The sequence below is a fragment of the Lytechinus pictus genome, chromosome 5 (genome assembly GCF_037042905.1).
Source record: "Lytechinus pictus isolate F3 Inbred chromosome 5, Lp3.0, whole genome shotgun sequence".
Classification (NCBI taxonomy): Eukaryota; Metazoa; Echinodermata; class Echinoidea; order Temnopleuroida; family Toxopneustidae; genus Lytechinus; species Lytechinus pictus.
In genome coordinates, this window is record NC_087249.1 from 25,165,230 (window position 1) to 25,224,625 (window position 59,396).

At 35.6% G+C, this 59,396-nt stretch overlaps 3 protein-coding genes across 4 annotated transcripts; 2 read left to right on the plus strand and 1 right to left on the minus strand.

The window, feature by feature from the left end:
* The first annotated feature begins 257 nt into the window (after nt 1–257).
* On the plus strand, nt 258–22,874 carry LOC129261627 (lysM and putative peptidoglycan-binding domain-containing protein 3-like). The gene is made up of 5 exons (XM_064100090.1): nt 258–736; nt 9,164–9,271; nt 11,893–12,350; nt 15,454–22,184; nt 22,357–22,874. Exons 3-4 carry the CDS (start codon nt 12,048–12,050, stop codon nt 16,027–16,029), a joined length of 879 nt encoding a protein of 292 aa, XP_063956160.1. The 5' UTR covers nt 258–736; nt 9,164–9,271; nt 11,893–12,047; the 3' UTR covers nt 16,030–22,184; nt 22,357–22,874.
* A 2-nt stretch (nt 22,875–22,876) lies between these two features.
* Nucleotides 22,877–35,171, minus strand: LOC129260368 (DNA-directed RNA polymerase III subunit RPC7-like). Of its 2 annotated transcripts, none has more exons than XM_064100091.1 (6): nt 35,148–35,171; nt 27,622–27,751; nt 27,023–27,154; nt 26,403–26,476; nt 25,817–25,930; nt 22,877–25,214 (listed from the first exon to the last, which is right to left on the minus strand). In XM_064100091.1, the coding sequence occupies exons 1-6, from the start codon at nt 35,154–35,156 to the stop codon at nt 25,128–25,130; spliced, it is 546 nt and encodes a 181-aa protein (XP_063956161.1). In that variant the 5' UTR covers nt 35,157–35,171; the 3' UTR covers nt 22,877–25,127. The 2 variants fall into 2 exon arrangements, with proteins under 2 accessions (XP_063956161.1, XP_054754333.2); XM_054898358.2 differs by lacking the exon at nt 35,148–35,171 and adding an exon at nt 31,348–31,596.
* On the plus strand, nt 34,934–53,789 carry LOC129262221 (peptidyl-prolyl cis-trans isomerase FKBP8-like). Its single transcript, XM_054900304.2, has 11 exons — nt 34,934–35,063; nt 40,306–40,733; nt 41,242–41,329; nt 41,672–41,782; nt 44,297–44,371; nt 45,399–45,426; nt 45,767–45,850; nt 46,392–46,481; nt 47,214–47,291; nt 47,830–47,961; nt 48,921–53,789. The coding sequence occupies exons 2-11, from the start codon at nt 40,328–40,330 to the stop codon at nt 48,993–48,995; spliced, it is 1,167 nt and encodes a 388-aa protein (XP_054756279.2). The 5' UTR covers nt 34,934–35,063; nt 40,306–40,327; the 3' UTR covers nt 48,996–53,789.
* Nucleotides 53,790–59,396: the final 5,607 nt, after the last annotated feature.

Sequence of the window (59,396 nt, forward strand, 5' to 3'; positions counted from 1 at the left end):
CACGATAAGGCCGAAAAATTGGATTGACAACTGATTTAGTGCATTAGATATTTATTGCTGCAACTTATTTCATTATAAGGGAGACATATTATTCACACAATCCTGGATCCGCGGCTTCCACGCCTGACATAATGTACAACCGGATCTATCCGGGCCGATTTATTTAGTACTAGAGTGTTTGCAGGTCGACATATTATTATGGTCCTAGACAATTTCGAGAAGAGGTCGACTGCCCTCTTTTGACGAAAATAAAATATGAGGTGGATATATCACGAAAAATTGCTGTAAACGTGTCCGTTCCTTGACTGCATGACTGACTGTTCCTATGTGCAAACCGGTAATAATTTCCAGACTTGTTCTTAATTTAACGTTAACTGGTTTTTGCTTTAAACGGAAAGGAAGGGATATTTCCTCTTTGATAGAACCAATTGAATGATCATCCTATTTGTCACTCGCTATCAACGACTTTTGGAGCGTTCTTTGGTTGACATCTCCGCCGCATCTCCGAGACTCCGAGACCGATCCGAGTCGTCCGACTCCGTTTCACTGCAGACGCAAGTGGCACTACGGTGGTACCGGTACTGACAGTTAGTGTGTTAGCTGCTGCTTCGCTTCGCTTCTGCACTGGCGCAGACCTGGCTTCGCTTGTCGTATTTCATGTGTTGGCTTCTTATCTTTGCTGTGACTGACACTGGACTGGTCGACGGTCTCTGACTCTGAGTCTTCCCGAAGCCAGGTAAACACCATGTAATCGTGATATAAATATAATATAGTTCCCAAATCCAAAAATGGGGATTATTATTAGATTCGCACAGCTCATCATAAATTAAAGGAGAATGAAACCCTTGAAACCAGCTGAATCCATATCAAAGAGAAAAATCAAAGAAACATATTGTTGAAAGTTTGAGGAAGATTGAATGAATAATAAGAAATTTATGAGCATTCGAATATTGAGATCACTAGTGCCATGTAGATCCTCCCAACGGCAATGCGACCAAGATCTGTGATATCACACACGTACAACTCCCTCATTACTTTAGTACTTATTTCACTTATATTCTCACTTTTATAGAGTCTATCACAAGGTGAGGTGTTCTCTTTATGAGATGACAAGTACAGAGGTTTCACAACATTATATCATTGATGAATCGTTTGTCATATGATTAGAATGAGCAAAAAGAGATGTTTTGGGGTATATTTTCAGTGTCCAAATGGGAGAGTTGTACGTGTGTGACATCACAGATCTTGGTCGCATTGCCAATGGGAGGATCTCCATAGGCATTAGTGATCTCGACATTCAAATGCTCATAACTCTTTTATTGCTAGTCCTATTTTTCTCAAAGTTTTGTTGATCTTATTCTTTGATTTTTCTGCTTTCACAAAAGCTAACTTGCTCCAAGAGTTTCATTCTCCTTTAATGCCAGGGGCAGGGTAAGGATGTTTCAATTTCAATTTCAATTCAATTCATTTATTTTCCATTAAAAACTCAATCAAATTATAAATACATACAAAATTCATAAATAAAAATTGGAAGGACCCCAAGAAAAGCATAGCTTGCGAGGATGTTATCATTGTACAGAAATATTTCCTCAACTGAATACTGTGATCTTCTTCAAAGTGACATTAACAAATTGTGTGAATGGCAAAATATCTGGCAAATGCAATTTAACACATCAAAGTGTTTTATTATGCATGTTACACACAAGAAGAAAATCACTCCCTATAAATACCATCTGGGGAACTCTGAACTGGGCATTGTTGACAGCTATCCTTATCTAGGTGTTCATTTGTCAAATAATTTGTCTTGGACTAATCTTAATACAACCGTAAACAAAGCAAACAGTATACTTGGATTGTTGAAACGTAATCTATGGAACTGTTCAACTCAAACTAAAGACATCGCCTACAAGACTCTTGTGCGGCCTAGGCTGGAATATTGTAGCTCTGTGTGGGATCCCCACCAGAAAAATCTTCAAGATAAACTTGAAAAAACTCAAAGAAGAGCAGCACGTGCTGATTTGTATCTAACGAGTATCAACGCACAAGTAGTGTTACTGAAATGATGAGTATTCTAAAATGGGATACTCTCCAAGACAGGAGAACAAGTAGCCGGCTCATATTTTTGTTTAAAGAAATACACAATATAACTCCATGTAATATAAATCAAATCACTTCCAAAGCATCCTCCAGGCCAACAACTAGAATAACCAGACAGTCTCATGACTTAAACTTCAATATAATCAGAGCAAATAAGGATTGCTACAAATATTCCCTCTACCCTCGTACAATTGTAGAGTGGAATTCACTTTCTCCCACTACTAAAAATGCACCTGATCTAGCTGCATTTAAGAAACAGCTAAGCAAAAACATGCTAACTAAAATAACTATATAGCGGCAGCGATTGCATGAATGGCCTGCACGTCTATAGCCTCTTTGAGGCGTTTAAGTGCAGTATTCACAAGACAAGACAAGACAAGACAAGAGAACTGATTCGCACAGCTCGAGAACTTGCGAAATGATAACACACACAAATCAAACACACTTTACACTTGGGTTCTCTCCCTATTATATACTCTTGCGTGATACAATCCCCACTCTACGGGAAATCAAGTTTGATTTTCACGGCGGTGGGGACAGTTTCAACAGTATAGTATACATGTACTCGTGATACAATCCCCACGTTATGGGATACACAGTTCACTTTGCACGCAGTGGGGACAGTTCCAACAGTATATTATACTCGTGATACCGTCCCCTCACAACATAAAATCGTGCTCGTTCGACAAGGGGATGGGGACAGTTTCCCAGTGCAACGTGACAAGGAAGACTCTTGTAACCGATTTTGCAATCGGCAACCGATTCCATTCGATTTCACCACAATCGGCAATCACTTGCCGATCTTCGATCATGCCCCTTGAAGGAAAAAATCGAAAATAAAAAATCGGCGTAGATCTGGTTACAGTGCGTGATCGCACAGAACATATTTCAAGATTGTTTTTGAGGTGCTAGCTATTTAGAGGTCGCATTATTCAGGGAGAAAGACGCGGTATTATCTATGGCGATGTTTAAGAGGATAGATATCTTCTCTTCCTACTCATGGTGATAGCGGATGCCGCCGTGAACTTTGAAAGGTCGTATTACCGACGGAGCTCACTGCGTTACTCTCTTACATCGTTTATGATTATATACATTTTATTTTCAACCTCGTGGTGATAGCGGACCCCGCCGTGAACGTTTAAAGATCGTGCTACTGACGGAGCTCATTGCGTTACTCTCTTACATCGTTTATAATGATATAAATCTTCTCTTCAACCTCGTGGTGATAGCGGACCCCGCCATAAACTTTTAAAGACTGTACTATTGACGGAGCTTATTGCGTTGCTCTCTTACATCGTTTATGATGATATTCATTTTATTTTCAACCTCGTGGTGATAGCGGAAGCCGCCGTGAACTTTGAAAGGTCGCATTACCGACGGAGCTCACTGCGCTACTCTCTAACCCCGTTTATAATGATATAAATCTTCTCTTCAACCTCGTGGTGATAGCGGACCCCGCCATAAACTTTTAAAGACTGTACTATTGACGGAGCTTATTGCGTTACTCTCTTACATCGTTTATGATGATATACATTTTATTTTCAACCTCGTGGTGATAGCGGATGCCGCCGTGAACTTTGAAAGGTCGTATTACCAACGGAGCTCACTGCGTTACTCTCTTACATCGTTTATGATGATATACATTTTATTTTCAACCTCGTGCGGTGATAGCGGATGCCGCCGTGAACTTTGAAAGGTCGTATTACCGACGGAGCTCACTGCGCTACTCTCTTACCCCCTTTATGATGATATACATTTTATTTTCAACCTCGTGGTGATAGCGGATGCCGCCGTGAACTTTGAAAGGTCGTATTACCGACGGAGCTCACTGCGCTACTCTCTTACCTCCCTTATAATGATATAAATCTTCTCTTCAACCTCGTGGTGATAGCGGACCCCGCCATAAACTTTTAAAGATTGTACTATTGACGGAGCTTATTGAGTTACTCTCTTACATCGTTTATGATGATATACATTTTATTTTCAACCTCGTGGTGATAGCGGATGCCGCCGTGAACTTTGAAAGGTCGTATTACCGACGGAGCTCACTGCGCTACTCTCTAACCCCGTTTATAATGATATAAATCTTCTCTTCAACCTCGTGGTGATAGCGGACCCCGCCATAAACTTTTAAAGACTGTACTATTGACGGAGCTTATTGCGTTACTCTCTTACATCGTTTATGATGATATACATTTTATTTTCAACCTCGTGGTGATAGCGGATGCCGCCGTGAACTTTGAAAGGTCGTATTACCGACGGAGCTCACTGCGCTACTCTCTTACCCCCTTTATGATGATATACATTTTATTTTCAACCTCGTGGTGATAGCGGATGCCGCCGTGAACTTTGAAAGGTCGTATTACCGATGGAGCTCACTGCGCTACTCTCTTACCTCCCTTATAATGATATAAATCTTCTCTTCAACCTCGTGGTGATAGCGGACCCCGCCATAAACTTTTAAAGATTATACTATTGACGGAGCTTATTGAGTTACTCTCTTACATCGTTTATGATGATATACATTTTATTTTCAACCTCGTGGTGATAGCGGATGCCGCCGTGAACTTTGAAAGGTCGTATTACCGACGGAGCTCACTGCGCTACTCTCTAACCCCGTTTATAATGATATAAATCTTCTCTTCAACCTCGTGGTGATAGCGGACCCCGCCATAAACTTTTAAAGACTGTACTATTGACGGAGCTTATTGCGTTACTCTCTTACATCGTTTATGATGATCGATACACATTTTATTTTCAACCTCGTGGTGATAGCGGATGCCGCCGTGAACTTTGAAAGGTCGTATTACCGACGGAGCTCACTGCGCTACTCTCTTAACCCCTTTATGATGATATACATTTTATTTTCAACCTCGTGGTGATAGCGGATCCCGCCGTGAACTTCAAATTGATTTGAAAACGCTAGCTACCCAAAACATTTTAATAACATATTTCAAATCATCGTGCGTGCGTGCGTCTTCTACTTCATTTTAATTGCACTTGCGACTTTAAGATGATGCTTCGTAAGAGATCATTCCAATAATTCTAAATCGCTAGCACCTAAAAATACTTCTAAAAGATGTCCCGCCGATCGTTCATTAACCTGTGATCTATGAGAAATATTTTCATTTTATTTTCCTTTGCGCCTTTGTTCGGAAGATGCGTCTTTCGTTTATCTTTCTAATAAAAATCACTCGGTTTATTTTAAAGCAATAACACCTCAAAACCCCTGGCTTTAAAACATGTTCCAAACGATCGCGCATGTTGGCGACTTCCATTCCAATGCATTCGTCTTTGTGACTTTGTCAGGAAGATGCGCGCGACCGCGAACAACATTTTGATGTATTCCTTTGTTTTTAAACATCGCCGATTCGATTTTCGATTCGATTTCGATTTTAGAAGCTTAACTGCCGATCCGATTTTCGATCTGATTTTTGATCCGATTTACAACATTAATTATTATTATTGTCATTATCATATTATATTATCATTATTATCATTTTATCATTATTATTATTTTATCATAATTATTATTATTGTTATTTAATCAGAATTATCATTATTGTTTGTTATTATCATTATTATTGTTATTTAATCATAATTATCATTATTATTATTATTTATTTTATTATTACTATCATCATCATACATCATTATTATTCTTTATCATTGTTGTTATTATTATTGTTATTATCCTTTATTATGTTATTATTATTGTTTTTATTATTATTAATATTTTTATTATCAATATTTTGTTATTATTGATATAATTATTTTTATAAATATCATCATATATCATTATTATTCTTTATTATTGTTGTTGTTATTATGGTTATTATTCTTTATTATATTATTATTATTATCATCATCATTAATCATTATTTTTTATCATAGGAAATGTGCCCCTTCCATCCAGTCCGTTCCTTGTATTTCATTTAATTCCTTCAAATGATATCACTGTAGACTCATTTATAATTTGGGTATTATCGTAATTATTATCATTATTGTCATTATTTTTTATGGTATTTATTTATTTTTTTACTTATTATTGTTATCCTTATTTTTTGTTAAAATTATTTATATTTTATTTATTATTTTTATAATAAATTATATTATTGTTATTATTCTCTATTATTAACCTTTATCATAATTATTATCAACATCATTATTGTTATTAATCTTTATTATCATCATCCCCATCATTATACTATTGTTGTTATCATTACTTTACTTTTCATTTCCGTCACATATTTGTATTGATTACTTTAATGTTTTGGGGGTGACTCTTTCAATAATAACAACAATAATGAAAATGATGCCAATGATGAAAATAATTATGATAATTTATACCCAAACGTTATGAGTCTACAGTGATTTCATTTGAAGGAATTAAATGAAATACAAGGAACGGATGATAATGAATAATAATAATAATGATAATATAATAATTTATAATATAATCATCATTAATGTTATAATAATAATAACAACAACAATAATAAAGAATAATAATGATATATGATGATAGTAATAATAATAATGATATTAATAATGATTATGATAATATCGACAATAATAATAATGATAAATAGCAATAATAATATTGATAATTATGATTAAATAATAATAATGATAATAACAATGATAATGATAATTATGATTAAATAACAATAATAATATAATGATAAACTGATAATAATGATAATATAATATGATAATGACAATAATAATAATAATTCCCGAAGGTTTTGAATGAGTCTTCCTGTCACGTTGCACTGGGAAACTGTCCCCATCCCCTTGTCGAACGAGCACGATTTTATGTTGTGAGGGGACGGTATCACGAGTATAATATACTGTTGGAGCTATCCCCACTGCGTGCAAAGTGAACTTGATTTCCCGTAGAGTGGGGACTGTATCACGAGTATATATAGGGAGAGAATCCAAGTGTAAGTGTGTTTCATTTGTGTGTGTTATCATTTCGCAAGTTCTCGAGCTGTGCAAGAGTTGGGGACTGTGTTCTGGAGAAAGGAAGTCATTTTCATGCGTTCTGGTAGGTGTGATTCTAATAATCCCCATTTTTGGATTTGGGGACTATATCACGATTATGCCCACTGTCCTAGCCTGGACTAGGCTCCTGGACATGCTGGAGAGTAAAAATCAGTCTACTAATACTGAGTATAGGCTTACTCCCCATGCCATGGAGCCTGGAATTGCTTCCCATACGGCCCCAAAACTTGAAACTTTCGCCCCCGAGATTTCTACTTTCCCTCTAAAAGATCTAAGTTAGCCCTAAATCATGTACATACTAAATGAGGTACAACTTCATTTCCAACATTTCTACGATATTGATTTCATTTTTAAACAAGAATTCATTAAACAACAAGAAATATGTTATAAAAAGACGGGAAGAGCTTACGGCCGCGATTTGCGTGCTGTCGCCAAGCGGAAGACAAAGAAATCAAGATGGCGACGTAAACACGGCCTTAAGCTCTTCCCGTCTTTTCATAACATTTTTCTTGATTTTTAATGAATTCTTGTTTAAAAATGAAATCAATATCGTAGAAATGTCCGAAATAAAGTTGTACCCCATGTACACAATTTAGGGCTAGATCTTTTAGAGGGAAAGTAGAAATCTCGGGGGCGAAAGTTTCAGGTTTTGGGGCCGTATGGGAAGCAATTCCAGGCTCCATGGGGAGCCCGGGGGGGGGGGGGGGGGCCACTTCCATTGACAAGAGGATACCATGCGCGACCATGGGGTCTCGAAAAGCACCCTAAACACATATTTTCCATATTCTGAAAATCCATTGGCGTGTGAAACCCTACCCTTAACAAGTATTGGAAACAAAACGATACTCTTGGGCTTGGCAAGTATTCCCTGAAATGAACCCCTATACAAGTACAGCGATATTTTATTGTTATTTCACGCGCAAATCGGACTCTAAACACGTGTGGTGTTGGGGCATGTAAAAGGATATCCTTTATAAAACATTTTAATTTTGTTTTATCCCCGCAAATTTGACCCTAAACACGTAGCTTTCCTTGTGAAATAGATACCCTTTTTTCATTATTTTTGTGTTTTTGACACCCTTATCACGTTACGTAGGTAACGTGCCCTATCTTGAAAAAGACATCCTTTTTACGTGTTTTTTTGGTCGCGCATGGTATCCACTCGTCAATGTAAGTGGCCCCCCGGGATGGGGAGTAAGCCTACGTATAGTAGACTAATTTTTACTCTCCAGCAGCCTCCAGGCTACACTGTCCATAGTGGATCTGATGATAGGCCTAGATCCATTCATCTAGGCTAACCCAGTCCCAGGGAGCTCGGGCCCGCGAAGCGAGCCAAAGCCCAGCCAGGAGTCGTCCGTGTAATACTAGTCAAACATATACTCTCCAAATTGGGGTAGAATGGGGTCGGAATAGCACTTCAAATTAAAAGGGAAAAAATAAATTATGCACTTAATTACCTCGAGCATGTGGATGAAAGTCTATCGTGACAGATCTCTAGACCAAAAGCTTCGGTCTCTGTTAATGGTGGCTGTTCCGCTGAACTCCGTTGGCTCCACTCGCCAAATAGAGAGACCGAAGTTTTAGCTAGATCTGTACAGGGACTCAACGGCCATATATTTATGTATTAAGTTCGGATAAAACAGGGAAGTGAAGGTGCGGCGACAGCCGTAGTAAGTCACTGTTTTTTTTTCTTTTAAGTTTATTTTTCCCCGTTTTGGTGCATTTCAGGCCAAAGTGGAATAATAATCTTTATTTTGGTACAGTTCTTTTTATATATTTTTATAAAATAAAGACAAAAATTGATGAGCCCCGTCGGGGGGATTTTGTATTGTTAACCTCCTAATGGTGGCTGCACGATAGCGAGCCGTCTGTGTACGAGAGAAATAAAAAAATAAAAAAATGTAAAAAAACTCGAAACAGATGGCTGTCAGCTGTCTAATCGTGACACAGCTATCCGGACATCGAGGCAAAAACTGGACCCTCAAAAAAAGGAAAAGTTAGATGTCTATGTTGCGTTCATTTTGGTATTGATCGGCCATTTTGTTTTTTATTTTGACAGAAGGAAAACGAACGAGACAGAAATTTTCCTTTTTTTGAGGTTCCAGTTTGTGCATCGATGTCAGGAAAGCTGTGTCACGAACTCACGATAGACCTTCATTTAATCGAGGTAAGTGCATAATTTATTTTTTCCCCTTTTATTTGAAGTGCAATTCCGACCCCATTCTACCCCATTTTGGAGAGTATATGTTTGACTAGTATTACGCGGACGACTCCTGGGCTCCCTGGGTTAAATCTAGGCCTATCTTACATACTCGAGTCAAGTGAGCAATCAATGGTGAGGTTTGTTCTAGTGCTACCTTCACTACCGCTACACCTATCCGAACATCAAGGTGGTGAACTCGCTCCTATACTTCGAGTGACAAAAATTATAAAAACATGATCTTGGAAAGAATAAAAACTTATCTTACTTTTCATTCTAATTTCACTCCATATCCAACACTAACAGTTTCCTTGCCAGTCTCGCACATATTATTCACTGCCGAATTGCAAACGCGATGGGTGGGACTATAGATCTCGGATTTGTATCAGATCTCGATCTATAGTCCCACTATAATGAATATTCATGAATTGAGCTGCGATTTCCGTGCATGCGCAAAACTTGCGATGTCTGGAATTGGCAGTGAATAAATATAATAAAAATATGTGAAAGGAAACCGTTACTGGCTCTAAATCACAATTTTTTAGACTAACCAGAGGATGAATATGAAGTGAAATTAGAATTAAAAGTAAGAAGATAAGTTTTTTTATTCTTTCCAAGACAATGTTTTTGCATGAGTTTTATAATCCCCCCCCCCCCATAAAATCCCACCTTTGTCACTCCATGGACCTTCTAGCAAAGGTACATGGTCACTCGAAGTATTGAGAGCGAGTTCACCACCTTGATGTTCGGGTACATGTAGGTGAAGCGGTAGTGAAGTAGAGTGGAGCCTACACGAACATCACTTGAGGTAGGTTCGTGCAGGCTCCACTCCACTTCACTACCGCTACACTACACTCCACCTACACGAACCTCAAGGTGGTGAACTCGCTCTGATACTCTGAGTGACAAAGGAACTTGGGACTAAATGTATATTTATTGTAAAAATCATACGCTGAAACGACCTTAAAGAGAATAAAAAGTTTAATTTCTTACTTTTCATCCTAATTTCACTCCATATCCATCCTCCGGTTAGCCTCAAAGTTGGTGATTTAGAGCCAGCATCGAGTTCCTCACACGTATTATTCACTGCCGATTTCAAAACATTGCATGCGCATGTGCGAGGATCGCAGGTCAAACTGCAGTTTGTCCTGCGATTATCCCAGTTTAAGTTTAACGTTACAGGGACTGCCTTAGTTTTTAAAGATTTCTCCATGCACAAAATTTAAGAAATCTAGGAAAGTTCATTCACTTGTCAAGTCTCAAGTGCTGACACCAATTAAAGGAGAATGAAACTCTTGAAGCAAGTTAGCTTTTGTGAAAGCAGAAAAATCAAAGAATAAGATCAACAAAAGTTTGAGTAAAATAGGACTAGCAATAGAAGAGTTATGAGCATTTGAATGTCGAGATCACTAATGCTATGGAGATCCTCCTATTGGCAACGCGACCAAGATCTATGATGTCACAGATGAACAACTCTCCCCTTTTGGACACTGAAAATATACCCCAAAACATCTCTTTTTGCTCATTCTAATCATATGACTAACGATTCATCAATGATATAATGTTGTGAAACCTCTGTACTTGTCCTCTCATAAAGAGAACACCTCACCTTGTGATAGACTCTATAAAAGTGAGAATATAAGTGAAATAAGTACTCAAGTAATGAGGGAGTTGTACGTGTGTGACATCACAGATCTTGGTCGCATTGCCAATAGGAGGATCTACAAGGCATTAGTGATCTCGACATTCAAATGCTCATAACTTTCTTATTATTCATTCAATCTTCCTCAAACTTTCAACAATATGTTTCTTTGATTTTTCTCTTTGATATGGATTCAGCTGGTTTCAAGGGTTTCATTCTCCTTTAAGTTCATTAACTTAGTCAATAAACATATCAGGTTTCATATGGCAAGTCATGAAAAATAGACAGTGAACTGGAGGGAATTGAGGTCACTGAATCTATTTTAGCATACTATACCCCTTTAATTGCTGTCTATGTCCCACAGGGGTAAGTAAAAAAAAGGAAAAATGAGGACAGTCTCAGTTTATCAAGACATGATTTGTCTTGGTTTATGAGGATATCCTTTTTTTCTGTGGCAATCCCAATGTTTGGACCAGCGCCTCTACTGCTAATAATATGCTGAACAGTAATGTAACACTGATATGATGAACAGTAATGTAACGTTACCCTTGGGAATTGTAACTCTGGCACAGCACGCAGGCACACATTATTTTAATAGTTAGATCGAGATAGCAACAGCGATAGACCTGGAAACTCGACTGCACAATTAATTGCATTTTTCCAGTAGATCTGGTAATAAGAGACTAACATTTGTTGTTTCACTACAGAACTGTGTCTGTATAAAAAGTAACTTAACACTTGTTGCATCTTGTGTCTAGCCCCAAGTGCAATCGTCACACACTGTTATATAAAATCTTTAAGAGCTGGGTGAATTTTTTTTTTCAAGAAATAAGTCCTTGAAATGAATAGACCTTTAGAACAAATATGCATGTAACTCAATTTGAAATGGATGATCTCTGTGAATTGTATTCACATATAGGTTTACTTTCTTTTTATTTCATTACAGATTTCCTCAATATCCTGTTGATCTAAAGATAAGTAGAACTAGTTACTGCTGAATTTTACCGGTAGTTCCTAATCCAAGGCTAAGATCTTCACTGGATCAACAAGAATCGGTAGAAGTTTCTGCCGTTGCTGGTCAGTCGACATCCAGCAGATGTGATGAGTTCTGTTCATGGGTTTCGGAGTAAACCCAAACATGACCGAAGCAAGTACATGCCTGTGTCTGGTCAGGTCCAGAATGTGCAGAATTCGACGGTGTACGTCTTCGGAGAGTCGGCAATCACAGAAGACGAGATCAACGCAGACAATGATGTCCAGATGTCAGAGCTTCGGACACGAGGTGGTGGTGGTGGTAAGAGGAAGAAAAAGACTAAACACACAGAGGATGAGATGGTGTACATGGAAAAGGACATCAATGAAGGAGATACTTTACAGACATTTTCTCTTCGTTATGCATGCAGGGTAAGAATGTTTACAAGATTGAAAGAAGAAACAATCCACTTCCCTTGCAACTAGAATGAATATAGATTATTTTACACCTCGCCCCATTATTAGTGATCTAATGATAGCGCACCTATCCGTATAAAAATGGTTGTAACTTTGAAAATATTCACCCTATCCATACAAAAACATACTTTTTCTGAAAGGAAATTTCATGAGGATTCAAAAAGTGGCATTAAAAATGAGTTAGAGTGAACTTCTCACATTTTATGAATAAAAATGTTAAAATTTTTAGGACCCCCATATACTTTATATTGTTTTCTCTTTGCCCATACTATTAAATTAGTGATCATATTGATATTGCTCAGAAAATTCCCTTTCGAAATTTGTAATGAATTATAATTAATTTATAATTTTATGATGTGTATAGAGGTTCATTATTATACCTGATATATTTAGCTGTACAATGAGACCAAAATCAAAGGTCCAGCCTCTTGGAAACCAAAGTTATGCATGTTTAGTTCTGGCAATACAACAATCCCATAGAGTTCCATGTTCCACCACTCCTCAACAACCCTTGTTTTATTCATTTTATTGAGCAAAATGACTCAATTGATATGCATATAAATATTAAGCTTACTGTCACTCCTTAAAATGACACCAATTTCATAATAATGCGTCTCCATTCAGCCAAAACATGTCGTAAATGCGAGAATTTTTTTTTTATTATGTAGAATTTTCAGTTTTTTTTTAAATTATCGCTAATTATCAAAATTACTTAATTGAAAAAAATTTGAAAAATAGTTTTTGTCTCGCCTGCATAGCAGAGCGAGACTATAGGCGCCACTTTTCCGACGGCGGCGGCGACGGCGTCAACATCAAATCTTAACCTAAGGTTAAGTTTTTGAAATGACATCATAACTTAGAAAGTATATAGACCTAGTTCATGAAACTTGGACATAAGGTTAATCAAGTATTACTGAACATCCTGCCTGAGTTTCAGGTCACATGACCAAGGTCAAAGGTCATTTAGGGTCAATGAACTTTGGTCAAGTTGGGGGTATTTGTTGAATTACTATCATAACTTTGAAAATTTATGGATCTAGTTCATGAAACTTGGACATAAGGTTAATCAAGTATTAGTGAACATCCTGCCTGAGTTTCAGGTCACATGACAAAGGTCATTTAGGGTCAATGAACTGTGGCCAAGTTGGGGGTATTTTTTGAATCACCATCATAACTTTGAAAATTTTTGGATCTAGTTCATGAAACTTGGACATTAGGTTAATCAAGTACCACAGAATATCCTGTGCGAGTTTCAGCCAGGTCACATGACCATGGTCAATGGTCACATGACCATGGTCAATGGTCATTTAAGGTCAATAAACTTTGGCCGTGTTGGGGGTATTTGTTAAATTACCATCCAAACTCTGAAAGTTTATGGATCTAGTTCATAAAACTTGGACATAAGAGTAATCAAGTATCACTGAACATCCTGTACGAGTTTCAGGTCACATGACCATGGTCAAAGGTCATTAAAGGTCAATAAACTTTGGCCATGTTGGGGGTATTTGTTGAATTACCATCCTAACTATGAAAGTTTATGGTTTATCTAGTTCATAAAACTTGGACATAAGAGTAATCAAGTATCACTAAACATCCTGTAGGAGTTTCAGGTCACATGACCATGGTCAAAGGTAATTAAAGGTCAATAAACTTAGGCCATGTTGGGGTAATTGTTTAATTGCCATCATAACTTTGAAAGTTTATCGATAGAGTAAATGAAATGTGGACATGGGTGTAGTTGACAAGTCTTAAGTCACTGTTCATATGTCATTTATGGTCAATGAATGTGGTATTATGTCATTATATGAATGGTGTTTTTTTGAATGATTATTTTATAGTAGTTTTCAAAGTTAGCACTGCTGCTATATTAAATCGCGTAATGCAGGCGAGACTGCCAGAGGCGTTCCACTTGTTTTTATAATTATTATACTTCTCACTTCAAGCTTAAAATGAGACCAAAATCAAGTCTCTAGCCCCCTGTATACTGAAGTCATTTATGTTTAAATCATGGAATAAATTATGGAACGTGATGTTCCCATAGACTTTGTGTGTACCTCTTCCCCCCCACCACCGTCGTCATTTTTCGTTTTATCAATTGTGGTGTCGTGAATTTACGTGCTATTGCACTCATTTTTTCAGACATGATACTAGAGTATTTATTCAGCTTTGAAATGATTCCAATTTCATTACAATACCTCTCCGTTTAACTGAGATATTCATATGCTGTAAAAAAAGCGCAACAAAACCAACTTTTTATGGGGCAAATTCAACATACATGTACATGGCCGTATAGACCGTTTTATTTCTTATAAAGGGCACTGCAAGATGCAAACATGTTTTTGATTTGCTTTTGCATTGTAGAAAAAGAATCGCACCTTAAAATGCAATCAAATACTTTTTGTGTCTTAGAAGAAAAATAAACTTGACAGATACATGTAATTCTGTTGAAATAATGAAAAATAAAAAATAATCAAATAAATGGACAAGTGGTGATGAAGGGACTTTTTTTTAAAGCTGTACATATTACCAGATGAGTGTTTAGGTTGTAAATGGTAGGCCATGCACTAACTATGGAAAAGAGAGGATTTGGGTTTTCATTTAGATTTCAAGGAATAATCTTTGAAATGGAAATTTAGGTAGTGTTACATACTTCCATGTACATGTAAAAGCTGAAAACAGCAGCTGATAAAAACTTCACTGACATTGGTTAGATTTCACTTTGTTTACCCCCATATGACATACATGAATGTACTTCTGAATTTAATAATAGAAAATCATTTTTGCACTGGACATAAAATGAAATTGATAATTGATAATTGCAAGTTTTACAACATAAATTATGAAAGAGAGAAAGAGAGGAAAAAAAGGTGATTGCTGACTGGTCAAAGGAATTCATGCATTATGATTTCTCTTGTTAGTTACATCTTAAAATATTTAGTGTTGAGGTGTTTTACTAGGTACACATGTTGTATTGCAGTTTGTATCAAGTTTTGATTTGTGGAAGTGTATGAAACTTTTCTCCCCTCTAAATCTCCCTCTGAACTTGCTGTTCATTCAGGTTTCAGAGTTGAAGCGTATCAATAACTTGATAGCTGATCAGGATTTCCATGCCAGAAGAACTCTCAAAGTGCCAATGCGTCGGGATGGAATTCTCTTGGAGATTGAAGATGATGTAAAATCCCAAGCAGCCAAGTCATTGCGTAAAGTTAATCATGCTAAACCGCATCTATTAAACGGTCACAGACATTCAGATGAAAGCGATCATTTAAATAGTGACTCCGATGACAGCCAGACAGAGTTCATCCGGACTATCAGTATACCAGGGTCCTTGGATGGTGAAAACAGGGCAGCGCAACAGTTCTTTGACAAAATGGATAAAGATTTACATAATATCTTGGAGAAAACAAGAACTAACAAAGATACTCTTCAAGAAGTCACATCAGTTCTGAAAGAAACTCGGTTTCGTCCACTCCGCTTCCCCAAGGCAAAGTCTGACTGCCCTAATGATGGAGCTACATTGGGTTGCACCACAAGAAACATAGTCATTGCACTTGTTGTTGTTATGGTTATTGGACCATTATTATTAGGATATGCAATTTCCCAAGGAATTTGGAATAAGAAATTGATACCATGATTTTATCTTAACATAGTGGTAATTCTGTTGTGCGATCATGTTTTGCCTGTTTTACAACTGCATGCATACCCTACATCTCTTTTAACTTTGATTCTTACTGCATCCTTTTTTTTTTATACTTGTGACATAAAGCTTGCAATCAATTGTAGAGACAATTTTTGTGATCGATCATACACAATAATCAATCGTAGAAATCAGCCCGACGATCAATCGCGAAGCTGTATTTTACAGGGTCTAGTTCACAATTTATATGGTGTGCAAAGTAAGAGATGATATGATTACACTCTGTACGTACTGCAAATTGATTCTGAAATACTGCAGAGTATTTCTGTATTATGTAATTATTTCAGTTATTCCTTCCCAACTTTAACTGCCTTTGGGTTCATGCTGAACATGTACGCTACATGAAAATTTACATGTAGTGTAGGGCCAGTACAGTTCAGGTATGAGAGTAAGTGTATGGGGGGGCAATTATTCTGTGTGATATGATCATAATATTAGTATCATAAGATCCTAGGCCTAGTAAGATCAAACTTCATATTGCGATCTGCATAAAATCTTAAAATTGTGCAATATTTAATGAAACAGAATGAAATTTTAAAAAATAGAAAAATTTCTGTAGATCACATTTAGAATGAAAATTATTTTAAAATTATTTCATCTTGTTTTCATCAAAATTTATTTTTTTTATACTAGTTGATTATAAATTGCACGTAATTGTTCAGTTATTTATTCATTGGGGGGGGGGGGTTGACTGTGGGGTGGTTGGAATTTATAAACTGAAAAAAATAAGATGTTTTGATAAAAATGTCTTTTGTGAAGTGATGTTTCACTCACTGTTTTAACACTGATAATTTATGTTTGTTTGGAAATACAAGGAGTTCATTTGAAATTTTAGCACAATCTATAAAAAAAATCTGTTCATGACCAACCAAAGGACCCTGTAGCAATCAGAGAATTGAAGGGATAGAATTTACATGTACCTTAGTCTGCAAGCTCAGACTCAAATTTGACATTTAAACTGATTAAACCTATGTCTAGAGTGAAGACTAGGCTCCAAACTATGTGTCTGTGTCAGACTTGTCTGTGTTAGTTGCAGCCACAGTACATAGTAAATCTAGTCTCACTACTTCAGACTCTGCGTTATTCACTATGCGAATTGCAAAAACCAAAGGTCTGTGCCTGCAGACTACATGTACCTGGGGGCACATGTTGGAAGGGGCATGATTTCTTTGGTTCACCCCTGGAATGTTTTGTCATAGATGAATTATTCACTGTAGTACTGTACAATGTCATTGTATCTAAGGCATGTTTGTTGCAAGTTTTATGTGTGCTTTAAAAAAAACACTTCTTTAGTAAACTAGTACAATGTAGATCAAGGATTTAAGATTGTACTTTGCTGGATGAGGAAACATTATCATTGATATTGATTGTTTAAGAAATATTTTGTAAACATGATGTGTGCAGTCATGAGAAGTGAAAGTATTTTAATAATACACAGCCTTATTCACTGTCTTCCTATACCTTTAATTGAGATCTTTAAATCTTAAAGACATTCAGATTTCAGTCTAAATTCCATTAGCTTGTTGTATATTGTCTTGTGATGTCTGTGGACAAGGTCTGTCCATCCATGAATGTTGCATTATATGGCCTTCTGCAATTTTTGTTCTTCAAATGAACAAGAGAATACTTCATGGAGCAACTTGTCAGTGATTTTAATTGTTAATTTGTCCTCAGCCATATCTGATACCAAGAATTCAGTAGCTAATAATAATTGGTTCTGATGATTACTGATAAATTGTGATGTTTCCTGTGCCCTGTAAAGCAAGTATTTGGATAAAAGCACATAATCAAGATCATTGTTGGAAACTTCAACTTACCCATTAAAATAAGCAATAAAAAGTTTGAAATTTGAATTTAAATAATCACACATATTGTATTGGTTAGCCTGGTACTTTGGTAGTGGCTATATGAAAAGCAGTATATGATTTACCTTTCTGTGAAATATCCTCAGCGCCCAGCTGTTATAATTATAATATGATGAAAGAATTAAGAAGTAGATATTGTCCAATAACATCAATTATCTTCCGAATTTCTAGGTTAAAAATAGTTGTTGAATTCAGAATTACCATTCTCTTCTTCTGAGCACGAGAGGGACAAATATCCACTTCCGAGTGTTATGTGAAAGGTACCATATACGGGTACGTGTATGTATACATGTAGCTCCATCAGCACAACATACTTGTAAGGCTACTCCAGTCATTGTGAATCCTGTCTGACTGTCATGTAATTCTCAAAAATACCAGCAAATGATTCTTCTTTGCTGTTTTTTTTTCTTACTGAACACATGTTTTATGAAACTTAAACCTTTTGAAAATAATCATTAACCCATTTTATTTCTGTTTGCTGCATGTTTATATATCAATATGATTCTTACGTAATTGCTTGATAATGTTTTGAACTTTGACCCTTATAGTGAGCCAGCAGAATGCAGAAACAATTGTTTTGTAAAGTGGGCGATTCAACAAAAGATGACCCTTTGAAGAGTACAAGTTAGTGCACTTATTGTACATTGTACATTGACACTCCTTCACCCCTTCAAAAGTCATTTGTAGTCCCACTCTTCACTTTTTGTTTTGTGCACAAGACTTTTCTTCACAATAATCAGAATACCTGTATTTGACTGACTGCCTCACTTGTAGACAAACAAATTACACATACCGGCACTTGTAATATCTTTATTGAGGTAAGAGATAATCAACCATTTTCCCTTTCATTCTTCAATTAATGAATTAATGCAAGTCCCCCACCACCTCTCAAAGTAGAACATACCATGTAATAAGAAATTAAAAACAAGAATCGAGGTTAGGAATAAAAGAAGGGTACAATGAGCTTTATGATGTAGAATCCATAGACGAAGTCTAAAACAGAGTTATGCATTACAGTGCATGGTGGTAGTGTGATAACTGCTTGAAATATGATATTTTTATGTACTACCTAACAGGTTAACAAAGAGCTGGTGCCAGCAATATCCATAGGAGGTATGTGAACTTATCTTTTGGCAGAAATCATCTATTCCTTAACAGGTCACATGACATTTCTGGTGTTGTCTCAACCAACTTCGTCCATTAAAAGCAAATCAGTGAAAATACAAAAACAGATAATCACTTGAAATGGTAGGTTAGTTGGCTACATTACTGACAAGAAAAGCTCATCATTTTTTTAAAGGGGTAGTTTATGGGTACCCTAAAAAATTTTGTTTTTTTAATATAATCGATTTTTTTTTTGAAAACTAAGGGTGAATATTGTATGAAAAGCCGTCATAGAATAGCACAGGGACCTAGGGTTATTATTTTTTATGTTTTGATTTCGTCATGTCACAGACGAGCAGCCCCTCCATATAAGATGTATTTATTTTGATGTTATTTTCTATTAAAAAAAATATGGGAAGTGATTTTATTTGTTAGACATATCTTCAGACACATTTCCTTTCATTAGAAAAAAATATGTTTATCATGTTCCACTATTAAGCAAATAGAATATGATATATGAGAGAGCTGCTTGGGTATGAGATCGCAAATTAAGTATTCTTTAATGGATTTTCATCAAACCTTCACTAATGTTTTTTTTTTCAATTTGTTTTATTTTTTTTCTTTGCTTTATTGAAACCAACTCATCAGGGTGAACATTTGATTGCATTCAAACTTCCCAAGTAAAATTTGCACATATGTCTGATGAATTTGTCATTAAATTTAACACAAAGAAAATGAAATAAAAAAAAAATCATGAGAACAGTTTTGACTTAGGCAAAGTTACTTTTGAATCGACTACATTTAGATTTCACAGTCCTCTCCAAATGATTTGTAACTTTGTAGTCTTTACCAAAGGACACTGATTCATTGATTTAATTTTACCATGCTACAACTGAGAAAGCCTGTCTCCTATTAGTATCAACCTTTTCATGTTTAATCACTTCAAGTAAAATTGAGCAAAAGTCAAAGCAAAATATGATTTTTGTACTTGGAGATATGAAGGTTGATCTGTTGGCCTTTGTTGATTTGGGGCAAATAATACAGGTAGCCAGATGCTCTTGTTATGTTAATGGATAAATTGAATATATGTGGTTAGATATATGAGAGACACCAGGCTGTATTGAATGTAACAGCTGGTGTTTTCATGTAAATGCATAGTGTATTTTCTGTCATGATCAGTGACTAAATATGACAGGAAAATAATTATGTAATATGCATGCAGGGAATTGTGTCTTTTTTTACAGACAAGATAATTTTAACGATAATCAGATTTATAAAGTGTTTAAGATAAAAGTTTCACCTTTACAGCATGTAATTCATCGGAACATGATGTAGCTTTCCAGTTTTAATATTTTTTCTTCTGTATTTTCAATTCCATATAAATGAATGTGTCATGCTGAATGCTTTTAGTTTGGGTAAAATAAGATGTAAATCATATTATATCAAATGTAAAATAGATATAGTGCATTATTTTTATATCTTGCTTTTATTTACTTTGAAGCTTGCATAATATATATTAAGTCCCTTCATTTGATTGCAGTACTTACTAATTACTTACTAATAAAAATAATCATGTGAAAAACTATGATCCAACTGTCACCTGCACCCAATTTATGCCTTTTAAATGATAGGAATTGGTTAAAAAGGAATTAAGACTGATTTTAGTCCAGATTATGAGTATTTTACATAAATACCTACATTGTAAATGCCATGAAATTTGAACAGGTAAACCATTTGATGCACTTTTGTCCATGTATGTCCTCATTATTACTGTTCTTAATTTTTAAGTGAAGTAATAATAGTGTTATAATATGAAGTATATGTATGGATTATGGAATGCAGGGTATGCCACATGTTATTTCTTACTTCATGCTGAAGAAACAAACAATGAATACACATACTTTGTAACAAATTATTTTATTTTGGGGTATTTACAATATTTTTTGTCTCAGATTCCACATAATTATATGCGAGAAACTTAGTACAATGTATACATGTAGTATAAGCCATGTCGATCATTAATGTTGCCTTGTTTTAGTAGGAATTATGTTACTGTACACAAAGGTTTAATAGCGATTGATCGTAAATATACTTGATTTTCACGATTGTTTTACATTGTGGTCAATGCAATCAATTGTAAAGATATTCTTCTACGATGTTTGCTAGGCTTTGTTACAGGCTCCTGCATTGATGAAAGTAATGAATTTAAATTTCATTATGCAATACATATATGTCAATCTACTTTCTACAAACATATTGCCCTGTTCATTGGACTGTGGTGTGTGCACCATCTCCACTCCTTGGGGAGCATTCCTTCCATATCTACCATTCACATGTATGTCAGTGGCAAAGACTTGCTTATTGTTTTATGGCAATCCCTGCAGGTATGTAATTGCTCCTGGGTAAAGGGTGGCAAAATTTAGATTAATGTCCTGCCAAAGAATAGTAGTGCAGATGTAGCTTTAGAATCTTGGATCATGGGCTTAAAGCAGACTTGTCCAAATCCTCTGCATGAAGACATACATCCTGCTTTTGTATATTTTGGTTTCAAATTTCTTATTGTATTTTTCTTTTCTTTTGATTCCTTCCCCTTGCGTGCTGTTTGGCTGGCAAAAATAGAGAATAAATAACAAAAGTAAATTGGGGAGCAAACTAACAAAGACAGCCTAAAATAGAGAAGACTCAATTTTTTTTCCTTTTAATCGTGTGTTAAGATCATCCTATGTTCTGTACATTGGGATGGGTATAATATACCCATATATATTGATTCATTATATCAAAACAACTTGGATATAAACTCATGACCTCAACTGCTGTGTGCTGTAGACAGGTGTCCGCATTAGTTGGCTCACAAAAAAAAAAACACTTTTCCTACCATTTGCCACTATACTCCCTTGGGTGCAACAAACTCTTGTTCAAAGATTCAAAGTCATTTTGCAGACATAAGGTGGTGTTAAACAGTTATAAGATGAAAAGGACATATTTTTTACAAATTAGATGTTATCACTCCAACATGATAAAAAACAGGGCCTATTTTCAGGATGTTCATGATCTTCATTATTTTTGCTGTTGTACAGATGAAGCTTGTTTCCATGAATGTGGGCCTAGACTGTTAAAGACAAGGTCTTTTAACGTATACCTTGGTCACATTTGTTCTACGGCGGCCGTACGGCGAGTCGAAAACAGCCGTTTTAACATTTTGTGTACCAACTACATATAGGTGGTTTGAATAAAAATTAATAAAACAGCTGTTTTCGACTCGCCGTACGGCCACCGTAGATCAAATGTGACCAAGGTATTAGCAATCAAATATATGAAATAATTGTTTTGCCTTTGATATGTATGTATTGTGTCATCCCTATTATGTGGACATTGATGTACAGCAAATTCTGTGCCTGTCTCATTGTAATTGCTTGATTTTACATTAAGCAATTTTTTTTTCACTTTCGTTCTCTATTTTTGGAACCCCTTCACTTCCTCCCCCACTTTGTAACCCTCTCTAATACCCCTCTCACTCTGATTCACTGTCTCTCCTTTCTCTTCTCTTTTCTCTGTTATTTAAATCACAGGAATGAAGAGGTCAGTGCATTTTGTTGTGATGGAAATGCAAGTTTGCCATATGTATATTTTATTCCCTATAGCCTGTAATGTTTCTTATCTAAACTCTTTTTAATCTTAGTTAACATATGCCAATCAGTAGATCAAGTTGTAATATAGCATGTCATTTTTTGTCCACTATCTTCTTGTAATATAAAAGTGAATCCTTGTATTCCAAAGAGATTATATATTATTAAATCAATTACGTGACAAGTATATTGTGATTACTTGTGGCTTTCTTGTGCACTTTTTTATTCAAACAAAGCATTGAATTAAATCTCAACAAATCATCATTGTACCTAACCATAATGTCTTACAATACATTATTTCTCTTGTTTGTATTCTCAAAAGCATTAGCTTTGTGTTACAATTGAAATCCTGCATCTGGAAACTGTGCTGTACAGTATAAAGATAACTGTTACTATGGAAATATTGGGACCAAAGAAATCTATTAGAATTGGCAATATCATTGAAAGTAGGCATTAGGAAGTATAGGTGTAATTTTGATTTTTTTAAATATATAAATATTCTGTTCTTTGGAAGCAAAAATTCGGAAAATTTGAACCAAAGTTGTATGAGATATCCAAAACCACAAAATTATTACTAAGAACCCACTTTGGTAAAGTAAACGAACAAGAACAGAAATAGAAATCAAAGTAAAATAAGATTTTTTTTTTTTTAATAGCTGAAGGTCTTAACTATTTTACAACTTATTTCCTTAACAGATTCAAAAAGAAAAATATTCTGGTAAAACTATAATGCAGCATTGTTAGAAATACTTCTTAAAACCAAAACAATAAGATCAAAATTGTTTTGATACCCTTAGCATTTGGCCGATTAAACGATAAATATAATATTAAAGGTCAAGTTCACCTCAGAAAAATGTAGATTTGAATCAATAGAGAAAAATCAGACAAGCATAATGCTGAAAACTTCATCAAAATCGGATGTAAAATAAGAAAGTTGTGACATCTTTAAGTTTCGCTTATTTTTCACAAAATAGTTATATGCACAATTTAGTCACATGCAAACGAGAGAATCGATGTTCCTCACTATCTTGTGTTTTTTATTGTTTGAATTATACCATATTTCATTTTTTACAGATTTGACATTAAGGACAAAGTTGACTAAACCGTAAAATGATAAAAAATGGTAATTCCATATTTTCAGGGAGAAATAAAACTTTGTTTCACAAGACAATGGGGAGAAAATCAAAATATGATAAAATACAAAAGAAATAGTGAGTGTTGTCATCAGTTCCCTCATTTGCATACTGACCGGGATGTGCGTATAACTGTTTTGTGAAATTAAGCAAAACTTTAAAATGTCATAACTCTTATTTTACATCTGATTTTGATGAAATTTTCAGTGTTCTGTTTGTTGGATTTTTCTCTTTTTATTCAGATCAACCTTTTGTTGGGGTGGACTTGACCTTTAATATTATATTTATTTATTTATTATTTATTAGATGAAAGTGACCAAGAGAAAATATTTAAATACCAGTAGAATCTACTCACTTTTTAGTGCAAACTATATTTGTTAGTGCATAAAAATAAGATTCTTAAAAAACGGAGCGAAAAAATAAAAACCATGTGCACATAATTGTGTGGCAATGGTAGACAATTTCCTTTCAAAATTCAGATGTTGAAATGTGGAAGGGGTTCAAAAAAGAAAGTATCAATTTCTCATTTGATCTTGATATGTTCCCCTACCCCTTTTTTTCTCTTTCTTTTACTATTCTTTGCCATATCCCCTTCCCCAAGCTATCTTGCCCTTACTTTATGGTGATTTTCTTCTGATAGTTTATGAGTCACAGTAAGTCATAGTATCAACAAATCCCCCTTTTCAATTTTTTTTTTTTTTACAAATAAAAGATAGTGACGATTAAAGCAAACAAAACAATCTCATCACTGAGATGTAATAACTTTATTTTAGTTGGCCCAGGACCTTGGCATCACGCTGGTGCAAGTTTTGGTATAGCAAGCCACACCTAATAGTCTGCTAATCATACGAGAATCACCACCTGCGACCGTTGTGTTTTCCTCAGCTAAGAAGTGCATCAAATGCAAATACTTGGATGAATACTCTTCTATTATCTCTCATCAGTTCTGACACTGGTACTGCAATATTTTCTGCATCATAGAATTGGGGGGACTCCATCCTTCAAAAGCGAAACCTTTGAATTCTTTTATCACTCCATGACTGTGCCAAATTAAGTACATTTTCACACAATCCACCAGAAGTTTTTGCACAGAATCCCTCGTGTTGTCATTAGGCGGCATTCCTTTGTTGGTAAGATATGCAGAGTGAACCAAGTGCCACAGAGTAGTAGTCAATTTTTCTTTTCCTACCACAATGTTAAGTATTGCACTCTACCCTACCACCAAGATGTTTTTTTTCATCCATCTTCTCCAAGGAGCAACAGACATCTATTGATTCCACTCGATGTGACATCACCATGGCAACACATCAGTATGTAGGTCCATCATCCAGTCCATCATCTTCATCAATGTAATCCTCGCCAGGATCAAAGTAATTGGAAATGTAGTCTGTCCCCTACACGCCAACAGGCCGGAAGGGAAATAAAATAATTTACAAATGAATAAACACTGAGATGAATTAATAAATAATTACATATTATAAACAATTGAGAATACTAATATATACAACTAAACAGATGAAAAGTAAAAGGGTAAAACAAAACATTAATAAATTAGAGATGAATATCAATGACCTTTTATGCAGATATTTCGGGTTATTCATGCGATTGATCAAATATATATATATACTTAATATTGGAATTGTGAAACTGATGTTACAACTGTATCAACATTTCTTAACCAAAATCTGAACCTCAATAAGAAGATCCAACACTACAATTTACTTCCAATGCCAATTATTCAACAAGTATACCTAAGTATGACCACAGTCCTTTTTATCTACACATGACAGACAAAACACTTTCAAAGGTGTTTTTTTCTAATCATGCAATATACAGTAATGTGCTTCTTAAGAAATGCCAAAGAGCAATCTTTGAAATCTTCACCCAAAATGTAATGAAATATCTAGTATTGTTTTTAAATGGTAATATTTAATGACATGACTATATAAAAACAACCAAGATTTTAGTGTGATCTTTAATACATGACAAAGCCTACCTCTTCTTGTTCTTCTTCATCATAATATTCCTCTTCATCCTCTTCTCCTTGTCCTTCCTCCTCTTCTTCATCCTCCTCTCCTGATTTTGTACCATCTTCTTTCTTTTCCAGCTCCTAAGACGGATGGGGAGGAATATATGGTTTTATATTTTCACCAAAATTTTTCAAAGTAGTAGGTACATGCACAGCATTTTGTAATGGTAGAACTATAAAGGGAACTATAGCTTGAGATCATATGACAATGATCATAAATGCAGGACAAAATGCTTTTTAAAGACAATAGATATGAATCTAAGAATAAATTAACAAGTCATATTAGAAGAAATGAATATGCATGAATTATGATGCTAATGTCAAATCATGAGAGATTGACTTTCAAAAACATTTAGATTAAATATAATTTTGATATCGACAGTTAAATCTATGAGTAATCTGAATAATTTATAACTACATGTATGTATTTTTACATATACCGATAAAAAAATATCTTTTTAATTCTCCTCATGCATGAATCTGGTATTGACAAATAGCATTGGTGCTTGTTTACAAGTAATAATACAATCAAGCAAAACCTGACAAAACTTACATCTAATTTCTTAATGACTTCTTCATTAGCAATCTTTGAAACTCTGGCAGTAGACAAGGATGGTTTCACTGAGCCTAGAAAAACAATGAACCAAATACACAAGAACACACAAGTGGGACTGATACTTTGCAATAATATCTTAGGGAGCTTATCGTATTTTTCCTTAAAAATTTCTTTCTATTTCATGAATGACTAAATCATTAATTTCATAACTGTTGATGTGTGACTATGCTTCATCGTTCAACGCTATTGACCATTCATCGATATATATTGAGCCAGTTTATAAACGTATATTTGATAGGGTCTGATGCATTCATGCTACAAAATAAAACACATATTTCCCAATATGTATTGGATTTCTCTGTACAAAGACTATGAATTCAATAGTCAACTGCTTCACATACATTGAGGTACATATTAAGGACAAGTGCAATGTACTTTTTTGAAGAGCATTTATTAATGAAGAGTCTCTTTGGTAATCAGAGAAATTTGGACTGTTTCGTGATTAAAGATTTTTTATACGAAGTTAAGCACTACAAACTAGTCTACATACTCCTCCATTAAAGGGCATGTCAAACACGCACACAAAACAAAGTTAACAGGGTTAATGGCAAACATACTTTTTGATTTCGGTGGTCTTGCTTTCCGAGATACCATCTTTAACTCCTTTGGGAATCTCTTCCAGTCTGGCTGCCATTCTATCCCATTATCTCCAGACCCTACCTGGTACTTGTCAGAATAACGTTCAATATCTATACAGGAAAAATAAAACAGCATAGTTTCTTGGTTGAGATTTGGAACTACTACTCGATCCATGCTAAATGGCCGTTATATGTATGGAAGGGGAAGGGGTGGGGGTCAGATAGATATTTCATGTTGTATGAACTTGTATCCCAATATCAAATTACTGCATACAAGTAAGCTGTGGTAATTTGACTTAATGTTGTGTACCAACATGCACCTGCACAACATATCAGAATGTGAAAAAAGTACAATGCCAGAAAAAAAAACCAACACAGGATTATATTTTTTGGTTTTACTGAATAAAAAATACTGTAAATGGGTAGAGGGTGCATATGGAAGAGTTATTAGTATCCACTCTTCCTTTACTTGTATTCTATCATTTCTTCTCTCACTCAGTGCAACATACGGTATGGATCAATTTGATATTTGATCCTGCTAAAAGAATGATACTAGATGATCTGGATTCATAAGTTACCCTTTTTCTTGTTGAGAGGTTTGATGTAATATGGCGACTCCCTCAGATAGCCTCTGAACTCTTGTTTAAGGAGGTACATGTAATTATCCCCTTCGTTTGTGGGCAGAGGTGCTGGGGAGAATTCAAGAGGCTGAATTGAAATACACAGAAAAAAATTAATGAAATCATAATGATAATATACTGGTAACAATGATCATTAATAGTGTTACTATGAAAAAAAAACACAGTATTAACAATTGCTATAAGTATAAGGTGTGAAAGTTTGAAAGAAATCGGACAACCCATGAGAAAAAATAGGGCTGTTTTAAAACTGAGATCTCTAAGACAATGTAACTTTCAAATTGGCAACTGGGTAAGGAAATTATGACAAATGGTAACAGGTAATTAAGGACAAATTTCCCATTTAGTTAGGGATTTGTGGTTTTCTCCTAAGTAGGCCTACCTATTTCCCTGGGGCAGTAATAAAAATATAACACAAATGTCAAAAGTAGCATATGATTTTTTATGTCCTCATCTAAGAAAAATACAATTTTAAGTAAAACGTTTGATTCTTTATAGTCATTTAATGATATTTGAGTACATGGTCGAGTAGTCCCTGCCTTACATCTTCATGACATCACCAATGCAGTCATTTGAAGTCTCCATAGGTCCCGGGGGGGGGGGGGCATTCAATATATTACTGTACACACGCGTGACCAAAAAAACGCATTTAAAGGGGTGTTTTTTTTCAGTTTTGGACGCGGTCCGCGCGTGGACTCTTTAAGGGTATCAAAAACACAAATTTTTAAGAAAAAGGTTGGTTTTGAAAGACTGGTCAATGGTCAATTGCGGGGTCAAACGTATTTAGGGTATGTCTTTTTCCCCCAAAGCTTTGTTTTTAAGACTAGCCAAACGTGTTTAGGGTATGTTTTTTTCCCCAAGCTTTTTCCCCCGAGGTCATATTTCAGCGACAACTTGTTTAGGGGCCAAAACGTGTAAATAAACTTGTTTAAAGGGTTATTTTGCACACAGAGAAAAACTCGTTTAGGGGTTGTTTGGAAGTAAAGTTCTTTCGTCTACCACCATGACTACAGCCAACATAAACACTGCAATTGCATGGATGCAGCGGTGGTCATACTTTTGACTGCGATTGTGATGTTTTTGAATAGGCAGTGAATTTGTAGCGTGATTTGGAACTACCCCTAATCGACCATCTAATTTTATAAGAATCGTATCTGCATAAGTATTTATAAGTTTTACCTAGTTTTTGTCTTGCGATGACTGCGTTTCTATGCGCATAAATATCAGCGAACAACAAATACGACAATTTCACATTTGCAACCTTCTTTTGAAACCAACCACCTGCTATACACTGACATTACGGCCGATTCTCATCGCGGTGGCGAAATATTTTAACTCTTCCAAATCAGTTCTATGATGTCACCATGCTAAATGATTGTCTCATTACTTCCACTGCAAGCTCCGGCACATGATTCAACGATTGACGATGGATATTTTCAAATTTTTGAAAATTTCAGTTTTTTTCGTAGAAAACTACATTTCTTTTTGTTTGTTTAAACCTCCTTTGGTATTTGAGCCATGGTTGAAGCTTTTTTATTGTTTAAAGCATTGATTTGCGAAGCTGTGACTTATTGGGAAAAAGTTGCAAGTTTATTTGAATTATTTCTTTTAGTACAAAAATCCTGGAGTTGTACATTGTACAAATTTCAATGGAAGTGATTTAAATCAATGATTAAAAAAAATTAGTGAAAGTGGAGTAGGGGGTAGACAGCTGGCAGCCATCTGTTTCGAGGAGTTTTTTAACATTTATTTATTTTTTTAATTTCTCCTCGTACACAGACGGCTCGCTATCGTGCAGCCACCATTAGGGGACTTACAATGCAAAATCCCCCCGTCGGGGCTCTTCAATTTTTGTCTTTAATGAATCAAACTTTTGAAAATTAACGCGACCGAAATGCAAATTAAAATTCCCTCTTGGCACTAATTGCCAAAAAACGGGGGAAAAATCAAGTTAAAAGGAATGAAAACAGTGATTTACCTCGGCTGTCGCGCAACTGCACTTCCGTTTTATCAAAACTTAATACATAAACATATGGCCATTGAGTCCCCTGTAGAGATCGCGCTAGAACTTCGGTCTCTGTATTTGGTGAGTGAAGCCAACGGAGTTCAGCTGAACAACCAACATAATAGAGAGACCGAAGCTTTTGGTCTAAGACTAAGTAGGGGGCTAAGTGCATGTTAACCGCTTATTGAAGGATTTATTCATGCTTTGATGATATAAAGTTGATAAAATCTTTCTATTTTGAGTAAAAAAACATATAAAAACTGCCGCAAATAAAAATATTGTCAATCATTTGTACATCATATGTTTCAAAGGAAGTGATTTAAATCAATGATTAAAAAAAAAAATCATCTGTGGAGAAGGGCCGTTTTAGGCACCTATGGGTACATTACCGCCGCCGTCCACAGGATAACCACTTGCACGGCACTTGCAATGCCTTTCGGGCTATATATTTTAAATTAGCAATATATATGGATTTAAGATCAGATAAGCTTTGGATATGAAACTTACAAAACGATATGAAGCCAATTTCAATTCCTCTCTGTCTTTCTGGTACTTTATATCGATGATCTTTCTTGATGTCGAAGCAGGCATGGCCCCGATTCGCTGGTTCTCTCTATACGCACAGAGAGCGCGCGCAATATTATTTAATAAACTTGCTTGTTTACGTCGTTTACGTCAGATCAGCTGTACTGCTGGCTGCGTTCTAGGCGCTCCGCATTTTTTTCGCTGTTCAGCGTTATTTTATGATGTAGCACCATCAGCGATTATACGTGACATGCAACCTGTTGATTTTTGGTACAATTTCCTATTATGCGCCGGCGACTTGAATCTAGACTGTTCGATAGGAAAAATTCGCATATCGATCGTTGTTTGCATAATTTCCACCGCAGTATTAAGGATCGGATGGAGTAACTGGCTGAGATTTGGAGGTAAGCGTTTAAAATCCATTTCTATAGATAAGTTCGTGCTGATTTTTAAAATTAGATTACATTATAAATAATATAAGATTAAGATGACTAAATTTAGTAATAGTATATTGTGAAGATTTAGGCGTGTTTCATATTCTCACATTCGTGTGATGAACGAAAACGTCAAAATTCATTATGAAATGACATGCGTTGTGCGAGGTTAGTATACTAACCTCGCATGCTTGTGTGAGTGCGTTTTAGGGGCCTAAGACTAAGAGTAAGACTAAGTCTGAGACATGTTAATTGTTATTGTCATGATTGTTAAACCATAACATAATTTATAGGCTACCTTGCAAGATCAACCTGATTTTACTGACATGATTTCAATTTTTTTAGTAGATATGAAGCATTTATTTATGTTTTGATGATATAGAATTGATAAAATCTTTCTATTTTGAGGAAAAAAATAAAACTACCACAAATAAAAAAATGTCATTGTCAATCATTTGTAATTGTAATTGTAGTGTACCGTAGGCCTACATGTTTCCAGTGGAACTGGAAGTGATTTATATCAATGATTTAGAAAAAATCATAGAGATTAAAATCACGATTTCAATAATGATTTAAATCAACGTGATTTGAATCAGCCCATCCTGATGATGTTGAAATCTTGAGACATATTTTAGTCGGAATCGGAACGGCAACACCGTGCGCATTTTTGACCAACATAATTTGCAATGATGTGGGACTCACAGGAAAAAGCGGTGGCGGCTGAGCAGTGGGAGGTGGCAATGATTCTCCTCCTCTTCCTAATCCAAGGGCATCAGCAGCAAACGACGACCCTCGACCACGCCCGCGACCTCGACCTCTTCCAGCCATAATGAAGTAGCACTGGTTTGTTGTTTTAAAAGGAACTTAAACTTAAAACAATAAATAAGTTCTTCCTCTAACCCACTTGAAAGTATGGTGTCTTTAAAAATAAAATTGGTATTAACTTGAATTGAATTTAAATAAATGTGACTAGAGCTATAAGGGGATGGAAATATATATTTTGGCAATTTTATGAAATAATAAATAAAATCAGAATGATACGTTGAGATATTGCTTAATATTACACGTATGTGTGAAAATGAGCTATATGGACATGTTTGGTATAAATCTAGAACTACTCCCACCCCATCCGTGATCCTGATGATGATGATGATGGTGATGATGATGATGATGATGGCGATGATGACGATGATGATAATAATAATAATGATAATAATTATAATAAATGAATAGATAAATAAATAAAGATGATAACAATTTAATGATGATGAGGATAATAAGCAAACAAACATGTAAATGAATGGAATCGATGAATAGATAAAAATCCAATTGCTATACGTAGAGACAAGCTTAATTTTACTTTTATTTTATAGACAGGTATAATTGCCCCTTATTAATAAAAAAAAATCCCATTGCTATACGTAGACAAGCTTATAATTTGACTTTTATTTTATAGACTAGCTGCCCCGGCCTTTATTCCAAACCAATTAACTCCTTCTGTATATCCTTATAAAATTATTTCGGTACTTTTCTCTGCTGTGTGTATCGATTGTGAGGGTCTGTGAATAGTTCCAGTGTGTATACCGTCAAGCCAGTGGAGTGGCACCCTCCGGGTAAAAAAAAATGGAGCCTATATACACCCTACACCCGACAACACCCTAGCTCTCTTATTTCTCTCGTATACTGGTAACCTATAGCGTTCTGTGTCAGGCTTTTATTATTTCTGTGCTTTTGTTTTGTTTTTACTAGGGTTTTTACCTCCTGCGCTTAGTGTAGTACCTCATCCATACCAGACCCCTCTATATATATACATCATGATCCCGCCCTCTATCCTACTCCCTTCCTTTTTATAATAGCTTTCACCACTTTCACCACCACAAATATATTGCAGTACATGACAAAAAACTTATTTAAGGGAACAATCCCTTCAAACTGTTCATGTGACAACTCACTGTCGGTTGACGCGCAGCAGCTTTTTCAGTAAAAGAGTGATCCAATAATCTTGGAATAGTTTGCCTGCAACACTATGTCCTCCAGTATTAACTCATTTAAACACGGATTAGATTCTTTTTGGTCATGCATTACATTTGAAATTGTCTTACATCCACGCCCGCACTGTACTTAATTGTTAGACTTTTAATTATGCATCAAGCGTTTACGACCGGGAGATCTACAGGGCTATATACCTACCCTCCCGTACAGATGATGATGATGATTAAAGGGGTGTTTTTTAGTTTTGGACGCGGGCCGCGTGTACATGCACTCATTAAAAAAACACCGCGATAAAAAAAAAAAAAAAAAACGGTGGTTTATATGGTCACTGGTCAATCACAGGGTCAAACGTACAGGGTATGTTTTTTTTTATAAACTATATAGCCATACGTGTTTAGGGTACGTATTTTTGCCCCCAAGCTTTTTTGCGACAACAATACATGTATATAGGGGCCAAAATAACTTTGCCCGCGAAAAACTTGTTATGGTGATTATTTGCACACAGAAAAAAACTCATTTAGGAGGTGTTTGGAAATAATTTAGTTACCCATGTGTACAGCAGTACATTTCAGGGGCCGCGGAAAGGTTTTCAAAGTGGGGGGGGGGGGGCTGATGACCATGCAAAAAGTCCCATTATATCGAGGTTTTTTACCTGACTACTAAGAAAGCACGAATGCCTGTGAGCAAGCAACCAGGGGACCGACAGCTTAAGGTCCTCTCCGAGGGACATGGTAATGAGGATAAATTCCTTACCTTCTCAGTTCAAAACAATTTGGATTTGTATCAGGACGATCAACAATGTTACAATTACTCAATGTGTTAAATGATTGGACGAATATGTTGGAGGTTGGTGGTGCAGTTGATGTCATCTACCTAGATTTCATGAAAGCCTTTGATAAGGTCCCACGTACACCAGAGACTTTTAGCCAAAATTGAGGGATTTGGCATATCTATAGCTCATATGTAAGTGGGTCAGAGGTCTTTTCTTGTTGGTCGACAGCACCGAGTTTGTGTGAATGGTGTGTTCTCTGACTGGGCTGATGTAACCAGCGGAATACAGCAAGGGAGTGTCCTCGGACCCCTGCTTTTTGTAATGTACATTAATGATTTACCGGATCAGATTTCGTCAAGTACTGTTAGTTTATTTGCAGATGACACCAAGTTATACAAGCATGCATGTTAATAATGACAGAGATGCTGAGTTATTACAAGCGGACTTAGATCGTCTTGTGTCATGGTCAGACAAGTGGCTATTAAAGTTCCACCCGGATAAATGTTGTGTACTTACTATTGGTACAAAGAATGATGAATTCAATGAATATACTATGACACATGATAATGCTTCACATAATCTATCACAAGTTGAAACTAGTAAAGATTTAGGAGTGATTGTCGACACAAAGCTTAGTTTTGACCAGCACTTTCAGTCAAAGATAAATAAAGCCAATAGGCTTATGAATCTAATTAGGAGAACATTTGTTTATTATCTTCACAAGGAGAACCTCCTACTCCTATACAAAGCATTGATTAGACCTCACTTGGAGTATGCTCATGCAGTATGGAGTCCATACTTAAAGAAACATATTCAAGCAATAGAAAATGTACAAAGAAGGGCCACTAAGTTGGTACCTGAAGTAAAGAACCTTCCATATGAACAAAGATTGATTCAACTAAAACTTCCTACATTAGCATATCGCCGTGCGCGAGGAGATATGATCGAAACATACAAGTTATTTCACAGGTATGACCAAGAGGTAGTGCCAGATTTGGGCCAGGTGCATGGGCCTACCAGAGGTCATGATAAGAAATTGTACATTCCGAGGTCAGTAACTGAGAAACGTAAGAATTCTTTTTACATAAGAATGAGGAAACCTTGGAATAGCCTAAGTAATGAATTACTAATGCACCCAGTGTCCACAGCTTCGAGAATGGACTGGATAAGTATTGGAAATGTGAACCTGTGAAGTACAAGTTTGACGCTGACCCACCAGGACATGCCGGCCAACCTAAAGAGGAGACAGAATTTGGAACTGAATATAGAGTCTTAGACTGCGTTCAGAAGCATCCATAAGTATCCATATAAGTAAGTAAGTAAGTAAAGCCAAGGGCACTAGCACAATCATATGGTCGTCATTTTTACGTTTTTGTACACGGTTTTTGAAAAAAGAGGGGGGGGGGGGGCTGAAGCCCCCCAGCCCCCCGCTTCCGCGGCCCCTGTATTTTGACTGCCCCCGGGAGTTTTGCCAATGATTTACCGTATTCGGCGTTGGTAATCGACTATGAGATTTAAAAAAAAGATTTAAAAAATCATGTGATAGCAAAGACACCATACCCAGTGGCATTGCGTGAAGACTGAAGCTCTGTAAAATTTACTTTTTGCGTGAGTTATTGACGAGTCCTGATCACTGTACATCTATTTTTGTGTGGTAAGATAGCCGGATATGAACTAATTTGAGTAGTTCTTTTTAAATAATAAACCATATGGGAGTTTACTATAGGAAATTATTCACTCTTTCCATTCTATCCAGTTACTGCGAAGTTAACATCGCATCCCTCAAACAGCCGGTGATTTCGATCGTGTGCTATCCGAACACATGTATCAAGGAATCGTGATATCATCCATTTCTTTGTGTGCGTAATATATTGCACGTGTTGCCGATAGTTGTGGTGTCCCCTGTGCACTCATTCGAATGAGGTCTCGTGTTTTGAAGGATGTCGCCTGCGCCTGTTTGACATCTAATGTTAGACAGACTAGTAGTGTTGTAACCCGCACCCGTTGCGGTACGGGTTAACCTGCCGGTATGCACCCCATCGCGGATTGCGGGCCGGGCCGAGTTCATTCTCAAACCCGCAGACCGTCATACGAAAAAAAGGGAGAAGTAACGACGCATAATAAAAACATTAACAATGAAAATTGAATTAGGATCATGTGCTTCTTACGTAGCGGATTCTTTTAGAGACGTAGATATTTCCTTTTTTAAAAATGCCGGCGTATTTTTGTCCTGTGAACAGTGAACAGGACTGAGACAGTTCGACATAATATTAATAAAATACATCGAGTTGCTCTTTCAAAGGAGCGCCAGTGCAGTGCAGCGCAGTCAGAGAAAGGAATGTTTTACGACTGGCAGAGGGGGAGAGAGATAGAGAGAGAGGGGAGGGGATGTGTTCGGAGAATGTGAACAGAAGCCAGAATACATTGCGTAATCATGTCTGGCAAGGAGCGAGTGATAGGCCACGTGGCAGAGAAAGAAATGCTTTATGACTTGGAGTGGGGCGAGTCGAGCCTGTTTCCACGGCAACGCTCGCTGTTTGAGCTCGAGGGATTTGCGGTGCACGGCAGTGAGACAGTTGTTTGCTTATTGGATTACCAAATTAGGTCATGACCTGATAGAGCGTGCCGTCAGGTCAGAGTGTTAGCTGCCCTTTTTTGAAGACACGCTAAGCTGGTCTAGTCTAACCCTCCTTTTCGTTATTTCATACATTTTCTGATGAAAACTGAAGCCCCCGCACTCTTAATTTTTCCGATGTACAATTGATTGAAAGTCTTTAAGATTTCTGAAGATGTAAAATGGGATTGCAATGGATTGCAAGTTTCTTGCAAATACCTCTCTCTTGACCGATCGATCGAGAGAGATAAAAAATAAAAAATAAATAAAAGCCTAGCTAAGCTAGCTAAGCACTAGTAACACGAGCTGTTTACGTAAGTTCATGGGCGCCCTCGTGCACGTTTGTATTTAGTACAAAGAATTGGAAGAAATACAAAAACAGAAGGAAATAATATATATACAAGAAGAAAAAATTACTGTATCATTATCCTGGTATTTATTTCAATTTTGATTACTTTATAGACGAGGTCCCATAGAATTGAATATTGTAATTATGATTGTTGTGAGTCGCCGTGTCGACCGACCTGGACTGAAAAACAACATTGCCGATCTTTGCTGGGCAGCCTGGGCTAGCTAGCGCGCGCTGAGCTGCGGCTCCAATCAGAGGAGTTAATTGCGTAATGCTTTCAATTTCGAGATCAGAGCGGACCCATTTCGTGGTACAAAGTCACCCCAAAAAACATTTTCTCTCCGGAATTAAAGGCGAATTTGCAAATTGTAAGTAAATTCACTCTAGGCTAGGTTAGTAGTTGGCATATATTTTCCTGATTTGAGCCTGTATAGTGTAGGGATTGCAGAAATAATATATTTTTCAAAGATAAATTGACTTGCGGGTTAAAACCCGACGGGTCAGCGGGTCCCGCTTGCAAATTATTGGATTATACGGGACGGTACGCTTCTGGTTTTCACTTGCGGGTTACAACATTAAGACAGACACCTACTGTCCTTACTGATCCTAGTTATGATTCTGTTTGTTTATGAGAATAGAAACTTCCACAATTTATTCGAAAGAGTTCCATATGCACCCCCCCACCAAATTACAAAAGAGTTGATATAAATGATAGGGTGTTTGAAGCCACACCGAAAAGTGTCAGCATAAAACAGGCTGATTTAGGGGAAAATATGGCACATTTTTTCGGGAAGTTCAGGCTGCTAGAAAAATGTGATCTGAATTGATTATTAACATGTGTTTGGCATGTATGGAAAGAGAAAATTCAGGGGCTTCTTTTGACAGTAAGGACATCGACAAGTTTATATGATCATTTTAAATAAGGATTTATAGATAAATTGCAAACCCTTAGGCCTAACTTAGGCTTATTTGTGTGTGTGTTGAGATTGCCATTTCCCCATGCGTTTTCTACAGGAAAATGAAACGTCTGTTCTGCACAATTTAGTTCACTTTGTCGCAATTTTTCATTGTAATCTGGTTTCCAAATCTTTATAAAAATGATACCATCCATCAGAAAGAGCATAAAAAATCATATTGGGCTCTTTATGGACAAGTTTTTGGCATTAATGATAAATTCATAACAGTTCTCGGAAGCTAAAAATTTGGAATTGTGTGTGTCCATTTCTTAACTACACAGTCTATGGCAGAGAAATGCTGAAAATTGACCTAATTTCATTCTTTTTTGCAGCCAATAATTGATTTTTTTTTCAAAAATGTTACATTTCTGTCAGTCTGAACTCTGAAGGTCATTTCTCTTCAAATTCACAAAGAAAATGTGATATTTTCTTGAAATAAGAAAAATAATTTTTTTCTCCAGACACCCAATTGTTGTTACTTCCGGTTCGCTCAGATTTTTCTATCATTTTTTTTTTACTGTTGCTTACCTTAGTTGGGACTCGAACTCACCTGGTTTTTATCTGCAGTCTAGACTCTTCCCGCAATGCTAGCGAGAAGCGCTGGAAGGGGTATTTTAACGATTATCAGCGCAGCGGATAGTTCGACTAGTCTAGACTCACAGACCCTTTACTGACTAAATAAACCGATGTCTATGGAAAATTTCACGCACTAGAATAGATCCTGCTCGAAATTTGATGGAATAAAGCCATATTTTGGTATGTATTTCCACTCCCCCATCATTAGACCGAAAGCTTCGGTCTCTGGTATGTTGGTTGTTCTGCTGAACTCCGTTGGCTCCACTCACCAAAGACAGAGATTGAAGTTCTTGCTCGATCTGTACAGGGACTCAATGGCCATATGTTTATGTATTAAGTTCGGATAAAACGGGGAAGTGAAGTTGTACGACAGCTGAAGTAAGTCACTGTTTTTTCCCCTTTTTAAGTTTATTTTTCCCCGTTTTGGTGCATTTCAGGCCAAAACAGAATAATAATCTTTATTTTGGTACAGTTCTTTTTAGATATTTTTATGAAATAAAGACAAAAATCGATGAGCCTTGTCGGGGGGATTTTGCATTGTTAACCCCCTAATGGTGGCTGCATGATAGCGAGCCGTCTGTGTACAAGGAGAAATTTAAAAAAAAAAAAAAAATGTTAAAAAAACTCCTCGTAACAGATGGCTGCCAGCTGTCTACCCCATCATATATATGTTCTATATTAGGTCTAGATATATTTTTCTGAACCTTATCCATGTTTTTATTTTCAATTTTATTGGGGGGTGCATATGGAACTCTTACCAATTTATTCAGTAGGCCTAGCAGTAGTACCAGCAGCAGTAATAATAATAATAATAGGTATTCATATAGCGCCATCTATCTAGAAATATTCTATTCCGAGGCGCACAAGAAAAGAAAGAATGAGAAAGTTTGGATGAGTGTCAAAGTGCCAATAACAGTAGAGGCGCTGGTCCAAAAATTACTAGGATTGTCCCAGAAAACAACTTCTTCAATCCTCATAATAAACCAAGACATATCATGTCTTGATAAATTGAGATTGTCCTTGTATATGGGGAGAGTTTTTTTCCCTTACCCCTGCGGGACATAGACGACAATTACGGGGATTGAGAGTGCTAAAATAGATTCAGTGACTCCTCCCCCCCAGTTCACTGTCTATTTTTCACGACTTGCCGTCTTCCAATAACATGAATAATCTTGTTATGAAACCTGATATGTTTACATTAACTAGCGCACTTGACAGGAGGATGACAGGAGGAGAAATCTATGAAAACTGAGACAGTCCCTGTAATTAAACTGGGACGATCACAATTTTCTGACCAGCGCCTCTACTGCCTAGTCTGTTTAAAAACTATAGATCTAAGTGACATGATTAGACAAAACTAACATTGAAATCCAAACTTCATTCATCATCATCTGATCATGATCATAATTATTCCATCCATTAACCATCCTCAGACATGGTTAATGGATGGAATTATATTACATTTGTTCCAAATTGAAAATCTTTTAAAACCAAGGTTAACATTTTGAATGTTCAAGATAGTTTTGAAATTATAATTTGTAATTCTTCTTAACTTGGCCTTGGCTCGGATAAATGTTATCAAAATTGAATAGCATCCGTAATATTGTTTGTTCACTGGGTCTGGGTCAAAGGTAATTTCAGACCAATTGATGTTGATACAAATGTATATTTCATACATTATTTTAGAATAATCTAATAAAATTAAATGAACTGATGAACTCTTAACTCTTCATTGTTGTTATTGGATACCAGAAAGCATGAAATGACTAATGTGTTTCCAAGTTAAGGTTGTAGTTAATTTGTGATCAATGAACATAAATTATTATTATCAAATGAATGGGGGGGGGGGGTGGTAATAAAAAAGTCTAAGAAACTTTATTTGTCTCATTTCTTTTTCATTCCCCTTTTAATTGTGTAAAGAGTGTTAGGTTCTAATCATGTGAGTAAAATTCTATTTCCTTGGATCAATGGCAGGTATAACATTTTGATGAAATTTGTATTTTGTCCGACAATGTCAATTTTAGTGAAAGAGGAGCATTGAGGTCAGTCAACAGAGCATCTATAACCTTGGCCCCTAGTGACCACTGATTTTTAAATTATATATTCAAATGGTAAATGAGAGAAAAGAACATGTTATTATCACAGAGTTAACTAATCTCTAGCTATATTCAATTGTATGATATAGGCGAGACTGCCACTTTTTTTCAACATGTGTATATAGGTTTTCATATGTAAATTTGATGACATTAAAATAAAGAAGGCATTTTATTGTCTAAAAGTCACCGCTACTGCTATATTGAATTGTGTTTAAATGCAAGTGATACTACTAGGCATGTTCCGCTTATTTAACATGGTGTTCACTGTTCATACGTGTAAGTTGTCTTTGTTCAAATTTCATTAGTCAATTGTAGGCCAGTGAAAAAATGGCTGATGTCTTAGAGAAAGCAGATGCCAATGCTGGTGCATCAGGCGACCCCAGCAGAGTTACAGAAGTTAGCCCAGGCAGTGACAAAGGCATTGAAGAAGCAAAGCAGACTGTTGTTGATGGGAGTCAGATGTCCACACCCAAGAAACCACTAGAGGCCGGAATGGACAATGACCAGGAAGAGCAGAAGATCTCTGGGAGTGGGGATGGAAAGGAATGGTTAGATGTCCTAGGAAGTGGTCAACTGAGGAAAAAGGTCCTGAAGGCCGGTCAAGGAGAGGGCAGTCGACCTGATAGGGGTGTGGCTATCACTGTGAGTTACAAGGGCAGGCTCCAGGATGGTACAGAGGTGGAGGCTGAGGACAAAGTGACATTCACTCAGGGAGAAGGAGAAATTGTTCAAGGTTTGTTATGAAGTTATAATTGGGGACCATATGCACTTTGCTTTCACACAATGGAAACTATGGAATTTGAATATATAGGGAGATTTTAAAAAGTTTATTTGTGCTGAATGATATTATTAAGGCCATTGATTGAAGAGAAAACAAAAGACTCACTAAAACAAATGGTGGGTATCTTTACCGTACACTCATTGTCCCATTCAAGAAACATCATATAATGTGCCCATATATCTAAGTTCTAGTCATAATGTTGTAGGGAAATAAGAAGTTTACAAGAATTGAACTAAAAAACTGCAACAGTTATGATTTTTCTTTCCACTTTGTGATTTATTGCATCAGTCATGAAGTAACATGAAATCTCTGGCGGCTACTGGTACTTCTACTGCTGCTATGATGAAATCAATGACAATAACTACTGCCTTGATGACCATAACTTTTATTAATACTAATAATGATAAATATTATTAATTAATGGTTGTTAGCAAATAATATTGCTTTTTTTTCTTCTTAGCTATTGATTTGTGTGTATGCCTAATGGAGCTGGGTGAGGTAGCAGAAATCCATACCAATGCCAGATTTGCTTATGGAGAATATGGAAAGTGAGTAATTATTACTGAGCTTATGTAAAAGATAAATTAGATGAAGCTTGCATTAGATCAAGCACATAGTTAACAAAATGCAGAGTTGAAAAGTTACTTATTTTAATTGTAATTAATCCTTCTCCATATGCCTTTGACTACAATGAAAAAAAGGAAGATTACTTAGTACTTAGCAGAAATAATTTATTAGAGATCATGTGATGATAGTCTGTAAATATCTAATACTTTATTGGTGGTTTGAATATACTTTGAAATAAAATGATCTAATTTTATTTGTTGTAAAGTACACATTCTTCATCTTAGTGCTATAACATTTGATATTATGATTATTTTCTTGTCTAGGGAGCCCAAAGTCTTGCCAAACACTGATATGATTTATGAAGTAGAATTATTAGAAGTAAACCCTCCACCCGCACTGCTCACAATGACGTTGGAAGAAATATGTCAGCTAGCGTAAGTATGGTCTCTTCTTGATTTTGATTCTCTTCTCTTTAATTACTTTAATAAATCACCGTCAGGCCCCATCAAAGTATCTAGCCAAAAGCATTTTGGGCAAACTGCAAATCAAATGGTAGCCTTTTCTCAAGACCACCAGTAGTATTGTGTAGGGTCTGACTTAGAAAGACTTAAATTGCAAGTTGCAAAACAGTGAGGAGTCAACGGCAGCAAAGTATGCAGTCTTCATAAGCATCTTTTTGGTTTATAACCTAGTAATTGTGTTGAGCGTTGTCAAAAGGCTAATCAAATGGTAACTAATGATAGTATGCAATATTCATGGAAACCATTATTTTGATTACTATGGGCTTTAGGTGGGGTAGGATATATTTTGTATGTACAGATAGTCTTCTGTTCAGTTTCAGTTTAGTTTATCTCACTTCCATTTTCTGATAATAAACATTACAAACATATATACATATGTATGAATGTACACAACATAATAAATGTCATAAGAATACTTCAATAATTAATCAACAAATTCGTAGGAAATAGTCAGAATATATATAATTCTTTTTGTTCCAAACACATTTTGATAATTAGACAAATTATAGATCTATTACAGTTAGCATGTGAAAATGAAAATGAGGGACTTATTAAAAAGCAAAGCTTGTAATGGTAAGTCCCTTGGGATAAATTTATAGTAATCTCAAACGTATGTAATTAAAAGTAAAGTAGGGCAATCTTGACCATATATCAGGGATGTGAGAGTTCAGATTTTTATCTGATTTCAGATTTTTTCGTTTTGACTTTCAGCTTAATTTCAGCTTATTTTTGGCTTTCCTCTGTATAAAAAGTATGGGAGCTCTTTCTATTTCAGACTTTTTCTACAAGTTTCAGCTTTTTTCAGATCTTTTTATTTGTGACCACTCACACCCCTGATATATGAAGAACGGCAAAATAGGTTTGAATAACAAGGAAAAGGGGGGGGGGCAGTGACTACATAAATTAGGGGGAGAAGAGAATATTAAAAACTGGGGGAAAAAAAAAAACCGGTTATGTGTCCAACAGAGAAAAGGGAAAGGGGAGGGGAAAGAGAAATAGGGTCGAGAGTCAAGTATCGTGGAAAAGATAAAGCAATGTTATACATTGTACTCATTAAGGAATGAAAGTTTTAGGTGTTTTGTTAAGGTGTTTATATTTCTATTTTGTTTAAAGAGAAATTCCAGTAGTTGCAGTAAACACTGATTTCATGAGAAAGTCTGTAAAACCAGGCTTAATTGTCAGTATATCATCGAGGATCTAGATCTGGTACAGTTACATAAACTGAACTTTGTGAAATCTTGAAATCTACGCTGAATTATATTCAGACTGAACTTCCCCAACACAGATAAGCGCACGTGGGACAGTGTATAATTATTGCTTTGAGCGTTGGGCCCGACGCTCTACCCGAATCCTGTGCTTATTTGCTGATTTCTCAGCAATCACACAATTTCTTCCAGAATCCTTTGGCACATGCGTTTTATTTATACAAACAGACACTTTGGTGGTCATTTCATTGGATTCTGTACGAACTCATTTTGATATCGTTACCAAAACTAGCATTTACCTTTAAGGCTTTGGTGAATACCATTCCAGTATTTGGGACCTGTGTAAGTGATGGTTTTTTTGTGCGAGTGTGGGTCTAGTTAGAGGGGGATGATATTGATTTTGAATAGCTTGTCTTGTAGGGTATGTATGGATGTCAGTGTTTTTGGTAAAGAGTGAAGTAATTGCGGGGGGTAATTCATTTTTTGATAGCTGGAACATAAAAGTTCCAAGGTTCAGGAGATCGTGGACTTTTAGTATTCTATTTTTTTTAAATAACGGGCTTGTATGAGAACGGTAATGGGCATTTTCAATTATTCTGACAATTTCGTTTTTGGAGCAAAAATATTCTATTAGTTTGTGTTATTTGTGAGTTACCCCAGGATAAAATTCCGTAGTTTAGATAAGGGAGGATGAGGGTTGAATAGAGGGTCAGAAGTATTTTGTGAGGTAAAAATGTTTTGAGTTTGTTGATGACACCAATGTTACTTGCGATCACTCTACAAAGAATATCAATGTGAGTTTTCCATAATAATTTATTGTTGATGAATATGCCAAGAAATTTTGTTGATTGGGTAGAGTCAATATTTATGCCATTAATGTTAATGTTACCATGGAGCGTTTGTATTGAGTTACTAAATAACATGTAATTTGTCTTTTTTATGTTTAATGATAGTTTGTTCGCCCGTATCCAAGTATGGACCGATTTTAATTCGGTATTCATAACATTAATCAAAGTTGTTGGGTCACGATGGGAGAAAAATATATTGGAGCCGTCAGCGAATAGAATGAAAGATAATAGTTTAGAAGATTTATGGAAGTCGTTTTTAAACAATATAACGAACAGCCTGTTCATATGTTTTAAGGTGTAAAGTTAGTAACTGTACGTTATTTCCATTAAGTTATATTTATCAATGTATATGGGTTTTTTTTTCTTGTTTTCAGGAACAAGAAAAGGGAGTATGGAAATGAACTGTTTGGAAGGAAAGATTATTCTGGTGCAATCAACTCGTACACAAGGTATGGTAAATTTGTATATTGTCTCGCCTGCATAACAGAGTGAGACTATAGGCGCCGCTTTTCCGATGGCGGCGGCATCAACATTGAAATCTTAACTGAAGGTTAAGTTTTTGATATGACATCACAACTTAAAAGTGTATGGACATAAGGGTAATCAAGTATTAATAAATAATCTGCCCGGGATTCAGGTCACATGACCAAGGTCAAAGGTCATTTAGGGTCAATTAACCTTTTTCCATGTTAGGGGTAATTATTGAATTGTCATAACTTTGAAAGTTTATGGATCTAGTTAATAAAACTTAGACATAAGAGTAATCAATTATCACTGAACATGCCTTGCGAGTTTCAGGTCACAAGACCAAGGTCAAATGCCATTTAAGGTTTATGAACTTTGGCTAATTTGGGGGGTAATTGTTGAATCACCATCATAACTTTGAAAGTTAATGGATATAGTTCATGGAATGTGGACATTGGGGTAATCAAGTAACACTGATCATCTTGCACAAGTCTTAGGTCACATGATCAAGGTCAAATGTCATTTATTGTCGATGAACTTAGTATTGTATCATTATATGAATGGTGTTTTTTTTGTCAGTAATTATTTTATAGTCATTTTCAAAGTCAGCACTGCTGCTATATTGCATCGCGTGATGGAGACGAGACTGCCAGAGCCGCTCCACCTGTTTATAGATGAATGCCAGTTGTGGCAACAATTTCAAAATGAATTTGTACAGAATCAATCAATTAATATTAATTTTATTATAGAAGTTAGGTGTGCGATGTATATTTCAGATCTGGCAATTGTAGAGGCATGACTTTTACTTGAGTGTAGTCAAGGAATCCATATAGTTTCTAAATGGGAGGTGGGAGTTATTGCTGGATCAGATATATTGAAAGAAAAAGATAACTCCTAGAGGAATGGTCTAATGATACAATTAGTTTCAAGTTTTATGACTTTATCTTGTTGTACTCAATCATTCTCTTCTGCTGATAATTGTTCATTTTATTTTCTTCTTTTCTTTTGTAGAGCCATCTCACTGCTTGAAGATTGTCCAGTAAGTGAAAACTGTTTTGGAAAATGAATTGAACCTTTTGAGAGAATGACAATTCAGGACCTTATGAAATCTTGTATTTACTAATTTCATGCTTTTTTTTAAAGTATATATATAGTTTATCAGTTTTCCCAGCTAAAGTTAAAATTAACTTATTAGTTTTTTTTCTGAAAAACAATGGCTAAAAGAGCATTTGTAACTAAATAGCTTCCTTTGGTAAATCAAGCATCATCATTACTGTTTTTGTTATTATTATATGAAGTTGAAAATAAACCAGATAGAAAAAGCTGTCATTACACCTGGGTATCAAAGAGTCGTCTCTTCTGTGTTTATTCTTTTATAGAGCGGAAAGGATGATAGCTATGAAAAAGAAGTAAGTGAGATGGCAATCAAATGTTTCAACAACCTAGCAGCTGCCCAGCTAAAGGTAAGAAGGACTTGATCAAAAGCCTCCCTGTGCAAAAAAAAATCATTGCAGCAACTGTTATTGATGCTAATTGACATCAAAATCATTTTGATTCGCTGCTGAGCATGCCCATAGTAGTTGTTATTAGTTGCAGAGAAAAAAAATTGATAGTGTCAAGAAGTAATCTATATATATATGCAAATTTATCTGTATAATTACAAGATTGAATATTTTTAATTGTAGGATGTTCATGCCTTGTCAACTATTTTATTAGCACCTGATTTAGCAAACAGAAGGCAAAGGAACATTTGATTACAAGCTTTGATTATGATTGTTTGGCACCAGTTGCCTTTCTGGAAGAATTTGAATAATTTGTATTAAAGTTTATAATCATATATTATTGTTCTTTCCTGTTTTGATAATGCTGAATTGTAGTGCTGAGATTCATTTTTTTTCTCCAAATTCACAAAATTTTGCAATGAATAGATTCAAAAGTTTATTTTTTTCTCTATATCTACGTATTTATGATATCCTTATCTTTTATTTTTATTTGTGTGTGCAGGTGGATGCATTTTCAGCAGCTCTTCAGTCTTGTAATTCTGTGTTATCAAAGGATCCAAGCAATGTAAAGGCATTATTTAGGAAGGGAAAGGTAAGAAAGAGAGACACAGACAGACAGATAAATACTGAGACAAGAAGGAGAGAGAGAGTGAGAGAGATAGGGACAGATAGGAACAGAGAGAGTTGGAGAGTGAGGCAGGGAAACACAGAGAGGATGAGAGACATATAGAGAATAGGGAGAGAGATAGAGAGTGGAAGACAGAGACAGAAGGGGGAGGGGGAAGAAAAGGTGGATGGCAGCGGGGTAGTACACAGAGGTAGTAAGGAATTGTTTTGTAAAAACAACAAGGAAATATCGAAGTGAAGAAGTAAGTGAGAGAGGGGTTAGGGGAAGGCACTTTAAAGACAGACTAGGTAATTAGTGAAAGATATTAAAGAACAAGGTCATTTGTGAAAGATAAGAGCAAGTAATTGAGATATGATAGTAGAGTGATAAGGGGTTAGTCAGAGGTAGAGAGGGTGTGAGAGATTATGACAAACATTAATATTGCGATAAAAAAAAATTGTATGAAATTTCAAAAACAGGAAGACGGTGAAAAAAAGTGAAACATGGAAATTGTAAAGTCTTCTGCTGGAAAACATGCTCTAATATAAGACAAATTTCAATTTATTTTTTTGTAATTCAATAACTATTTTGTTCTTTGGAAGTCAATGTCAATCATTTATACCAGTATACCATTCTTTGCAATAGAATGACAAGTTTTACCAATTTTTTTTTTCTCCATTCATGTAATGAAATCTCTACCCACTTTCCATTGTATAGGTCCTAGCTGGCCAACTGGAGTTCAGTGAAGCCCATATATATCTCAAAAAGGCATTAGCAATAGAACCATCAAATAAGGTAGGGTATTATTACATGACTTAAAGTCTGTTTACAGCCTGAGTAGTATGCGACTAGCATTGGAACATCATATAACATTCCACTCTTACAAAAGCATAGTGACAATTCTATCTTTTATTAATGTTTTTATTTTTCTTCAGTAAAGACATTGAGAATATAAGAACTTCAGTGATTGCATATCATGATGCTTTATGTTTATTTCCAGAAAATTTTAGCATGTTCCAAGCTTGGAGAAGTTGTTTAAAACCTAAAAAGAAAAATATGCAGTCATTATGTTTGTCATGACCCCAGCCTGTTCAATTATTGCTTTGTTAATATTGTTGATTAAGAATTAAAACTGTTTTAATGCCATATTTTGTTCCTGTAGTCCATTGACCAATATCTACATAATTATGCTTGAAAAGATAATTAATTTACAGTAATTGAATACCTCATTTTGTGTCTGTTTTTGTTGACCATTTAACAATGTCTACATGTGCTTGTAAAGATAAAAAAAAAAACTTTGTTGAATACCTTGTTTTGTCTTTGTTTTGTGTAGACCATTCATCAAGAGCTTGCTAAGCTTTCGGTCAAACAGCAGCAGGAGGTGAAGTCAGAAAAGGCCATGTATCAGAGGATGGTAGGAGATATGGCAACGGTCTCAGAGAAAGCTGAATCAAAGAGCTCAAGAGTAAGTTAAAAGGTGCATTGTCGTCATCATTGTAGAGTAATTCAACCTTCCATAAGTCAAATAAACACCCCAGCTGAATTATGCTGAATATGCAGAATGTGTTCTTTTATCAATTTTTTTGTTGGTCTCAAGAGATTTTTGACTTTGGCAAATTCATGTTATCCTCTTCTTGTCTGCATTTCTCAAATTTATACTTTTCCCTCTGTAGAAGTATCTATGCCATTGATTGGTACAGTGTGGATCACATAACACTCCCCCCCCCCCCCATGCTAAAATGAGCAAGTTTGGCACAGAGGGTAACATCAGGGCCCCGTCTTACAAAGAGTTGTGGTTGATGCGTTCTTCCACAACTATGGAAAGCCAGCAAAGTTAACTTAAAAATGCATGATTGTTATGATATTTATTCGTACATTTATTGTTATCTTGACCATACAGTATTCTCCTCTTTGTTTTCATCATGGACATTGTGCAAACAGGAAAAAAATATGACATTGATAGATTTCCATATAATTGAGGTTGATCAGATCAATGGCAAATCTTTGTAAGACAGGACCCTGGCATTACTGTCTGTCAACATTACACCTGGCCTACTATTCATGAATTACATTCATTCCATCGTCTCTTCTACTGACCAACAATCACTCCCAATATTGTTTGCGATATCTCTTTTTTCTGCCAAACAATATGATAAGCATTCAATTTACCCATGCCTCTTCACTTTATTGGGAGTGTTATTCTAGCTATTAAGGGTAGTGTTAATACTTCTTAAACATGAGTCTGTATTTAAATTAGTTTAAATTAGTAAATAATCTGCATTTTGTAAATAATCTAAACTTTTGTGGAGAAAAAAAAAGAGTTAAGAAAAATGAAAGTCCTATTTTCTGGGTCAAGTTATTATACACTGATATTTACTTTGAATAAACTTCTAAGATTCTCTCTGTCTCTCTCCTTTAACTCAGGTCAAATATCTCCTAATTGGATTATCAATGGTCATTGCTGCTGTAGCCATAGTGCTTGCTCTATATTTATCATAGACCTACATCATGGTAACCATCAGTGACCAAATGGACTTCAAACCAAACTAAAATGCAATAACTGCAATTGAATCGCCTACAGTTTTCTATAATGGCAGTAAGTGAAGCACGGGTGTGGAGTTCGATCTGTTTCTTGGAAAGGATTAGTCATTTGCGTTTTCGTTGTCGAGTCTTCAGGAGAAGAATTACCCAAAGATGTCTTTAATCAAGATTACAAGGATGTATAGTTGCTGACAATTGTAGTTTTTAATGAACCAAAGCTGTGACATTTGATGAAATAATCTTGTATTCCCTCTCTCCATTTGATCTCCATGAGCAATCTATTCACCATCTTTTCTAGGATCCATCGACCCTTTGTAAACAAATAATTCCTGGATGATCAAATCATGTTCCAATTATAAAAATGCATATAGTATTTTTCCATCTAAATGACAATTTAATAGGGGATTCACTTTGATGCAGTTTACAATGTACATATTTTTATTGTAGCTGGCTGGTATACCGGGTAGACATTATTCTCTGTTGACACAATACCAAGTATGTGTTATAGCCAGCTGGTATTAAGGCTAGGTTACTGTTATCTTTACACAGCCAATCACACACTATATTTTCTTTGCATCCAGTTTCTGCTTCTTTTGCTTGCAATTTTGTCAGGTTTTGTCTCGCCTGCATAGCAGAGCGTCAACATCAAATCTTAATCTAAGGTTAAGTTTTTGAAATGACATCATAACTTCAAAAGTATATGGACCTAGTTAATGAAACTTGGACATAAGGGTAAATCAAGTATTACTGAACACCCTGCCTTGGTTTCAGGTCACATGACCAAGGACAAAGGTCATTTAGGGTAAATGAACTTGGACCATGTTGGGGGAATCAATATCGAAACCTAAACCTAAGGTTAAGTTTTTGAAAATGTCATCATAATGTAGAAAGTATATGGACCTAGTTCATGAAACTTACACATAAGGTTAATGAAGTATTACTGAACATTCTCCATGAGGTCACATGACCAAGGTCATTTAGGGCCAATGAAATTTGTGGAACTTTATGGATCTATTTTGTGAAACATAGACATAAGGGTAATCAAGTATAAATGATTGTTTTGCACACATCTTAGATCACATGATCATGGTCGAAGGTCATTTTGGGTCAATGGACATAGTATTTTATTATCATATGAATGTTTTCTTTGGTGAATAATTATTAAATAGCTGTTTTCAAAGTCAGCACTGCTGCTATATCGAATCGCGTAATGCAGGTGAGACTGCTAGAGGCATTCCACTTGTTGTTTTTCTGTTCATTTGTGGTATTTAATTTGATGAGTATAGTCCTAATTGGTTATTTTAACTTTCGCCTTGCTTTTTATTCCCCGCAAAACAAAGTTTGATGGGGGTATAAACAATCAGTGTATGGTCGGTTGGTCCATTGCAAATCTTGCGCATCTACTTCCTTAGTTTTTAACCAATTCTCATGAAACTTGGCACACATATTGGTGTTGGGGCAAAGATGTCCAATACACCTTTTTCACATGTGTCAGAAATTGTGTTGCCATGGTAACGACATATTGTATGGTGAAAATTGTGTGAAAATCTTGCGAAAAGTTTGAATTACTTCAATTTTCAACCAATTCTCATTAACTTTGGCTCACTCATTGGTTTTGAGGTAAAGATGTCCGAGACCTATATTTTGAGTGTGTCGGAATTTGAGTTACCATGGTAACAACATATTATATGCCCCAAATGAGTTTAAAATCTTGTGATTCATACTATTTCATCAGTTTTCAACCAGTTCTCAAGAAATTTGGCTCACACAGTGGTCTTGAAGTAAAGATGTGCAGGACAATTTTTTTCCATTTGTTGGAAATATGTTGCCATGGTAACAACATACTATTATATGTCAAAAAATTAGGCAAAAAATTTGCGGTTTGAACTACTTCATCTGTTTTTAACCAATTCACTTGATATTTAGGTCACACATTGGCCTTTGGGTAATACTAGGCAAGACATAATGTTTCCATGTGTCGGAAACTTGCCATGGTGATGGTGTACGGCGGGTGTATTAATTACCTTCAGTGATACCGGTAGTCCTAGTCTATTTGTTAATGGTTAGACATAAGGGTAATCAAGTTTCTGCTTCTTTTGCTTGCAATTTTGTCAGGTTTTGTCTCGCCTGCATAGCAGAGCGTCAACATCAAATCTTAATCTAAGGTTAAGTTTTTGAAATGACATCATAACTTCAAAAGTATATGGACCTAGTTAATGAAACTTGGACATAAGCGTAAATCAAGTATTACTGAACACCCTGCCTTGGTTTCAGGTCACATGACCAAGGACAAAGGTCATTTAGGGTAAATGAACTTGGACCATGTTGGGGGAATCAATATCGAAACCTAAACCTAAGGTTAAGTTTTTGAAAATGTCATCATAATGTAGAAAGTATATGGACCTAGTTCATGAAACTTACACATAAGGTTAATGAAGTATTACTGAACATTCTCCATGAGGTCACATGACCAAGGTCATTTAGGGCCAATGAAATTTGTGGAACTTTATGGATCTATTTTGTGAAACATAGACATAAGGGTAATCAAGTATAAATGATTGTTTTGCACACATCTTAGATCACATGATCATGGTCGAAGGTCATTTTGGGTCAATGGACATAGTATTTTATTATCATATGAATGTTTTCTTTGGTGAATAATTATTAAATAGCTGTTTTCAAAGTCAGCACTGCTGCTATATCGAATCGCGTAATGCAGGTGAGACTGCTAGAGGCATTCCACTTGTTGTTTTTCTGTTCATTTGTGGTATTTAATTTGATGAGTATAGTCCTAATTGGTTATTTTAACTTTCGCCTTGCTTTTTATTCCCCGCAAAACAAAGTTTGATGGGGGTATAAACAATCAGTGTATGGTCGGTTGGTCCATTGCAAATCTTGCGCATCTACTTCCTTAGTTTTTAACCAATTCTCATGAAACTTGGCACACATATTGGTGTTGGGGCAAAGATGTCCAATACACCTTTTTCACATGTGTCGGAAATTGTGTTGCCATGGTAACGACATATTGTATGGTGAAAATTGTGTGAAAATCTTGCGAAAAGTTTGAATTACTTCAATTTTCAACCAATTCTCATTAACTTTGGCTCACTCGTTGGTTTTGAGGTAAAGATGTCCGAGACCTATATTTTGAGTGTGTCGGAATTTGAGTTACCATGGTAACAACATATTATATGCCCCAAATGAGTTTAAAATCTTGTGATTCATACTATTTCATCAGTTTTCAACCAGTTCTCAAGAAATTTGGCTCACACAGTGGTCTTGAAGTAAAGATGTGCAGGACAATTTTTTTCCATTTGTTGGAAATATGTTGCCATGGTAACAACATACTATTATATGTCAAAAATTAGGCAAAAAATTTGCGGTTTGAACTACTTCATCTGTTTTTAACCAATTCACTTGATATTTAGGTCACACATTGGCCTTTGGGTAATACTAGGCAAGACATAATGTTTCCATGTGTCGGAAACTTGCCATGGTGATGGTGTACGGCGGGTGTATTAATTACCTTCAGTGATACCGGTAGTCCTAGTCTATTTTAAGAGTTTGATAAATTCAGGAGACTGGACTCACTCAATTAAGTGAATCAAAGACCCTCACTGATTCCTGGCAGCCACTTTTTAAGTCCAGCATACTACCCCTGTTCTATTTCTCTTGACTTATATGTTTGAAAAGTTAACAGGTTTCTGGAGTAGGGCAGTATACCGTAATAGGGAAGATCTTGCCTTAGGATAAGTTAAGTGTGAGATTGATTTTACATTTTACATTTGATAAATATATGTCGCATAATTTTAATTATGAAAAATAATGTTCACTATTTATATCCATGAATATTGTTTAGGTAAGAGACCATGAATGATACTTATCTTTCCATTTCAAAGTATTCATTCATGTTTGATATTTAAAAAAATGCCTACAAGGGAATACTGTTTTCAAGGAACAATCTTTTCATGGATACAATATTTCTGTATTGCAGTTATCATATTCACTAAGAAACAATGAGACCTCTTCAGCTGTACCCCTCCAAATACCCTCTTTAACCTCCTCACCTCCCTCTTTATCTCTCATTCTTATCTTATACTCTCTTTCCACCACCCTCTTTGTCCCCACCCCGTCGCACCCATCTCTCTCTTCTCCATCTCTCTCCTCTCTTCATATTTCTTGCTACATTTTCTTAATGATTTTTAAATTCAATTGATATCATTTGTTTTCAATTTTATATTACACTCTCAGCCTCCCATTCCTGTGTATATTGATGGTACTCAGCTGTATAAGAAACTCCTCTTTTTGTATGTGCATGCCCATGTGCACATATGATCAATCAGTATTATTATAAACCATCATTTGAAATTTGGTCAATAATACATTCTCTTTTTGTGAATGAGCACGTAAAGGAACTTGTGTATTTTCAAATCTAGTCAGTGCTCTGCACTCTGTGACATATATGTACATTATGTTGTAGCTTATTGGCAATTAAAGGAGCTATAAGAAAAAGTTTCCTACTTCTGGGCATTCCCACAAAAAAGCTCACACCTAAACAATTGCTATTTTAATTGCTAATAGAAATAGTTTGTAATTATTTTAACAGGTGTCAACTTTTTTGGGGTAATCTATTAGGAAGTTGGGGAATTATAAGTGATTGGCAAGTTTCGTTTTGTTGTTAATGTATGTTGGTTGGTATTTTTTTTTATTGTTAAAGTTGCTCACTGAAATATATGTTCATTGTGATTCAAACACCAGATGTACAAACAATGTTTTGTTTATAAGAAGTATTAATCTCTCCATCAATTTATTGTGAATACAAAACCAGAGACCAAGAAGATGCCATATCCCTTTCTGTCATTTTGTGAATTATCAGTCTTGAAAAGTTAAGATAAATACACCCTGTGATATGGTAAGTTATTGTAATTTATAGTTATTTTTCAATCACAATCGAGTCACAATCAAATGGTCTAGTCACATTGTTTTCATTACCTGTAATTATGATAAGTTGAATTGAGAGAAGAGATTAATGATTTCTCCAATTGAGTAGGCTTCAAGTCAGGAGCTACCACCGAGTAGTCTGCAAGCACAGACCTTTGCTTCTCTCATAATGCAGAGTCTGAAATTGGAGATTAGGTTCATTATTTTTCTGTGGCTGGTTATTTGTTTTGTACTTTTTGACACAGAATGTCAATTCAAATGTAACATTATCTATCTTTACATGACAGAGTGTACTTCTTTCTTTGCGTGAATCCTCTGTATATACAATTTCACACAATACATACGAAGTATTGAATGTGTTTCAATAACTTCTGCCTTCATATTCTTCCACACACAAGAAACACTTTGTGTAATTCACTAATTAACTCCTACATGCATCAAAACATCCTTACATTGCTGTTCATTTTCCTTCATTGGACTTGTGTATTTAGACCGTTACCATGGTAATATCCAGGAGCGCAGTCAGGATGAGTGACAAACTTTCCAAAACATTCTAAACAAGCCTAATCCTAGGTTTTGAAAACGATATGTGGAACATCGCCAAGTGTTGCCTACTGATAATAACCACACTCGACCAGAGGTACTTGATACCTTTATCTGTCACAGGCAATTGAAATCAATTACTAGCCCTTTGGGGGGTTTGTTGATACCCCTTCCCCTATTAATATTATGTACTCTCCTCACATATGGACAGCATTAGTAAATGATTATATTAAATTTCCATGTCAGTAGTAGATTCATTTCATATTTTCACCCTTCTTTTGATATTGACACCAATCATCTTTATCCATCTGATCTATTAGGGAAAGCTGGCAGTAGTCCATACACTCTCCCCTTCCTTTTCCCTCTCCAAACACCCCTCCGTTCTTCACTTCAAATCTGTGGTGAATTGTTTGTATTTTATGTTGTAGTAATTGTGACTCATCACATCTCTCTATTATTAATTTGTTTCAGACTTCTTTTGACACCAATTTGTCATTTGAGATGAAATTGAGGGGAGGAGAGGGTGCAGGCTGGTCCCCCCCCCCCCCCTTGTAACCCTTACAAATTTTTGCACTGGTATGAGAGTGTTAGTGAAACTGTTGTGACTGGTGCAAAACAATTTTTTAATTTTTTTATTTATATTCCCCAACTAATGATTTCCTGATGGAGCCCGCCATCCCAGATTAAAGATAAATTCCAGTTTTGGTAACGATCTCAAAATGACTTTTTACAGAATCTAATATAATGACCACCCAAGTGTCTGTTTGTATGAATTAAAAATATGTGCCAAAGGATTCTGGAAGAAATTGTGTAATTGCTGAGAAATAAGCAAAATAAGCGCGGATTCTGTCACTTCCGTCGGGTCTTTATTCCAGCAATAATAATACACTGTCCCACGTGCGCTTATCTGTGTTGGTGATCTTCAGTGTGAACATTTTTCAGCGTAGATTTCAAGATTTCACAAAGTTCAGTTTATGTAACTGTACCAGATCTAGATCCTCGATGATATACTGACAATTAAGCCTGGTTTTACAGACTTTCTCATGAAATCAGTGTTTACTGCAAATACTGGCATTTCTCTTTAATCCTCTTTTGGTTTTAATAGGGTCATCTGATCCCCAAAGTGCCTTAAGATTTGTTCTAACAGAACATAAATTATTTAAGTGAAAGATGTCTTGTTGTTCTGCCTCATTTCATCATTCATGTTCCAAGCTTATTAAACTATATTTGAGTGAAGAACTTTGAAGATGCATGCAGACTGATAAAACATAGATTTTTAATTTCATTCATTCATTTTTTTTTGGGGGGGGGGGCAAACTTTAACTTGGTATAATTTTGAAAATTCAAACATGTTTAATTGTGTAAGTGTCATTTCAAAAGAACCTTATATTTATGTGCAAATAATTACAATAATCTAATATCAATGATTTATTTATTATTGTAGTTGACAATGAATCACATGAATTGAAAACTTGTGCAAAAATGATTTGTGTAAAATAATGGTGCTAAGATGTTACAAAAAATGAAAAATAGTGTTTTAAATAATGCAATCTCTTTAAGCTTTATTTTCTATTTCTGGTCTGGGAGATTCAGACAAGTTTGATGCAATTTTCAGACTAGCATTTCACCTTTAACAGTCAAGATTATTTTCTCAAGATATTTGACTTCGGAAGAGTCACCCTGTGTTATGATTATACGATATCATCCAAACTCATTTATCATCTATACTTGTAAAAGGTTCATGCATGTTTTTTAATGAGATCCCACTAATCAAGATGTAGGATAGCATTAGCACCTTGTTAATGGAAGTGAATGCATGATTTATCACTATGCAAGGGTTTTGAATTATTAATTCTATTTGATACTCTTTGAATATAGTTCTGTTAAGCTGTCCACCGACAACTAACCATACCTTTGTTTCATTTTTGCTTGCAGTAAGAATTAGATGTATTGCAAACCTTAAGAAGTATGCATATATTTTGTGAGTGTGATGTCTGCAAACTGCCCATTTCTGACAAAAGTATAATTTGTGTTACGTTTTCATGTTGTGTTGTATAATTTGTGCAAAATTTCAAACATTACTTTGTAAATATGCATTCATTCATACATATGTCATGCATCTAAATATTTTGGTAGAAAAACGAGTTGCAAGAACATTCCATGCTGAATTTTGAGGGAATCGGTCAAATTTGTATTCCTGATGTATTTATTCATCTTTAAAATTAATCAACTGATTAAAAAAAACCTTTTAGGCTAATGAGCAAAAGAGGAATTTTTCTTTGTTTTGACATTAAGCGTACATGTATTAAATACTGTATTACAATTAAATGAATGTAATTTTCTGATGTAGACAATAGATTCATAGTCAGCCTTATTAAATAGTTATACTTTTTTATATGTGTCATAATTATATTCATGTATTGTTGTTTCACCTACTTGTCATTAAATGGCAAAACATTGCAAATGACAGTCCTGGCTTTCATATTCCTGTTATTTGTTTTATTATATTGTCCCTAATGCAGGCCTCACACTGTCCCCGGGGGGGCCACTTACATTGACGAGTGGATACCATGCGCGACCAGAAAAACACGTAAAAAGGATGTCTTTTTCAAGATAGGGCACGTTACGTACGTAACGTGATAAGGGTGTCAAAAACACAAAAATAATGAAAAAAGGGTATCTATTTCGCTAGGAAAGTTACGTGTTTAGGGTCAAATTTGCAGGGATGATAAAACAAAATTAAAACGTTTTATAAAAGATGTCCTTTTTGCCCCAACACTACGTGTTTAGAGTCCGATTTGCACGAGGTGTGGAAGGTGGGGTCGTACTAAACCAAATGATGTGTATTAAAAGGCCCAACCAACGAATGAAGGACCCGTGACAAAATATTCCTGTACTTGTTTAGGGGTTCATTTCAGGGAATACTTGCCAAGAGTATCGTTTTGTTTCCAATACTTGTTAAGGGTAGGGTTTCACACGCCAATACGTGTTAAGGGGTGCATTTTCAGAATATGGAAAATACGTGTTTAGGGTGCTTTTTGAGACCCCATGGTCGCGCATGGCATCCACTCGTCAATGGAAGTGGCCCCCCGGGACACTGTCACAAAAATGAGTAAAGATATGTTCCAGAACTTTCAGAATTGGCTCTGATTGTTTAATCATCATGCCATCTTGAGACATATGATCAGTGGACAAGTATCTCAGGCTCTGGTAGTAGCTTTGTGACACCCACCCATGGCAAAGTTGTGAAAATTCAATATCATATTCAATTTGTGTCCAATTTGCTAAATTTGAGTACAATGCCTGCATGCAGAGGAACTGGAACTTGTGATTGCAAATCATCTTAATTTTTTTAACCTTAACCTGGGAATGAATAAAAAAAACACCATTGCTATTATTATTGTGTACACATACATGTAACATATTTTTTTCTCATTTCTTGTTGGGTGACAAATGAATAACAAGAGAATGAAAACCATAAACAAGCTTCGATAAAAAACAAAAATAAAAGGATAAGTTCAGTGAAAGTTTGAGAAATATTGAATAAGTTATGAGCATTTCAGTGCCAAGTACACTAATGCTCCCGAGATTCTCTCATTTGCAATGTGATCAAGGTGTGTGATGTCATTCCTGTACATTGACACAACAATTACAACAAATATCTTTTTATCCATAACAAGAAAACCTTATACTCCAATACACTTGATCGAAGAGAAAATTTGAAATAAGTACAAGTGCAACGTAAAAGTTGTTCATGCATGACATCACTCATCTTTGTCACACTGACATTGCCAACAAGGATCTCCATAGCTAAAACATTCAATTTGAAATGCTAATAACTTATGTGGAAGCGCTGTGGTGTAGCGGTTCTGACTCTCGCCTTGTAATCAGAGGGTCGTGTGTTTGAATCCCACCATGGCCTAGTGTCCTTTGGCAAGGCGTCAATCCACAATTTGCCACTCTCCACCCAGGTGTTAAATGGGTACCCGGTAGGATGCGAAAGCCTATGTAGTATGCCTAGCAATTGAGTCTTGGAACTCTTGTTGGAATGCTCCCCAGGGAGTGGAGAAGGTGCATACATTGTATGCGGGCATGCAAGCTTAGAGACGTCGTTCCGATGTGTTAAGCGCTATATAAATGCGGAATATTATATTATTATCATGCCATTTATTCAAATTTTTTCAAACTTTCATTAACCTGTTTCTTTGATTGTATGCAATTCTACTGGTTTCATGGATTATTAGTCCAGATCTGGACGTTACAAAGTTATTTTGATGGGGAAAATCTGTAAACTCATTCACTGCACAATGATAGTACACAATGATATTCCTAGTATTCTGACTTTTCAGAATAAAAAAAAAATGGGTGTATGTGTATCAAGTGTAGGGACTTTCATATATAAATTATTACACTACATTAGTACATTCATATGAAGAATATAATGCATTTTGTATGCATACATGTACATGTATGCTGAAGAAATTCCACACAAGAAAAAATAACACCACTCATTTCAAAATGGTTTAATACTCTACTGAATATCTGATTTATTGAAGGCGTGTCCAATCCTTAAAATGAAAACATAAATTATCATACACACATTACAGTCACCGTTTACACACTTTGTTTTTTTATTATTTTCTTACACACATATTATGTAACTTATTGAAGGAGGTGGACACAGTCTCATATTTCATAATGATGCAACCAATGTCCCTGGTATAATTCAACAGAAATATGTGATCATGTCCACAACTCAATGTGACCTCTGCTTTTTATACATTCCAAAATAATTCCAAGTATTAACAATAGACACACTATATGCTACATTTTTTCATGAATGACAGTAAAATGTTCAACCATTTACATAATGTG

Coding starts and splice junctions, on each gene's coding strand:
- LOC129261627 (XM_064100090.1), top strand. CDS start 12,048: ATGAGTTCTGTTCATGGGTTTCGGAGTAAACCCAAACATGACCGAAGC. Junction 12,351..15,453: donor CTCTTCGTTATGCATGCAGG/GTAAGAATGTTT, acceptor CTGTTCATTCAG/GTTTCAGAGTTGAAGCGTAT.
- LOC129260368 (XM_054898358.2), bottom strand. CDS start 31,473: ATGGCTGGAAGAGGTCGAGGTCGCGGGCGTGGTCGAGGGTCGTCGTTT. Junction 26,477..27,022: donor AAGACCACCGAAATCAAAAA/GTATGTTTGCCA, acceptor TTGTTTTTCTAG/GCTCAGTGAAACCATCCTTG. Junction 25,931..26,402: donor AAGTCATTAAGAAATTAGAT/GTAAGTTTTGTC, acceptor CATCCGTCTTAG/GAGCTGGAAAAGAAAGAAGA.
- LOC129262221 (XM_054900304.2), top strand. CDS start 40,328: ATGGCTGATGTCTTAGAGAAAGCAGATGCCAATGCTGGTGCATCAGGC. Junction 41,330..41,671: donor GCTTATGGAGAATATGGAAA/GTGAGTAATTAT, acceptor TTTCTTGTCTAG/GGAGCCCAAAGTCTTGCCAA. Junction 45,427..45,766: donor CACTGCTTGAAGATTGTCCA/GTAAGTGAAAAC, acceptor ATTCTTTTATAG/AGCGGAAAGGATGATAGCTA.